Raw genomic sequence first — 69,457 nt, 5'->3', positions numbered from 1 at the left:
TATGTCTCGACTTAGGCACACTGCTGTTGACTGTGCGAGTTTCAGACTCTTCATGTGCATCACACTATTGTTGTGTCTGGCGGTGCCCTTCTGGCTGCTAATTGTGAGGCAAGGTTGGAGTCATGGGTGGTGGTGGTGGTAGCGGGGATCATGTAGCTTATGAGTGGATTGCCGAAGCAAATGATGTTGTGGACTGCTGGTTGCCCACATACTCGAGAATGTATGAAGAATAGCACGAAGCAGTATGCAGGACCTCCTTCGGCTGACTATGTCGTGCTTCGGCTTCAGCTATTTCTTTTTGTTTCTGGATCGTGACTTGACATGTCCTTGTTGTATGTCCCTTGTCTTCTCCACAGAATAAACAAAACAACCTTCTTGGTTGGGAGTTGAATCTTCCACCAAAGCTTCTTCCTCCTTTGCCTCTTGGAGTTGGTGGTCTAAAGGAGCTTTGTTGTGTCCCTGATGACTGGGAGCTTTGCTGATGGCCTTGAGTGTGATTTCCCCTATAGTCGCTTGAGTTGGGATTATGGATTGTCCTGACATGCCTAGGATGGAGTCTTCCTCCAAAGCTCCTGGTCATCTCGGAGTATCTATAGGCTTCTTCCCTTCTCTGTCGAAAGTCATTGTCGGCCCTGATATACTCGTCCATCTTCTGTAGAAGCTTCTCCAAAGTTTGTGGTGGCTCCCTAGCGAAATACTGCGATGTCAGTCCTGATCAGAGCCCTTTGATCATAGCCTCAATAACAATCTCAGTTGGCACCATTGGCGCCTAGGCCCTGAAATGCAAAAACCTTCGGACATACGCCTTTAGGTATTCCTCGTGGTCCTATGTGCATTGGAACAGAGTTTAAGCAGTCACCGGCTTTGTCTGGAAACCCTGAAAACTGGTTACCAACATATCCTTCAGCTTCTGCCATGACTTGATTGTTCTCGGTCGAAGGGAGGAATACTATGTTTGAGCCACGCTCCTGACTGCCATGATGAAGGACTTCGCCATGACGGCAATGTTGCCACCATATGATGATATGGTCGCCTCATAGCTCATAAGGAACTGCTTCGGATCGAAATGCCCATCATACATGGGAAGTTGTGGTGGTTTGTAGGTGGTGACCATGTAGTAGCCTACAACTCTACTGCTAAAGGAGAAGCATCGTCAAAAGCAAAGTTACCATGATGGAAATCATCATACCATTCATCATCATTGCTTGGACTTTCTTGACGAAGCTCTCTCTGTTGTGGCCTTCATCCTTGGTCGTCTTGCGTGATATGGCGCATTTCTTTGGCAACTTCATCAATCTTCTTCTGAAGTTCAGCTAGCCGAAGCATCTTCTCTCTCTTTCTCTACACTTGTTGGTGTATGGCCTCTAGGTCTCTGATCTCTTGGTCTAACTCCTCCACTTGTGGTGTTGGGCTGATGGCCTTCCTTTTTTGGTTTCGGGCTTCTCTCAGAGGGAGCCCTTCTTGGTTGATGTCCAGCGGTGCAAGGGCAGTCCCTGGCGCTGTTGCCTTCTTCGGCGGCATGACGAAGGTGGTTGCTCGAGCTGTCGTCGAAGGTGGTCGTTTGAGTTCACCGGAGGTGGGCGCCAATGTTGGCCACTTGTTCTCAAATGTTGTGAATCAAGAACAAGGCAACACAATTGTTAAGGATTAGGGACCTTCGTTCTATGAAGCATCATCTCCTTTCGGATATAATGATATTCAGACGAATGTTATGAAGGACACACCTTCATCATTCGTAAGAATAAAGATGATAAATATTATCCATTCATTGTCGATTTATATATTTATTTCATGATGAACATATGAATATCAATAATATTTCTATTACACTGATACCTTTGACTTGATCGAAGGTGTTGACACGAGAGCAATTACAGTCCAGCGTGGTACTGTTCACCTATTTATAGGCACGGGACGCAGCCCAGGTAAAAATACATTTGTGACCTTAACATTAGTTCATAACTGTAGCCTAAACCATTAGGGACTAGCTAGTCTTTTCATTTTCGGCTCAACATCATGCTTGATCTTCGACACCACTTTAAGCCGAAGTTGTTACTCTTTGATTATAACTTCGGCGCTCATTGTTGTTATTTTCGGGCTATATCTTCGTCTTGAAGACCTTCGACGGAGGAGAAAACTCCCATCTTAAACCTTTGTTTGTGATGAAGCCCCTGTAATAATCAACATTATGCTAGATGCAAATGGTTAGTCGTGTTTTTGAGGACCTTCGGAAAAGGAAGGCCCCAAACAGCTAGATTGATTAGCATTCTAACATGCAAATTTGGAAGATACCAGACTAAATTTAAAAATAGTTCCTAGAGATAAAAATTGTTACAATCATCCATGTTTACAATTGCAAAAAAACATTTGAATTGATCCATTAATAAGGATGCATTTAGAAGCTATTATGTGGTCACTCAAGGTGTCGTCTAGACAGATGAGTCGCCAAACAAGTTCTTGTATATATTTGTTTCCTTAATTTCTAAGAAAGCAAAAAGATTATGTCCTGTGATTATAATTTCATTGGCAGTGCAACCTTTACATGTTGGCCATCTCGCATTCTCTAATTACCATAAAGAATTGTTGTTTTAAGATATGTTGATCTCTCACCAGTAACACTTGGTTGAGTAGGGAAATGATGCTGACCATTTTTGTATAAAAACAATAAATGAACAACTACAACTTGAACTTATTACTGAAATAGCTAATGAAACAAGCCATGATGTAAGAAATCCATGGCAATGAGAAATTTCTGATACTGTAACTAGAAAATTGAAATGCATTTCAAAGGAAGATCAAACTGAGAAAAAAATTAAAATGCACTTCAAAATTGAAATGCACTTCAAACATCTAATTTCGATTGCGCCATTGGTGTGGTTGCGTCTGGTGCCGTCCGGCGAATTGTTCGTGGAGTTGGGGTGCAATGCTTTTTCTCTTCATCCTCACGATGGCACATTGGAACCGGTCAAGGGACATTAATGGACACATTCACCATGATCGCTCCAGCGGCAACTGGCGGCCTCCTCTGCCTCAGCCTGATAACGGTATGAACGAGCTCCCCTCTTCGATTGTGGTGGTATCAATCCGTGGTATCTTTGTTGCGATTGAATTTGAACTTACTCCATGTCTAGATCTAGTCCTTGTTCTTTGTTATTAGATGATTTGGATACCGATTCAATCAAGCTTAGGATTAGAGTTGAAATTGCCCGGTTGTTGTCGGCTTCCTCATGTATGAATTGTTCTTTCCACTATGCCATTAGATGCCAGAGATTCTATCTTTGCACGATTATCACATCTACTGGGTATAGCCATTTCTTTTTGGGGGAGTAGTAATTGGGAGGGCACTCCAATTGCGAGATAGCAGTGTTGTTCCTGTAGAGGTAGGGATTCAAAACATCTATTCAGCCATAGGCTAGTTTGCAACTCTACACAGTACATAGTATTTTAAAGATGCATCATGGGTTTGAAGTAGCCTCTCTGCATTTTGTGTGGGGAGACTTGCTTCCCTTCTCCATGCACCACTCATGTGGGAGCCTTCAGCACCCATGGAAGTGCTAGTATCTCTGTTTGATCTTCCTTTGAAGTGCATTTCAATTTTCTAGTTTAAGTGTGGAAACTTCTCATTGCCATGGATTTCTTACATCATGGCTGGGTTTCATTAGCTATTTCAGTAATAGGTACAAGTTGTAGTTGTTTATTTATTTTTTTAACAAAAATGTCAACATCATTTCCCTACTTAAACAAGTGTTACTGGTGAGAGGTCAACATATCTTGAAACAACAATTCCTTCTTGAAACAACACAGTTCGAACCAGTTCGGCTCGGCTCAAAGTGGCTCACGAGCCGAGCCGAGCCAACCTTTTGGGCTTGTTGTTGTAGCGAGCCAAGCTGGCTCGTTTTGACTCACGAGTTGTGCCAAATTACTTAATATGTAGAATAATGATGAATATTGAATAATTTTATAGATAGTCAATTTATTCCATAGTGTTTTATCATAGATATATGACAATTTATAATTTAGATTATTCATAATTATGAATGAGATCTATTTATTTCATATTTATATATTAATAATTCACTATATAATGCAATTATATATATCAGGGTGTGGCTCGCGAGCCACCTTCGAGCTGAGCCTATCTCTCCAGCTCATGAAATGGACGAGCCGAGCCGAGCTCGGTCAGCCACCAAGCTGTACCGAGTCAAGGTCAGCTCGTTTCCGCCCTAGTGGCACGGATGAATGTCGGATGAAAATGATAAATTTTGTGGTTAAGGAGAAGGTTGTGGTCTATTTTAGTTAAGTTTTGTAAACTATATTTATGATACAATATAAATATTAATTATTGATGACAATATAATATAGGTGTGATTGAGGGCCGACAGGGGCTGCAATCCGGACAGCCTCTCCTAGATCCGCCTATGCTAGTATTGAGTATTTCTCTGTATTCAAAACAGTTTTATAAATCCTTCCCAAATTTTTACAGACAACACTTTGCACACGTGAACAAATTCATTCGATCAAACCGAGCCCATTGCCCTTGCCCCCCAGCCGCGCAAACGTGAGCGCGACTTGGCAGGCGTGCTCGTCCGGTCTTCGTCCTGGTTCCCTGTGCCCCCACTGTTCCAGCATCAGATATTCAGATCAGATCGATCAGACCAGAAAGTTTGCGCTCGTCTGCTTGGTAAAGGAAAGGAGAAGTTTCCGAAATAGGGGCGGCGCGCCGGGCGCATTTTGGTTGCTGGATTGGAACCGAGCGAACGCGCCGGAGTCCGGATGGGCTCCTCGTCCGCTCCGGCGGCCGCGGCCGCGGCCGCGCCGAGCCGGCGCAAGGTGGCGCTCTACCTGGCCCTCCTCACCCTGCAGTACGGCGCCCAGCCCCTCATCTCCAAGCGCTTTGTCCGGTAAACCCATCTCGCACGCGCCGGCCAGGGTGCCTTCCCTAGTTGTTTTTGTAACAGTAGATGCCTTTTCTACCCTAGAATGCTCGTGATCGATTTTTTTCCAGACCATTACTTTTTCTTCCAGTTAAGGCTAAGGCATGTACAATTTTGAAGTCGCGCAACGAGCGAATTCTACTTGCTCCCTCGGTACGGTAGACATCCACATTGTGGAGTCATGGGAGCCTATGCAGTAGCATTTCACCTATTCACGGGAAATTGGGATACATTGATCTGAGTATCTGACACAGAAGCTTTTGGCTGCCTCCATAATCTGAGACCTGGGAGCTTCAGGATGGTTAATACAGCACACATCATTTTCTTTCCGAAAAAATGACGACCTACATGTGGGAGATTACTGCCCATAGCCTTATGCACAGCATTGCAAAAATCTTCCCCAAACTTCTTGCAAACAGATTGGCACTACACCTCCGTGGCATCGTGTCAACTATCAAACTGCCAAAGTGCCTTCATGAAAAAGCATTGTATCCAAGACAATTTCTATTTGTCTAGAACACAATTTGTTGCCTATACACACGTAAAACATTCCCTCTGTTCCTAAAGCTAGACATTGCTAAGGTCTTCGACTCAGTTATCTGGGGTTATCTCCTTGAACTTTTCCAAAGGTTTGGTTTGGCCTATAATGGTGGCACTGGATCTCTATCTCTCTCGGAATAGCAACCTCAGGGGATCTCTTCAACGAGATCCCCAGCGAATGCTTACACATGGGCACATAGCAAGGGAATTTGACAAGGTAGCCCCTTCTCATCAATGCTCTTTATCCTAGCGATTGACCGCATGATTGAGCTAGCTTCAGAACAAGTTATGCCTGCTCTCATTGGCTCACAAGAGCCCAATCTTCACATTTCCTTATACCCAGATGATGCAGCTATTTTCATCATCACAGCTTGCCAGAATTGGACACCATTTGCCACATCCTCGACACTTTTGGACAGGCTTCTGGGCTGGTCATGGTCCTACAAAAATGCTCCATCCTGCCAATTAGTTGTGAGGGAGTCAACATCGACCAAATCATTTTATGCTTACCACTTTACCGGGGCAGTTCTTGTCTCTCTTGCCAATATCTCGGCCTAAGAAAACTCACCAAAGCACATATTCAGCCTATCATTGATAAAACCGGGACAATACTACCTAGCTGGAAAGGCCGGCTGACTTGTTCAACTCGGTTCCCTCATCAGTTCCAAGATACACGTTCATTGATTTTATCTTCTCCAAATGGGCCAAAAAGCAGTTTGGTAGGATATGCGGTTCCTTCCTTTGGATGGGGCGTGACAATGCGAGCGGTGGCCAATGTCTTGTAGCTTGGAAACACTTCATGCACCCCTCAATTTGGCATCTTGGACCTTGGAAAATTCAGCCGCGGGGGCCGCACACTTCGCCTACAGTGGCTTTGGTTAGACTGGACTGAAAAGTCCAAACCATGGGCAGGCGCTGAACTTCCAAGCCTTCTTGAAACCTGCCTTCATTTCAACTGGAGATGACAACAAGGCCTATTTTGGCAAGACAAGTGGCTCAACCAAAGTACGCCCAAATACATAGCACCATTCCCTTGTTCAAGCTGATTAGGTGCAAGAACGACTCTGTCGCCATTGGACTCTCAGGTGGGAGGTGGATTTGCATTCTGGCTCACAATATTGCTACAGTGGTCCATGTCACCTAATTTGTTGATCTTTGGTCACAAGTTCAGCAGGTCGAGCTCCTGGCAAACAACCTTAACACCATCGGCTGGAGATGGACAAAAGATAGCTTCTACACCTCAAAATCAGCCTACCTTTCACAATTCAAGGGTTCCTTCTTGCTGTTTGACCCCAACCTTGTGTAGTTGTGTGGAAGACCAAAACCAAAAATAAACACACATTCTTTGCTTGTTACGCTAGTCCAAAACAAAATTTTCATAGCAGACAACCTTGCAAGGGGTTGGCCACACCGGTCCAGAAAAGGCAATGCACCTTTGCCTTAACTGCCTCTTCTCAAACTTTGTTTGGGTGTGAGTACTCTCTATTCTTACATGGACCTCCCACAGAACGTCACGGCAGACGACTTCGCAAACTGTAGTGTCAGATGGTTGGTGGCATCAAACCTCCAAAGCCACGCCAAAACCTTCATGTCATGAGCTCAATGGGGGTGGGGGTGGGGAGGGGGTTTCATAATATACATCATGTGGAATATTTGGAAAGAGAGAAACAGAGGCATCTTTGAACATTCATCGCTCAATGCATATGAAATGACATTCCGCACCGTGGAGGACATTAACCAACGTAGAAACGCCCCTTTATAGCACCTTAAGAATCCCTATGTACTTTTCCGTTTTTCTTCTCTTTCTCAACATCAGGTCCTGGATGTTTATCCACACCTCTCGCCTGAATGTTTATCAGGTTTGCATCTTTGCTCCCTTTTAACTGATTAGGCAGAGCTAAGGGTGGTAATGGGTTCTAAATTTTACACTATAAAATTTAAGGATTGGATCAGAATCGGATTAGGACCGGTCTCTATTTCTATTCATTTTTGAACTAAAATTAATTAACGGCTCAAATGAATTGTGAAGAAATATCTGGATCGTGATCCATTACCACCCCTAGGCAAAGCTCCTGCCTCGTTACGCAAAAAAAGACAAAAAAATGATCGATTCTTATTCTAGTTAGGTACTGTTATAGTCAGTTGAGACTTGGTATTTGCTTGATAAATTGGATAGGGTAATAAATTTTCTTGTTCAAGATCAAGCAGATAGGTTCATCTATGTGACAATGGTATAGATGAACTGGATGAACATGTGGTATAGATGAATCAGATGGACATAGCTCCCTTTCTTTGGTAATATCTTAACCAACCCATGGAAAGTGCATAAGTTTATACCAAAATTTTCAGCAATGCACATTCATGGCTGTCTTTGAGAAGAAGAGACCAAGTGTCCAAGGCATCACTGTGTCTATTAATTTGGAGGGAGGGCTTTGATGCTCAGCAGGGGCTTCCAAACTCCAGGAGTTGGTGTCCAGGTCGATGCCCCTCATGACTTAAAAGCTAGGGACCGTATGGTCGTTTTAATTATCCTTTCAGTGATGTAAATGTAAGATAGCGTGAGTAGTGCCTTTTATGGTACCTGTGGTGGTCTTCTTAGACCTATGTACTCTTTTCTACCTTATTCAAATGACGTGCAGTTCTCCTGCGCTATTCGAGAGAAAAAAGATGTAAGGTGTCTTTTTTAAAAAAAAATGCATTCTTTGCACAGCTATTTGTTATGAAAGGGAATCAAGTACCATTTTGAATGTACTGAACCCTCTCTCGTTTCTACCACTGCAGCGAAGATACTATAGTGACCTCACTAGTTCTTGCAACGGAAGCAGCAAAGGTCTGGTAGCAGTTTTTATTGTGATCAATATGGCATTATTTTCACCTGGGTGCTTCTGATTTCCTTTTCATCTGTATAGGTTATTTGCGCAATCATTTTATTGATTGCAGAGGGTAGTCTGAAAAAACAGTTCAGTAACTGGACTCTCACTGGATCACTGACTGCGTCTGGACTGCCTGCTGCCATTTATGCCCTCCAGAATAGTCTGCTGCAAGTATCATACAAGCATCTGGATTCCTTGACCTTTTCAATCCTTAACCAGACTAAGCTTTTGTGGACAGCATTTTTCACATTTCTTATTTTGGGGTATGTCTCTATTTGCATTTCAATTTCTTAAAAATACTCAGGTTGAAGATCATCTGAAGAAATAACTACCAAAACGTGTGTGCGTGCGTGCGCGCGTGGGGGGGGGGGTGCGTGCGTGTGTGTGTTGTTGGGGGGGAGACCTTAAGGATTTTGCAGAACTAGTAGTGGTTAATCGTGTTATGAAAAAAACAGAATCCCAGCATGGAGTTTCATCCTCAAGCCTGGATGATATAGAATTAGCTTATTAGGGGCGTAGTCAATTTTGTGTCTATATAGTCTGTTTTCAAATGTTTTTGGTTTGGAGCCAATTCTTGGTAGATCATGTTAGTAATCAGAGCTAGGTTTATAGTCTACTACATATCACTTACTACATGAAAATTGGGGCTCTTTTATCTTCATTTAAAACTTCTCCATCCACCATATCACATCATTAACTCTGTGATTAAACAACTACCAGCTCTCAGTAGTTTGATTTCCTTTTGCAACATCACATGCAAAGGTCTGTTAATAGTAAGGGCTGTTTGGATCCCATGTGCTAAACTTTAGCATGGTGCTAAACAGCTAAAGTTTAGTCCTCTCAAATGGAAAGCTAAAGTATAGCATATGGGTATTATTTGGATGCAAGTGCTAAAGCTTAGCACATGGATATAGAAAGACATCCATACCCCTAATTAATGTGGGGTGGGGAGAGAGAGAGTGGATGAGAGGGTAGGAGATGTCCTTTTCTCACCCTGTAACACTTTAACCTCACTTTAGCATACCTTGGAGGAGCTAAATTGTTAATGCGTGCTAAAGTTTAGCACTCTGTTGTGAACCCGGCTGCGATGCGCAGGGCGGGGAGGAGTGCACCACGAAGGGTGGGATATCAAGGTGGATTGAGTAGAAGAACGCAGGGAATAGGGTACTCTGTGTGGCGGCTAGGAGCTGAGATCACCAGATGGCGTAGGGCTTGCCAGGGTGATCAAGCAGCCGCACCCATAGGTACAACTTCTTTGATGGTCTCATAGTACAATCTAAGGCCACCTTTATAGCTTAGGTGCCTAACCATATTACAGATTTTCTAGAGGATAAGATAACTCTCCCGGGAGGATAAGCCTCCTTAATTATTGCCTAACTTTTAGCACTTCTTAACAAACTAAATCTGGCGCCTAGCATAATACCGGCCCACAAAAGAATCTACAACACTTCCCACCTCCCCAACAAACAGCTCGTCCGCGAGCGCCACATGTGGATATTGGCGTTTAAATGCCTCAACTTCTTCCCATGACGTATCTGCTTCTGAGCGCCCTACCCATTTTACCAGCAGCTCCCAGACTCCTCTATTCAGCCTTGCTCGGAGGACCTTCTCAGGAGATGGAATAACCTGCCCATGTAACAAGGGTGGTAAGGGGACCAGCTGTGTTGGCACGGTGCCTTCGAACTTCTTCAAGAGAGCAACATGGAAAATGTCATGAATGCGTGCATTTGGTGGTAGTTGCAGCTTGTAAGACACCTCCCCTATCTTTTGTGTGATCTGATATGGTCATATGGACCATAAAATTTTGGTCCCAACTTGGAGGGAGAAGTTGTAGTGACCCCTACAGCCGTTCGCTGTTGTAGTCGTAGCCAGACCCAATCTCCCACACTGAATTCCACTTCTCTGTGACGCTGATCCTGGTAACTTTTCATAGTGACTTGAGCTTGCACTAGACGTGCTTTGATTTCCTCAAGAAATGCATCTCTGTCCTGCAGCTGGACATCAATGGCTGCTACCTTGGAGTTCCCTGGCTGGTAGGAAACCATAGGAGGGGGGTCCCTGCCATACACTACTTTGAATGGCGAGCACTTTAGAGCAGACTGATATGATGAATTATAGCAATATTCAGCCCATGGGAGCCACTTCAACCACGATTTAGGTCGATCCCTAGCGAGACAACAGAGGTACATAGTTATAATCCGGTTCACCACTTCTGATTGACCATCTAATTGTGGGTGGAAGGCTGAGCTCATCTGTAACTTAACCTCGGCCATGTGAAACAGTTCAGTCCAAAACTGGCTAGTGAAAACAGTGTCACGATCACTTACAATGGAACATGGTAGACCATGGAGTTTGACAATATCATCGAAGAAAGCCTTCGCCACTGAGACTGCCATGTAGGGGTGGCCCACGATAATGAAATGGCCATACTTCGAGAATCGGTCTACAACCGTAAGCACTATTGACTTGCCACCCACCTTTGGAAAGCCCTCAATGAAGTCCATTGATATGTCAGCCCAAACCATAGAAGGAATGGGCAAGGGTTGTGGCAAACCAGCTAGATGAAGGTGCTGAGTCTTGTTGCGTTGGCAAACTGCGCACAGACTCACGTACTCGGTGGAGTGCTTTTGGACTGTGAAAAGATGTTCTCCACCTGTGAACTGTCTTTTGCACGCCTTCATGGCCAGATTCATGAGCTTGGGCAAGAAGTACAGACCATAATGACGATGCCTCTGGAATGAATACTTTGCCCTTGAATCGTAGTAGACCATCCGTTGTAGTCCAGCCCGGACTAGCAGTGCCGTCAGCCAATTGCTTGCAGATTGCAGCCACCTATGGATCAGATTCAACTTCTGCCTTTAAAGTAGCAAATAAATAAGGAAGGAGAGGAGATGCTGTACATAGTTACCATATCCTCATCCCGACGGGATAGCGCATCCGCTGCGCCATTGAGTTTGCATGGACGGTATTCCACCGTGATGTCATATCCAAAAAGCTTGCTGACCCACGTGTGTTGAGGAATCGTTGACAATCGTTGATTGAGCAAGAACTTCAAGCTATAATGGTCAGTCCGGACTGTGAATGGTCGACCCCATACATATGGTCTCCAATGCCGAACTGCTTTGACCAATCCAATCAATTCCCTCTCATAGGCTGGCAGTTTCTGATGACGGCGAGACACAGGCCTGCTGAAAAATGTTATGGCTCCATCCCTTTGGTGTAGAACTGCCCCAAATCCTAAGCCTGACGCATCATAGTCAATGAAGAATCTTTTGGTGAAATCGGGTAACTGAAGAAGTGGTGCTATTAACAGTGATTGTTTCAGCTGGCAAAAGCCTCTGCTGCCTCATCTGTCCACTGGAAGGCATCCCTTTTTAGAAGATCAGTGAGAGGGCTTGCAACGGACCCGTAACCAGCTATGAACTTGCGGTAATATCCTGTAAGACCAAGAAAACCGCAGAGAGCTCTGAGGGTACGCGGTATTGGCCACGACTCCACTGCATCCACTTTAGATGGATCCATGGCGACCCCCTGTGCTGATACAATATGTCCAAGATACGACACTGCTGGTTCACCGAAGGAGCATTTGGAACGCTTGAGAACCAACTTGTTGTCATTCAGCAGCTGGAACACCTGCTTTACATGCCTCAGGTGGTCTGTCCAGGACGAACTATATATCAAGATGTCGTCGAAGAAAACCAGTGTGAACTTCCGGATGAAGGGCTTCAAGACGTCATTCATGAGAGCCTAGAAAGTGGATGGTGCATTGGTAAGGCCGAATGGTATTACAAGAAACTCGAAATGACCACAATGTGTCCGGAAAGCTGTCTTGTGGATGTCGCTGGGATGCATTCGGACTTGATGATATCCACTCCGAAGATCAAGCTTGGTGAAGAAGCATGAACCTCGTAGCTCATCTAGAAGTTCATCAACCACCGGGATAGGAAACTTGTCTTTTACTGTTTTTGCATTCAACTCACGATAGTCGATACAAAACCGCCATGTATTGTCTGCCTTCTTCACCAACAAGACGGGCGATGAAAATGCTGATGTGCACTCACGAATGATCCCTTGCTGCAACATTTGGTCACACTGCCTCTCGATTTCATCCTTCAGAAGTTGGGGGTATCTGTCGCACTGCCACCGGTTCTGTTCCAGACAGTAACCGAATATGATGATCATGGCAACGTGAAGGCGGCAGACCGTGTGGTTCTTCAAACAAAGCAGTAAAGGATTGTAGAAGTTCCTCCATGCATTCTCGGCTTTTGTCAACGGCTGTTCTGCAGAGAATCGGGTCCCCCATGCCTGTCAAGCGGATCAGCCGTCCTTGGCGCCATAATGCCATAGTGTAGTTGTCAAAATTACATATGACGGGTCCTAAAGACCGCAACCACTCAACCCCCAGAACTAGATCGAAGTCGTCCAATGGTAAGGAGTAGCATGTTGTGGGGAAATCCTCAGTATCGATGGTGAGTGTGGTAGTGACCCTGCTCCTGCTGGATATGCACTCGCCATTGGCCACTTTTACTGAGAGACCGGGTTGAGGAACCACTTGTAAGCCCAGGCGCGACACTGCAGCGTCACAAAAAAAGTGTGGGTAGAACCTGAATCAACCAATGCAGTGAGTGTGATGCCATTGATGCTGACCGAAAGTCTGAGGGTGTCAACGACTCCTATTCCGGTCATAGCCTGCAGCGAAATACCCAAGTCTTCTGGTGAACCAGTTTCTGTGGTGGTGTCATCTTCCTCCAGTTCTAGCAGGAACACGCCGCGACCAGTACACTTGTGACCAGGAGAATATTTCTCTTTGCAATGGTAACATTCGCCATTGGCTCGCTTAGCAGCGATCTCCTCAGGAGATAGACGCCGGAAGCGAGGCCTGCTGGAGGCCGATGACGTCGGTCGTGCTGCTGCAGTTGTTGAGGATTTGGATGGCGCTGCTGGTGCCTTGATATGAGGTGGTGTTGGAGCTGGCAGATAGCAGCAGACGCCTCTCATACACTTGGGCCAAATGCATTGCCCGTTGAAGTGTCTCTGGCATCTCCATCTCCACATCAGTGCGTAGGGGCTCCCCCAATCCTGCTGTGTACATGTTGATCTGTTGCCGATGAGTCATGTCATCACAGCGGCACAGGATTGTTAAAAACTGCCAAGTGTAGTCTTCGATGGTGCTGGTGCGCTGCAATGCTTTCAAGTCAGCCATGCCATTGAAACGGAGTGGTGGCCCAAAACGCATCTGGAGGAATTCTATAAACCTTGACCAAGTGAGTACGCCACCAATGTCACGCTCCATGGCATAAAACCACTCCGCTGCGACGCCTTCCAAATGCAAGGATGCCTGCCAAACCCGCTCATCTTGATGAACACCCATGCCGCAAAAATATGTATCGCATTTGTTGTTCCAAGGTAAGGGGTTAGCTTCACCGTCAAAGTGGGGAAAGGTAAAATTTGGTCGCCGTGGTCCGCCGTCTTCGTAGCGGTCATGGTGGCTGTTGTGCAGTGGAGCTCGGCGACCACCGCTGAATCCGCCATTGTAAGCGCCAGAACTGGGGAGCTCTGCACCTGCGTGACTCTCCAGGGCAGGACCCGTGGACAGGGTAGTCGCGGCCAGAGGCGGCGCTAGCCGCGATCCTGTCGGCTGAACAGGTTCCTGTTCCAGGAGAGCGAGCCGTTGAGCGTGGGCGTCCAGGCGGTTGTTCATTGTGGCCAACTGTCCCAGAATACGGTCCAGCTTCTCGGAGTCAGTCATCTTCCCAGGATCTTCGTTGCTGCCAGACATGGATGTAGCTGCAGCTTTGGAATCTGATACCAAATTGTTGTGAACCCGGCTGCGATGCGCAGGGCGGGGAGGAGTGCACCACGAAGGGTGGGATATCAAGGTGGATTGAGTAGAAGAACGCAGGGAATAGGGTACTCTGTGTGGCGGCTGGGAGCTGAGATCACCAGATGGTGTAGGGCTTGCCAGGGTGATCAAGCAGCCGCACCCACAGGTACAACTTCTTTGATGGTCTCCTAGTACAATCTAAGTCCACCTTTATAGCTTAGGTGCCTAACCATATTACAGATTTTCTAGGGGATAAGATAACTCTCCCGGGAGGATAAGCCTCCTTAATTATTGCCTAACTTTTAGCACTTCTTAACAAACTAAATCTGGCGCCTAGCATAATGCCGGCCCACAAAAGAATCTACAACACACTCCTGTTTGGATCTCCAAGTACTAAAGTTTAGCTAAAAGTGTAGTGCTAAACTTTATCACCATGGATCCAAACATGCCCTAAGTCCAGCACTCATTAGTTTGACCACCTTTCGCAACATTGTGCAGGCAAAAGCAATCTTCCAGGCAAGTTCTAGCATTGGCCCTCTTAATTGGTGCTGCCGTTCTTTTAAGTGTTGGGGAGAGCAGTAGCAAAGGTTCCAAGGGTGGTGGCTCTGACTATATCTTGCTATATGGGATCATTCCAGTTACAGTCGCTTCTGTGCTGTCTGGGCTGGCCTCTTCATTGTGTCAGTGGGCATCTCAGGTTGGACTTCCAAACCTTGTTACTTTCCAGAACGCAGTTTATGGTCAATGCTAACATATTCACTATACTTAAGGTTAAAAAACATACCTCTTATATGATGACCATAGAGATGTCATTTATTGGAAGTATGTGCTTGTTAGCAAGTACCTATCGCTCACCAGATGGAGAGGCCATCAGGAAATATGGATTTTTCCATGAATGGACTTTCTGGACTGTGGTGAGTACTCTTTGTTATTCCATTACGTTTTTTTGCCCCTCTCACTGATGGGTAAACTCTGGACATGTCCCAAGCTGTCTGTTATGTGCATTAAAAACCATAAAGATTGGTGCTTATTTGTAGTTGTATAAATTTAGTTTCAGAAAATAAACAAACTTGGATAGCTAAAATGTACACATTGGATGTTGTTATGTGATTTAACAGTTAAATCATTTGGATTCTGCACAGCCTTAGCATGCATCCGGTATATCATGCCTCAATGATGAGCATGGTCAGGATCTTTCTTCTTAATTCTTGCTTACTTTACATTGATACATCTCCTCTCTTTATATAGAGAGGCTTACTTGACCTCTAAGAACATATTCTAACCAAATCAATCTATCTCAATTCTTTCCTTATCTTATCCTAACTAACCAAATATTTTCTTATCCTAATGGCTCCACTTGCCATACCAGGTATATATAGATACTAGGTGTGATCCCGTGCGTTGCCACGAAAGTTAAAAATTAGTATAGAACATAGATACAGAATGATAAACATCACTATGATATGCAAAATCCGTGTGGCAAAATATCACCGTAACATTAATATTATATTGATGATATAAATATGTAATATTATTATAAATACGTTAACTCAAATAGAATGAACTGATGTCAAACAAACATTATAAGAAGTCAAACAGCCATGTCAAAACATTTATTCATGAGTACCACCAAGGCACCAAGTACAATTCAAGAAACGGATAGCAATCCCTTCTCATGAAATGAAATAAAAAAGGGGTAACACATACAAACACTTGACTGGACTTCAGAAGCTGGCTCCAGCCTAAACCAGCAATGGAACTCCCCACCTCTCATCATGCTGATCATCAGCAACTGTCCTTTCAACACACGTCTTTGAACCCTGTTGCTACGACCTTGCAAACTGAACCTGTACACTATTAGCCAATTGCCTCTACCTACACTCTTCATATAGATAGCTCCATTCCTGGAGTATGGTCGTGTTGCAACAGTCATTTGTGGTCACAGGCGCTGCAGCAGCATAAAAGGTCTCATTCAGAATTACACAAAGTAATGAACTTGATAGGATCTATCTATGTAGGAAGAGCTGTGCATATTACATTACAACAATGAACCATCATGTCCAGACCTCCATCCATCAAGGCTACCTAGAATTGCTTGGCTGCTGTACCCCCCCCCCCCCCCCACACACACACACCTCTTTCGATTTCAACTGTCTGACGTGGTACCATTGCACAACAAAATGTATTTGCCATGAATTTTAACCAAGTATAGCACAAGCAGCATTTAGCAAATCAAATGGATGAAGAAACAAACATCCTAAGCTGCACAGAGTACATATTATGGTATAAATGTTTATCTTTGGATTTTTTTGGGATGCTTTTTGATGGATGGTATGCCATCCTCAACGGCTGGAACCGTCTTTTGGCAATCAGTTAAAAGACTGGGGCTATCACCCTAAAACTCTAAAAAACATTATGGTATAAACAAATTCTGCGATGCTAAATATCAGATATGTGAAGTTCTGTGGAAGAACAAGAAATAATATACCATGTCAGCAGGCTTATTAGGGGTGTGTTTGGTTTGAGGTCAAAGTAGGATGAGTTGGGGGCGCCACCGTCCCCTCGATTTTTTGGGATCACGCCGCCCCTAAAAATCACTCCGGTGTTCACCTCGCCCCTGCTTGACTCTCAACCAAACACTATAGAAAACGTGGCCGCCTCATTCCATCCATCTTTGTACATTCAACCAAACACACCCTAGGTTTCTCCCAATTGAGGTTCCTCTTCTAATTGGTTTTCTTCTCTTGTGGAAGGATCCATGTAGGGAATCCACCATCGAACCTTCAGGCCACTTGCCACTTCTATCTGTTGGATCCAAGTTGCTTGGACCCCATGTGTACATGGCAAACTTCCGAACCTGTTACAGTGAAATCAGTATAGCTTATTGATCAAGGAGACATATGGACGAATATGGTACTCGTCTTTGGATCAAGATGTGCTTTACCTTGTTCCAGTTTCTTTGAGCACACTGTTTGCTTAGAATTTTGAGCATTCTGGTATCCTCGTCGTGGAGCTTCTTTATCCTGCCTTCACACTGAAAAGTAAACTTGTTAATTACACAAGCATTCATATTGAATCGGTGTACATGCTAATGAATAGATTACATGGAAATTCTTTAGTTTCAGTGTCATAAAGGGCCAGAAGTTTCACAAAGTGACTGTGAATGATAATATCAAATAGTTGTATTGATGGATCTGAAGTGGACTGGTAAATGGTAAAAATGGGATCTAAAGCGATCAGATATTGAAGTTTTAGGCTTTCATTCACAGAAAAAAATTGAAGTATTAGTCTAAGATGTAACACGGCTATAGAAAGAGTTTCACACATGAAAACCATAGAAACGTATTGATATAACTTAACCACAAATACAGGTAAGATGACCTACTTGAGCCATGAGGCAGAGAAAAATTGCTACACCGAAGGCATATAGGCCACCAATACTCCCAAGTATACTCTGACTGCAGATAAAAACTACCATTTGATGTGAGAAATGTAAAGTTACACAGATCATTAGCTCAAGTTCAATTTCATAACTTGTATGACTTGTACTTGTAGTGAATTCTATTGGGCACTTGAGACAACATTATCAGGTTCAAGATTGAGTTAATCTCAGAAAGCTATGCATTATTGCTCAACTAAGTGAGAACCAAAACAAATCAGAAAGCTAGCCTATCTTCTCAATCACCTCAAACCGAGCCATTCCACCATCCACAAGAAGCTCATCACCAACTCTCACATCTGTGTAGGATTTAGATGCAGTGTTACGCTAAAGAACAGTAACTACAAACACAGTTCTTCAGGCGTCGACTAGGCGTCCGGGCGGTGGTCTAACGCCTAGGCGCCATGCTCGCCTACCTCGCCTAGGCGTCCAGGCGGTGGTCCAACGCCTTGGACCGCCTTACCGCTTTAAAAACCATGACTACAACCAATATCAACAAATAGGCTAGCTTAAATACCTTCAGCAAATCCATCGTAGTTCACATTAATAGTTTGTTCTGGGAGAGGCAATTCAAATGGTCTAACACTAAATGTCCATACTTCTCCATAAGAACGGATCTATAGTTTTTACAGAGAATTAGCTTTTGATACAACAATTTCCTTACAAAATTCGATATTCTACAGAAGAGTTTTGGATTTTTTTACCTGAGAATTCAGATCACCACAGTCGGTAACCTGTCATTTAGCCAAAACAAATAGGTAGTAGCAGAGTTTGGAAAACAGATAGATAGATTTTGGGTTTGAAAAAATGCACAGATGAATCTCAAATGCAGAAAACTATTATATGTAGTATGTACATAGTTGTAAGCTATAAGATCGGAGGAGCTTATAGTTGAATGATGCAGCAAACAAATGATCCATATAATTGAAGACCATGAAAATTCAGGTCCAGGATGGATCCATCAGTTTTATCTGAGTTTATTCTAATCAAAGCATGTATGTACTTGAGCACGAAAAAGTTGGTACAGGAAAAACTGGTGATGTTCAGGGCTGAGGTTATCATTCGCCCTGATCACTTGATGGAGATCCTACTCCATGAGCTCAAAAACAACATAGATGTCTCCGAGGAGGGAGCATGATGTGCTTAATCTCAACTATGCCGACACCTCCCTTCCACTCTTAATAGTAGTAGGGATTACATGATTTGGGGGTCAAGCAAGTCCACGGGATAGTAATTCCTACTAACTCTATTCTAGTCGTGATATACTTTAATCTAGGCATTTCAATTTTTTGATGGATGGTTCATGGTTAAGACAGGAGAATGTCCTGGCATTGCACCCCTGTCATTTTAGACTTGATAATTAGGAACACAAGGTGCTTTTCCATCTTGTGTTTGCATCTGTTGCTTGATCTGTCTAAAATAGCCTAGTAGGTAATTCTGATCTTCCAGGATCTAGCTAGGGTATTGCTTCCCTGTTTTAAATGAAATTTAACTTTTTTTTCAAGGACCAAATTATTGAAATAGGTATTGCCTTCTTTGTGGTTCAATTTTTAGTGCCAAAATTTTCAAGTCACTGCTATGTCCTGCATTGACTCAATTGTTTATCTGTAATATATCCCCCACACACACGGAAGCAAAAGCTGCAATGGATCTTCATTGATGTGTGGGATCCTAATCACCATTCTTTACCTCAGATACCGGTATTAATGAATGCCGTGGGTGGAATTCTTGTTGGTCTTGTCACAACTTACGCAGGTGGCGTTAGAAAGGCAAGTGCCTAAACTGTTATTAAATGCAAAACAGACGTGGCTTTCATTGACCTCTAGGAACTGGACTTTCTTTTTCAGGGTTTTGTTATAGTTTCAGCTCTCCTTGTAACTGCACTGCTACAATTTATATTTGATGGGAAGCCACCGTCACTCTACTGCCTGATAGCATTACCACTTGTCGCGTCAAGCATATTCATCTACCAAAAACATCCATATGTTGATAGGAAGAAGAAAGACTGATCCACATAATTGTCAGAGACGGGAATTATCAACAGGATGTGATCCTAACCTCATTTTCTCCACAAGGCTGGAATTTGCACCGTCAAGGGGACCAAATTTGACTCTTGAAGAGTTGCTGTTCGTCAAGCTATGTTTCAATTATCTACTGATCTATATATATAGAATTAATTAGTAGGACACTAGCCTGGAATCAGTTTCAGCAGGCAGTTGACAAGCTTGCATATAACTTCTCGAAGGAGGCTTCGTATCAATGATGATGATGAAGTGTTTCCATGTGCAGCTATCTATACTTGTACGGTTGCTGAATCTATTGTATTTTTTATGGATTTCTATTTAGATTCCGACTTTCGAATATATATTTCTATGATGGCAGCAAATTAAAAACCAATTATTGTGTGCCGGATCCTTCTCGTTGAGAATCTGCACTATGTTAGTTGTTAACTTTATCCTGCAAGACTCTAGTTCCGATGGTTTTGCTTGGCGATTGGTGATGCCCATGCTACGTCTCCCACTCAGCCTGGACAAAGCAACATGTGCGTGATGTGCTCGTCCCAGCTTATGGTAGAGGGGTTGCCATGTGATTGCTTAATTATCTGTTGTCTCCGTTTTTTGCTTCTAGTAAATCTCATTGTTTATCATCCTAAACTTTCACTTCTATGTCTTTCAGATCACCTGATTAATCCGCCATTGTGCATTGAGAAGTTTCATGCGGCAACTTCTTTACTTCGGCAAAACTAGCAGCAGGTAAGAGTGGCACCCAATCTCACTGCCAAGATGTTCCCTTTTGAGTCCTCACCGATAGCAGGTATGTTCTGTCTACCAAACTGAGAACACACCTCTGTCATCACCAAAGACTATAATAAGACAGTAACCAGATACAAAATGAACCTGATGCTAGAAAACTCTTCTGACGAATAATACATATATCTTGTGGACACCTAGCAACCTATACCACAAGGTTCTGTACAACTAGCTTCACATAACCATTATTGCATCCAGGAAGCTGCATGATTGATGACTTGCATGCACACCAAGGCTATATAGACGAACAAAATCTGATAATTTACATATGTATAATTCTCTCTGCCGAAATCCTAAGCAATTAAATCCGGACACACAGCGCTAATTATCCACTTCCCACCCTGTTGTCCTGCAAAGAGATTCATTCATTAAAAAAACATCATTAGTAGGCATTTGGAATGTTCTACTCAGCTACTACACATCATCAAATTCAAGTTGTCAGTTCATTTTAACTACCACACTAACAATGGCTTAACACGACTACTCTGTTGCGACACACTGCGAATTTCCAATTTATGACAATGCATTTCTCTGTGAAAAAAACAAGTTACCGTGCAACTGAACTCACAATGACTGAGAGAGCTGGCTCCAGTTCATCATCGTATGTGACTGTGGATGCCTGTCCAGATAACCCCTACTGGAAATGTCAGCCTCATCGGCAGCATAAGAATCAGAGTGTCCCGAAGCTGCCGGAGGCGACCAGACTGGTACCACTCCACCATCCCTGCCCGTCCAACTGCTTGATGCCTCTGAAATCGATGGAGCGATACCTAGCACGCGGTGCATGTTGTTCTGAAGGTTCTGCTGGTGATGGTTGCCATGCACCCTGACAGCATTGCCAGTGCCACCGTCAACTGTCTCTTCCCTCTCCGGGCGAGCCTGCAAATGGTGGATGTTTGATGGCACTTCTGGCCTACTGTCCTCACTGGTGTGGCCAAAATCTGCAGTGAGTTCGGTCTCAGCTCTAATGAACGAGGAAGTCATGCTGGGCACCATCTGATCCTCTCGTCTCCGACCAGTCACTCCCGGTGCGTGGATAGCAGGTTGAACCGGCTGTCGGTCCACTTCCATCCGTAGTTCTTGAGGGAAGTCGATCGGCGGCTCATCCGTGGAATCGCCGAGGCCTTCTTCCATTCCGTTCTCCATGGCAGCACGAGAGGCTGCCTCAAGCTCCCACATCTCTGACAGGGCATCCTGCAACCTGGAATTGGCTGCATCTAACTCGACAATGGGGCGTGGGTAGTTAGATCCTAGCTCAACCCCTGCAGCCTGAAGCACAGACTCAGGTGCATCCCAGGGATGGTGTATCCATTCCGTTGGCAGCCTTGCCAGCTCCGGTAGCCATCGCCGGACGTACTCCCCGTGCGGATCAAACTTGTACCCTTCAAACTGCAAAAGTTCAGTTCATACAATTCATCAAGGTGCTGCCTTTGTTACCCGTGAAAAGATTGAACAGAGGAAAGGCCTAGAAAGTACCTGAGGGTTGTCGATGCGGTCAAGCTCACGGCCATCAGGGAGAGACCCAGAAATGTACTGCCAGCCTAGCGCGTCGCTCTCAAGGTCAGCATCCAGCAAGGTGTCCCAGAAGTACTTCATCCCCCAGCGCCATGGCAGCTGGAGCACCTTGACGAAGAAGCTCGAGACAACGACGCGTATGCGGTCATGGACCCAGCCGGTGGCCCAGAGCTCCCTCATGCCGGCGTCGACGAGAGGGTAGCCGGTCCTCCCTTGCCTCCAGACCTTGAAGTACACCTCATTGACGACCCAGGGGAAGAACCTGAGGTGCGACAGGAGGGGCTTCTCGTGGCTGCAGGGGTGGTTGAAGGTGAGGTACCTCGAGTACTCCCGCAGGCCGATGGAGCGGAGGAACAGGGTGCAGCTCTCCTCGCCGGCGTGGTTGCCGTCATTGCTCCACATGAGCTGCTTCATCCGGACCTGGTGGAAGACCTTCCGGACGCTGAGCTCGCCGAAGTGCAGGTACGGGGACAGCAGCGACGTGCTGGCGCTGTCGGCCTTCTTGCGGTTCACGGAGTAGTCCATCAGCGGGCCGTTGAGGAAGGCCGTCAGCGCCTTGTCAGCATTCTGCCACCCTGGTGACCACGCCCGCGCGAGCAGCGCGTTGCTGCCCCTCTCGGACTCGTCCTCAAAGACCAGCTCGTCCCACGGGCACCTGGACAGGTCACCTGTGAAGCGATCGAAGCATTTTCCATGTCAGTGACTGGATCCGATCTGCACGGACCGGATCCCCGCCTACAGTATGACGGTTAGAGCTCTGTCGGTTGTGCATTTGGATACCTGAATTGATCCTCTTGGGCGGCAGCAGCGGTGCGGCGGGGTCCGGCATGCACAGGCACCTGTTCCAGAATGGCGCGAACATGGTGAAGGGGCGGCGGTCTTCGTCGAGGACCTCCCACGGCTCGTACAGCAGATCGGCATTGAAGGACTGCACGTCGATGCCCTCGGCCGCCAGCTGCTCCTTGACGCGGTAGTCCCGGACCAGCGACAGCGGGTCTGCACGGCGAGAATGGGACAGGGATTGGTGAGTACCGGAAGACCGTTCGTTCATATCAGCCGGCCCAGATGGTAAGGTGCTAAAAGTTTTTTTTTTCTTTAATGATGGTTCTTGGGAGAAAAGGAAACTCCGGAGAAGAAAGATGCAGGTTGTTTGGTGAGTGCCAGTGGCTGGGTGCAAGGACTTTTTGGAATTAATAGAGAGGGCGACGGCGACCAAAGTCAGTAAGGCAGGATGCTAATTGCTAAACTTGGTGTTGGTTTACGTGTGCAGTAAGGGTATTATTATAGGGTAGTATATGGAAGATCCATTAATGGCAGATGTGTACAGGCAAAAACTGTTCATGAAAAGATCCTCTTCTCTTCTCTCATCTCATAAATAAATAAATAATTGCTATTTGGATCGTGAAGGACGGGATCCCGTTCAACCAAACCAGACAGAGCAAGGCTAGAACACCAGGATTTTGAGCTGACGATTTGCATGTACTCTGTGGCACCAAGAAGCCAAGAACAGCTGCAACATGGCACATCCAGAGCGAGAGGGATCGAATCGAATCGAACCGTAGAGGTGGTTGAAGAAGAGGTGCGTGGCGCCGGTGCAGCGGACGAGGTCGAGCAGCGCGGCGACGGCGTCGTTGGAGCGGCGGGTGACGAGGCGGGCGGCGCCGAGCCGGCGGAGCGAGGCGTCCAGGTGCTTGAGGCTCTGGCTGAGCCACCACCGAGACACCCTGCCGGGGTAGTAGGCCCCGTCCTCCTCGGGCGCCCACACGTACGCCGGCACGACCTCCCCGGCCGCCCGAGCGGCCGCCGCCAGCGCCGGGTTGTCCTCCACGCGCAGGTCCCGCCTGAACCAGACCACCGCCCGCGCCCCCGGCTCCCCGGCGCCGCTCATCGAGGACTGTGACGCTGACATGGCACACCCTCAACCCTATCCGGGACGGCTGGCCGAGAATTCTCCGGTGCAAGAACACAGGCTCTTGGCCCTCCGGCAAGATCAGCGGCGGCTGCTCAAGGATCGGTCCAGCAGCCAAGAACAAGCTCCTGGCTCTCTTCCGATGAGCTGCGCAGGCGAATCAAGCTGCTTCGCGCACCCGAGTGAGGATTTTCTCCAGGAACTGTGGAAAGGCTGGGCTGGGCTTGATTGGATTAGCCTCTTCTCTTCAGAGAGACTGCAGTGGAGGAGAGAGAGTAATCTGACCAATCCAATCTACTCTTCTCCTCCTTGATGACGATGATGATTGGAACAAAAAAAAACAGAGAGAGCCCAGACAGCGTCAATGACTCTGCAGAGAATTGGCAGAGGGGCTTTGCGAGGCTGGGCTGCGGGAGAGGCGAGGTGTGTGGTCCAGCGCAGAGGGAGGTCTGCGGATATTGGGATTGGTTGGTTTGGATTTGCTCTCGCCTTTTCGTCTGGGCCATTTATCTCCTCGTGCTCTCGCCTGCCCTTAGCCTCCCCCATAATATTCCATCTCCATTTTTGTTTTGCCCATTTTGCGTGAGAAAAAAGAACTCGAGTGACTAGATTCCCGTGGAACTCGTGCTTAGCCACTGTCAGGTGGGTCCTGCAACTGCAATAGCGCCCCGTCCCCGTGAGTGTGACCGTGAGCATCCCTGCTAATGCTAGTACTAGCTGCAGGGAACGAGGTCGGTCGGGGGCTCGGGCGTGTGGTACGCTGCTGTGCCACTGGAGTACTCATCACCTCACTGGCTCACTCCAAGCAGCTAGCTGGTGGGTACGATTCGGGAGTTCAACAAGTTTGCTTTTTACCGACAAGTTGGTCAGGTTAATTGGAATCGTATATATCTTTGGCCTTTGGTGATCCCATCGTCCAGGGGAGGCGGGCAGATAAATGGATAAAGATCTACGTGTCAAAGTCCGATGGATCAGCTCACTGCTTCCATCGGTCTAATATATGCCGTGCCTCGTGGAAAAGCAGTAAAGCACCACAGCAAACCATAGAGGGAGTATGGATTAATGGTAGAGATGCTAATAAGATCTAAATTTCACAATGCATCGAATCGGATTAGGCGTCAGCCTCAATTTCTATTCATTTTTTTCTTGTAATGTGTATATCGTATATTTTTAAGGTATATATCCATTTACAATGGGAAAATAATCGTCTGAATTTCTAATTTTTTTTTTTTGCTCCGTCGCTGATGCGAGCAAGCAATTTTTTTTTATAAAAGCAACGAGAGTTCCCCATCTCGTTCGCTAGCAGTACTAGGAAAAGTTTACCACATGTTCCTGGGCGTTCGACGCGCAGCTGTCCGCCTGTCGTTGGGGAAAGGGAGAAGCTAGAGAAATTATTGGCCCCGCCCGCTATCTCTTTCGCTCCGTCGCCGTCGGGACGGCCGGTTACTGGTTAATTTATCTGTTACGGAACAAGAACAAGACGATTCCAGCTCTCCGCGACTGATCCGTCCAGGTCGATCGAGAGAGAGCCGCAGCTGCTGCTCCGGGATACTGTAGTCTGTAGCTGCCTGTGGACGTTTTAGAACGTTGCAACAAAAATGGTAGGTTACGTGTCTTTACTACATGCATTTTCGATGGTTGTCTCAAATAGCTAGCTAATATAGATCCGAAAGAAGAATAAAAATAGTAATTTATCTCACTACTAGTATTTGGTCCCACATGTAATACATCTAGTTTCTTGTAATATATAAAATCTTCTATCTATTTGTCCATTACTAACTATTCTCGTTTTCTCCATATTTTCTATTCACGCAGAAAAGGGAGTGAATCTAGCTGGTAAAATAGCTAGCCATTGGAGACGCCCTATGATTTGTACATGTCGTGTCCGCAATCTTGCTACTACTGATTGGAGACACTTTTTGAAGCCTATGCCTCCGTGTTAGGGATGTTTTTTTTCACTAGCCATGTGATATTAATCCCTAGAAATTCTCGTGAAAAAGGTAGCATTAGCCATCACTTAGGTATATACTAATTATCATTGAAAACAACATATTATCGGATGATTTTTGTTTTTTTTAAAGAAGTATCCACCTTTTCTAGGATTAAAATAATTCACCCAGATGTCTCATTTGACGCAGCTTTATTACAACTAATTTTATGAGCTGTTTGAAGCTGTTTTTTTGTGTGTGCGTGCGCCAGAGGTATTTCAAAATAGTTTTGCCCATGAGGCTCAGTGAATGGTGCTCTCATGTGGAAATAGAGTAAGATTTTACTAACGGGCGTTTGGATCCTTCATTTTAGAGGAATTGGAATTCACTCAAAAAAGTAACTTATTTAGTTTGGAATTTGACATTCCACCACTTTCTAAAGTTCAGATATAAGCCTATCTCAAATTCATGGGGTGGAGGGTGGGAAATGATTTTATGCATTACTAGAATTGGTTTCTAATCTATAACTTACATGACATTCTTCGTCTCACTCCCCTATAGTAAAAATGTAGCACATAAATATCTCCGACATCTTGCTAATAATAGTATACAAATATATTTTGCATAAAACCGAATTAGCTTAATTAATATATGCCTAAATTACTATTATTAGAATGGAATTCAATTCCAATGATCCAAACGGGGCGTAAGAGTATATTTGTTTCAACTTATAGATTATATAAAACTTATAGATTATATAATCTAGATTATAATCTATATTATATAATCTAGATTATAATCTGTTGGGATTATATTATGTATGTAGTTGTTTTGATGACCAAGTTATATAAATGAAGATTATTAATATTTGAGACACAAAGGCAAAGGCAACAATATCTTACATGCTTTGTATGGTGTTTTTCAAGGTTTTCACTTTTTTTCCTTTTTTAATATAATGATATGCAGGTCTTCTGCGTATTCGAGAAAAAAAATATTTCCAACATTCTACTTCCTTTGTCACTTTCTCCTTCACCTATCTTCAAACCCTTGGAGGTAGGGAAAGAAGGGTTCATCTTTTTTATTGTGTTGCTCTATTATGATTCTTTAGGGCTTCTTTAGGGCTAGTTTGAAAGTCCAAAACTCGAAGGAAATTGGAGGGGCTAAAATTCCCTCCGCTCCAACCCCTCCGGTTTTGAGGCTTCCAAACTAGCCCTTACGGTGACTTTAACAGGTAATCAACTTGCTCCTTTCGAATCCAGATTTCACTCCAATGAATCAATGATGATGCAGGGCCCCACTAGAGGTATGCTTCACACTATATACCTGCAGTCCTGCACACAAGCTAGCACAACCCAGCTAGAACGAGGCAAACACAAATATCAAATAAAATGCAACTAAGACCCAATAAGTTTTACCAAAGTTTGAACTCCCTTGAATGGTGACTAAAGTTTATCACATATGGGTATAGACTATAGAATATCTGTACGAGGATTGCGTTGGAACATACAGAATAAAGAGGAAACATAAACAACCTATATTTATTATAGGTCCTGATTCGATTTATGCTCAAACTTTGGATGCTTATGTCATCTAAAACGCTTGTCTACATATAAAACAATTTTGGATGTGTAATATCTGCGCAGCTATGCCATTAAGAAAAATGAAACCACGGTACTTAGTGATTGATTACCTATTTAAGAAGGAAAAAAATATTTATGGTCCATTTGATTTGATCTCTATCCAGTCTAATCCGTGAACTACTCTCGTTCGTCTATGTCAAATGTAGCTTTTGTGTCTCAGAAAAGTGACGTGTCAATTGTGGACTTGTGGAGAGAAATTACTAGAGGAAAAAAAGTTACGTGTGGGACACCATAACTACAGCCTTCATTTGTCCACATCTTGACCAACACAAAACTAAAAGAAATAGAGGGAGCATTAGGACATGTACAGTACAACGCGAGTTAGGAACCATTCCCGTGATCGTGATGTTACTTTTGCAAAAAAAAAGCTCTGCCTAGCAGTCGATGAAAGGAGAGGATGAGATCGACGACGTACGTCCACACGCTAGGCGTCCAGCAGCTAATATATATCATCTCCTATCTTATTTTATATCTTAAACTTCACCACGTAAACAGTATAATCTAAGGTACAAATAACCTTAATGATCCATCTATAGTTACTTAATTGCACGGGCTGCCGTCTCTATGCGTGGGAGGGGAAAACATTTGTGGCATGAGCGGAGAGCTAAGAAGTGCGCCATTCATTCATTTTTCATCATCCTTACCGGTTACCAAACACACCACTATAACGATTTAAAAATCGATTATAGTACCAAATTTTCAATCAATACTATACAATGAAATTTAAATGTCTTATTTTTTATACAAAAAGATCCATCAGTATCGGACATAGTTTCTGTTGTCGGAGAGAAAACTCTAGCCGGGTGGCGGAATGTACCCACTTACTCCTGTGAACTAGGAGGGGGCTGAGGGATTTGCCTGACTAGATGGAAGAATACGAGAACACAAAAGTTAGAGTGGTTCAGGCCGCCGAAGCGTAATAACCTACATCCATTGTGAGTTGTATTGCCTAGGAGTCTCAGTCCGTCTGCGGGTCTCTGAGGGAGCATGTCCTTGTAACGTTACGTGTCCTTTCTGATAGTCGCCTAGAGGGGGGTGAATAGGGCGAAACTGAAGTTTACAAATAAAAACACAACTACAAGCCGGGTTAGCGTTAGAAATATAAACGAGTCCGCGAGAGAGGGCGCAAAACAAATCACAAGCAAATGAAGAGTGTGACACGCGGATTTGTTTTACCGAGGTTCGATTCTCGCAAACCTACTCCCCGTTGAGGAGGCCACAAAGGTCGGGTCTCTTTCAACCCTTCACTCTCTCAAACGGTCCCACGGACCGAGTGAGCTTCTCTTCTCAAATCAAAACCGGGAACAAAAACTTCCCCGCAAGGGCCACCACACAATTGGTGCCTCTTGCCTTGATTACAATGGAGTTTTGATCACAAGAACAAGTGAGAAAGAAAAGAAGCAATCCAAGCGCAAGAGCTCAAAAGAACACGGCAAATCTCTCTCGCTAATCACTAAAGCCTTGTGTGGAATTGGAGAGGATTTGATCTCTTTGGTGTGTCTAGAATTGAATGCCTAGCTCTTGTAAGTGGTTGAGAAGTGGAAAACTTGGATGCAATGAATGGTGGGGTGGTTGGGGTATTTATAGCCCCAACCACCAAACTTGACCGTTGGTGGAGCTGTCTGTTCGATGGCGCACCGGACAGTCCGGTGTACACCGGACATGTCCGGTGCCCCAGCCACGTCACCAGTTTCGTTGGATTCTGACCGTTGAAGCTTCTGACTTGTGGGCCCGCCTGGATGTCCGGTGCACACCGGACAGGTACTGTTTACTGTCCGGTGTGCCAGTATGGGCACGCCTGACTTCTGCGCGCGCTGCACGCACATTTAATGCGCCGCAGGTAGCCGTTGGCGCGGAGATAGTCGTTGCACCGGAGTTGCACCGGACAGTCCGGTGCACACCGGACATGTCCGATGAATTATAACGGACGAGCCGTTGGAGTTTCCCGAAGCTGGCGAGTTCCTGAGGCCGCTCCTCCTTGGCGCACCGGACACTGTCCGGTGTACACCGGACAGTCCGGTGAATTATAGCGCGAGTGCCTCTGGAAAATCCCGAAGGTGGCGAGTTCGAGTTGGAGTCCTCTGGTGCACCGGACATAGTCCGGTGGTGCACCGGACAGTGTCCGGTGGCACACCGGACAGTCCGGTGCGCCAGACCAGAGGTGCCTTCGGATGACCCTTTGCTCTTTTGTTGAACCCAACTTGTGGTCTTTTTATTGGCTAAGTGTGAACCTGTTACACCTGTATAACTTATACGCTGGAGCAAACTAGTTAGTCCAATTATTTGTGTTGGGCAATTCAACCACCAAAATTATTTAGGAACTAGGTGTAAGCCTAATTCCCTTTCAATCTCCCCCTTTTTGGTGAATTATGCCAACACAAACCAAAGCAAGTATAGAGATGCATAATTGAACTAGTTTGCATAATGTAAGTGCAAAGGTTGCTTGGAATTGAGCCAATATAAATACTTTACAAGATATGCATGGATTGTTTCTTTCTTAAATAACATTTTGGACCACGCTTGCACCACATGTTTTGTTTTTGCAAACTCTTTTGTAAATCCTTTTCAAAGTTCTTTTGCAAATAGTCAAAGGTAAATGAATAAGATTTTGCAAAGCACTTTCAAGATTTGAAATTTTCTCCCCCTGTTTCAAATGCTTCTCCTTTGACTAAACAAAACTCCCCCTAAATGAGATCCTCCTCTTAGTGTTCAAGAGGGTTTTGATATATCATTTTTGAAATACTACTTTCTCCCCCTTTTGAACACAATAGGATACCAATTGATAAAATTCTTTGAAAACATGAAGTTTTTGAAATTGGTGGTGGTGCGGTCCTTTTGCTTTGGGCTCTTACTTTCTCCCCCTTTTTGGCATGAATCGCCAAAAACGGAATCATTAGAGCCCTCGAAGTAATTTCTTCCCCTTTGGTCATAAACAAATGAGTTAGAATTATACCAAAGACGAAGTCCTTTTTCTCTCTCCCCCAAAGATGGAGAGTGGCTTGGAGCGACGGCGAAGCATGAGTTACGGAGTGGAAGCCTTTGTCTTTGCCGAAGACTCCAATTTCCCTTTCAATATACCTATGACTTGGTTTGAGATAGACTTGAAAATACATTAGTCATAGCGCATGAAAGAGACATGATCAAAGGTATATAAATGAGCTATGTGTGCAATCTAGCAAAAGAAATTGCGTGAATCAAGAATATTGAGCTCATGCCTAAGTTTGGTAAAAGTTTGTTCATCAAGAGGCTTGGTAAAGATATCGGCTAATTGATCTTTAGTGTTAATGTAAGAAATCTCGATATCTCCCTTTTGTTGGTGATCCCTAAGAAAATGATACCGGATGGCTATGTGCTTAGTGCGGCTATGCTCGACGGGATTGTCGGCCATTTTGATTGCACTCTCATTATCACATAGCAAAGGGACTTTGGTTAATTTGTAACCGTAGTCCCGCAGGGTTTGCCTCATCCAAAGCAATTGCGCGCAACAATGGCCTGCGGCAATGTACTCGGCTTCGGCGGTGGAAAGAGCGACCGAATTTTGCTTCTTTGAAGCCCAAGACACCAAGGATCTTCCCAAGAACTGGCAAGTCCCCGATGTGCTCTTCCTATTGATTTTACACCCCGCCCAATCGACATCCGAATAACCAATCAAATCAAATGTGGATCCCCGAGGGTACCAAAGCCCAAACTTAGGAGTATAAGCCAAATATCTCAAGATTCGTTTTACGGCCGTAAGGTGGGATTCCTTAGGGTCGGATTGGAATCTTGCACACATGCAAACGGAAAGCATAATGTCCGGTCGAGATGCACATAAATAGAGTAAGGAACCTATCATCGACCGGTATACCTTTTGATCCACGGACTTACCTCCCGTGTCGAGGTCGAGATGCCCATTAGTTCCCATGGGTGTCTTGATGGGTTTGGCATCCTTCATCCCAAACTTGTTTAGAATATCTTGAGTGTACTTTGTTTGGCTTAGGAAGGTGCCCTCTTGGAGTTGCTTGACTTGGAATCCTAGAAAATACTTCAACTCCCCCATCATAGACATCTCGAACTTTTGTGTCATGATCCTACTAAATTCTTCACATGTAGACTCGTTAGTAGACCCAAATATGATATCATCAACATAAATTTGGCATACAAACATGTCATTTTCAAGAGTTTTAGTGAATAGAGTAGGATCGGCCTTTCCGACTTTGAAGCCATTAGCAATAAGGAAATCCCTAAGGCATTCATACCATGCTCTTGGGGCTTGCTTGAGCCCATAAAGCGCCTTAGAGAGCTTATAGACATGGTCAGGGTACTCACAGTTTTCAAAGCCGGGAGGTTGCTCAACATAGACCTCTTCCTTGATCGGTCCATTGAGGAAGGCACTTTTCACGTCCATTTGATAAAGCTTAAAGCCATGGTAAGTAGCATAGGCCAATAATATGCGAATTGACTCAAGCCTAGCTACGGGTGCATAGGTTTCACCGAAATCCAAACCTTTGACTTGGGAGTATCCCTTGGCCACAAGTCGAGCTTTGTTCCTTGTCACCACACCATGCTCATCTTGCTTGTTGCGGAAGACCCATTTGGTTCCTACAACATTTTGATTAGGATGTGGAACTAAATGCCATACCTCATTCCTAGTGAAGTTGTTGAGCTCCTCTTGCATCGCCACCACCCAATCCGAATCTTGAAGTGCTTCCTCTACCTTGTGTGGCTCAATAGAGGAAACAAACGAGTAATGCTCACAAAAATGTGCAACACGAGATCTAGTAGTTACCCCCTTATGAATGTCACCGAGGATGGTGTCGATGGGGTGATCTCGTTGGATTGCTTGGTGGACTCTTGGGTGTGGCGGCCTTGGTTCTTCATCCTCCTTGTCTTGATCATTTGCATCTCCCCCTTGAACTATGCCGTCATCTTGAGGTGGCTCATTTGATTGATCTTCTTCTTCATCAACTTGAGCTTCATCCTCATTTTGAGTTGGTGGAGATGCTTGCGTGGAGGAGGATGGTTGATCTTGTGCATTTGGAGGCTCTTCGGATTCCTTAGGACACACATCCCCAATGGACATGTTCCTTAGCGCGATGCACGGAGCCTCTTCAATACCTATCTCATCAAGATCAACTTGCTCTACTTGAGAGCCGTTAGTCTCGTCAAACACAACGTCACATGAGACTTCAACTAGTCCAGTGGACTTGTTAAAGACCCTATATGCCCTTGTGTTTGAGTCATAACCAAGTAAAAAGCCTTCTACAGTTTTAGGAGCAAATTTAGATTTTCTGCCTCTTTTAACAAGAATAAAGCATTTGCTACCAAAAACTCTAAAATATGAAATGTTGGGCTTTTTACCGGTTAGGAGTTCATATGATGTCTTCTTGAGGATTCGGTGAAGATATAACCGGTTGATGGCGTAGCAAGCGGTGTTGACCGCTTCGGCCCAAAACCGATCCGAAGTCTTGTACTCATCAAGCATGGTTCTTGCCATGTCCAATAGAGTTCGATTCTTCCTCTCCACTACACCATTTTGTTGTGGCGTGTAGGGAGAAGATAACTCATGCTTGATGCCCTCCTCCTCAAGGAAGCTTTCAATTTGAGAGTTCTTGAACTCCGTCCCATTATCGCTTCTTATTTTCTTGATCCTTAAGGCGAACTCATTTTGAGCCCGTCTCAAGAATCCCTTTAAGGTCTCTTGGGTTTGAGATTTTTCCTGCAAAAAGAATACCCAAGTGAAGCGAGAATAATCATCCACAACAACTAGACAGTACTTACTCCCGCCGATGCTTATGTAAGCAATCGGGCCGAATAGATCCATGTGTAGGACCTCCAGTGGCCTGTCGGTCGTCATTATGTTCTTATGCGGATGATGGGCACCAACTTGCTTTCCTGCTTGGCATGCGCTACAGATCCTGTCTTTCTCAAAATGAACATTGGTTAGTCCTAAAATGTGCTCTCCCTTTAGAAGCTTGTGAAGATTCTTCATCCCAACATGGGCTAGTCGGCGGTGCCAGAGCCAACCCATGTTAGTCTTAGCAATTAAGCAAGTGTCGAGTTCAGCTCTATCAAAATCTACCAAGTATAGCTGACCCTCTAACACTCCCTTAAATGCTATTGAATCATCACTTCTTCTAAAGACAGTGACACCTATATCAGTGAATAGACAGTTGTAGCCCATTTGACACAATTGAGATACGGAAAGCAAATTGTAATCTAATGAATCAACAAGAAAAACATTTGAAATGGAATGGTCAGGTGAAATAGCAATTTTACCCAAACCTTTGACCAAACCTTGATTTCCATCCCCGAATGTGATCGCTCTTTGGGGATCTTGGTTTTTCTCATATGAGGAGAACATCCGGATTTGTTAGTCAAAACATAAGATGCATCAAAAGTTTTAAATGAAATGCTATGTTCATTTGATGCATTAGGAGTTCTCTTATTAGGCAACTTAGCACGGGTTGGTTGCCTAGAGCTAGATGTCTCACCCTTATACATAAAAGCGTGATTAGGGCCAGAGTGAGACTTCCTAGAATGAATTCTCCTAATTTTGCTCTCAGGATAACCGGCAGGGTATAAAATGTAACCCTCGTTATCCTGAGGCATGGGAGCCTTGCCCTTAACAAAATTTGACAATCTTTTAGGAGGGGCACTAAGTTTGACATTGTCTCCCCTTTGGAAGCCAATGCCATCCTTGATGCCAGGGCGTCTCCCACTATAGAGCATACTTCTAGCAAATTTAAATTTTTCATTTTCTAAGTTATGCTCGGCAATTTTTGCATCTAGTTTTGCTATATGATCATTTTGTTGTTTAATTAAAGTCATGTGATCATGTATAGCATCAATGTTAACATCTCTACATCTAGTACAAATGGAAACATGCTCAATGGTAGATGTAGAGGGTTTGCAAGATTTTAATTCTACAACCTTAGCATGCAAGATATCATTCTTAGTTCTAAGGTCGGAAATGGTAGCATTGCAAACATCAAAATCTTTAGCCTTAGCAAGCAATTTTTCATTCTCAATTCTAAGGTTAGCAAGAGAAATGTTCAATTCTTCAATCCTAGCAAGCAAATCATCATTATTATCTTTAGGATTGGAAATCGAAACATTACAAATATGTGAATCAACCTTAGCATTTAAACTAGCATTTTCATGTCTAAGGTTGTCAATCATCTCATGGCAAGTGCTTAGCTCACTAGATAATTTTTGACATTTTTCTACTTCTAGAGCGTAAGCATTTTTAACCTTAACATGTTTCTTGTTTTCTTTAATAAGGAAGTCCTCTTGAGAATCTAAAAGGGCATCCTTTTCATGAATGGCACTAATTAATTCATTTAATTTTTCCTTTTGTTCCATGTTAAGATTGGCAAAAAGAGTACGCAAGTTATCTTCCTCATCACTAGCATTATCATCACTAGAGGATTCATATTTAGTGGAGGATTTAATTTTAACCTTCTTTTTGCCGTCCTTTGCCATGAGGCACTTGTGGCCGACGTTGGGGAAGAGGAGTCCCTTGGTGACGGCGATGTTGGCGGCGTCCTCGTCAGAGGAGGAATCGCTTGAGCTTTCGTCGGAGTCCCACTCCCGACAAACATGAGCATCGCCGCCCTTCTTCTTGTAGTACCTCTTCTTCTCCTTTCTTCTCCCCTTCTTGTCGTCGCCTCGGTCACTTTCACTAGATATAGGACATTTAGCAATAAAATGACCGGGCTTACCACATTTGTAGCAAACCTTCTTGGAACGGGACTTGTAATCCTTCCCCTTCCGTTGCCTGAGGATTTGACGGAAGCTCTTGATGACGAACGTCATTTCCTCATTGTCGAGCTTGGAGGCGTCTATTGGTTGTCGACTTGGTGTAGACTCCTCCTTCTTTTCCTCCGTCGCCTTGAATGCGACGGGTTGAGCTTCGGATGTGGAGGGATCATCAAGCTCGTTGATCTTCCTCGAGCCTTCGATCATGCACTCAAAACTTACAAAATTCCTGATAACTTCCTCGGGGTCATTTTAGTATATCTAGGATTACCACGAATTAATTGAACTTGAGTGGGGTTAAGGAAAATGAGAGATCTTAGAATAACCTTAACCACTTCGTGGTCGTCCCACTTCTTGCTCCCGAGGTTGCGCACTTGGTTCACCAAGGTCTTGAGCCGGTTGTACATGTTTTGTGGCTCCTCCCCTTTGCGAAGCCGGAATCGACCGAGCTCCCCCTCGATCGTTTCCCGCTTGGTGATCTTTGTGAGCTCATCTCCTTCGTGCGCGGTTTTGAGCACATCCCAGACCTCCTTGGCGCTCTTCAACCCTTGAACTTTGTTATACTCCTCTCTACTTAAAGAGGCGAGGAGTATTGTTGTCGCTTGAGTGTTGAAGTGCTCGATTTGGGCCACCTCATCCTCATCATAGTCTTTATCCCCTACGGATGGTACCTGTGCACCAAACTCAACAACATCCCATATACTTTTGTGGAGAGAGATTAGATGAAATCGCATTAAATCACTCCACCCAGCATAATCTTCACCATCAAAAGTTGGTGGTTTGCCTAATGGGACGGAAAGTAGAGGTGCATGTTTAGAAATGCGAGGATAGTGTAGGGGGATTTTACTAAACTTCTTACGCTCTTGGCGTTTAGAAGTTACGGAGGGCGCATCGGAGCCGGAGGTCGATGTTGATGAAGTGTCGGTCTCGTATTAGACCACTTTCCTCATCCTCTTTGGCTTGTCCTCACTCCGATGCGGCTTGTGGGAAGAAGATTTTTCCTTCTTCTCTTTGTGGTGAGAAGAAGATTTCTTCTCCTTCCCTTTGTTGGAGGAGCTCTTCTTCTTCTCCCTCCTCTTGGTGCGGGACTCTTCCGATGAAGTGCTCCCGTGGCTTGTAGTGGGCTTTTCGCCGGTCTCCATCTCCTTCTTGGCGTGATCTCCCGACATCACTTCGAGCGGTTAGGCTCTAATGAAGCACCGGGCTCTGATACCAATTGATAGTCGCCTAGAGGGGGGGTGAATAGGGCAAAACTGAAGTTTACAAATAAAAACACAACTACAAGCCGGGTTAGCGTTAGAAATATAAACGAGTCCGCGAGAAAGGGCGCAAAACAAATCACAAGCAAATGAAGAGTGTGACACGCGGATTTGTTTTACCGAGGTTCGGTTCTCGCAAACCTACTCCCCGTTGAGGAGGCCACAAAGGCCGGGTCTCTTTCAACCCTTCCCTCTCTCAAACGGTCCCACGGACCGAGTGAGCTTCTCTTCTCAAATCAAAACCGGGAACAAAAACTTCCCCGCAAGGGCCACCACACAATTGGTGCCTCTTGCCTTGATTACAATGGAGTTTTGATCACAAGAACAAGTGAGAAAGAAAAGAAGCAATCCAAGCGCAAGAGCTCAAAAGAACACGACAAATCTCTCTCGCTAATCACTAAAGCCTTGTGTGGAATTGGAGAGGATTTGATCTCTTTGGTGTGTCTAGAATTGAATGCCTAGCTCTTGTAAGTGGTTGAGAAGTGGAAAACTTGGATGCAATGAATGGTGGGGTGGTTGGGGTATTTATAGCCCCAACCACCAAACTTGACCGTTGGTGGAGCTGTCTGTTCGATGGCGCACCGGACAGTCCGGTGTACACCGGACTTGTCCGGTGCCCCAGCCACGTCACCAGTTTCGTTGGATTCTGACCGTTGAAGCTTCTGACTTGTGGGCCCGCCTGGATGTCCGGTGCACACCGGACAGGTACTGTTTACTGTCCGGTGTGCCAGTATGGGCACGCCTGACTTCTGCGCGCGCTGCACGCGCATTTAATGCGCCGCAGGTAGTCGTTGGCGCGGAGATAGCCGTTGCACCGGAGTTGCACCGGACAGTCCGGTGCACACCGGACATGTCCGATGAATTATAACGGACGAGCCGTTGGAGTTTCCCGAAGCTGGCGAGTTCCTGAGGCCGCTCCTCCTTGGCGCACCGGACACTGTCCGGTGTACACCGGACAGTCCGGTGAATTATAGCGCGAGTGCCTCTGGAAAATCCCGAAGGTGGCGAGTTCGAGTTGGAGTCCTCTGGTGCACCGGACATGTCCGGTGGTGCACCGGACACTGTCCGGTGGTGCACCGGACACTGTCCGGTGGCACACCGGACAGTCCGGTGCGCCAGACCAGAGGTGCCTTCGGATGACCCTTTGCTCTTTTGTTGAACCCAACTTGTGGTCTTTTTATTGGCTAAGTGTGAACCTGTTACACCTGTATAACTTATACACTGGAGCAAACTAGTTAGTCCAATTATTTGTGTTGGACAATTCAACCACCAAAATTATTTAAGAACTAGGTGTAAGCCTAATTCCCTTTCACTTTCTTTTATAGTCCAAGAGGGGCACATACAAGGAAGTTGATCCCCTACAGGTGGACCCAGGAATATAGTAATAAAACATACTACATGGAACAATTAATAATGTTGATGGACAGAGATTTTCTCTTGGTCGTCGTGCGGATTTTAGCATCTCCTTTACATATCTTCTCTTGGTCGTCGTGCGGATTTCCCGACCAGACTCTCATTGACCCTTTCTTTTGAACGTATGGACGAAGACTCTGGTATGGGTTGCAGCGTAGACTGGCACGTTGACGTGCGTAGGTGCATATGTTGTCACGTTCGGTCGGTCACTGTAGCGGACTCATTAGCCAACCGAACGACGCTTCCTGATGGTGTCTTCCACGACCTCTGTAACACACGGAGCTCTGAGTGGGCATTTAATGTGCATGGTGTTGTCATGCTACATTGCGCCTCAGTATCATGCAGGGAGGTCACATAGGCCTGTCACAAGCCTGCCAATGCCTTATGGTTGGTCAGAGCACGCCATGTCTGCCTTGCATTTAATACGGACTAGCTAAGGCCTTGTTTCCATGCGAAGGTTTGCACCATGTGTCCAACGTCCACTTGGCGTCACCGTCACCGGACCCCTGCCTGGGTTCGGAGTAGAGCCTAGGGGCATGTTCTGCTCTGGAGCACCAGGAGCCCTTGTTGGCGACCCGAACCCCATACGGGAGGGGGTGGGGGGGTTCGGATCCCTACTCGGGAATCCGATTTGTATATGTGGAGGTCCTGCACCTACCAGGGGTTCAGGTTGCGTACATGGGATTCGGGTCATATCTTTTGCTGGCTTTTGGGATAAGGCATGAAATGATTATTCTAGCAAACAATAAGCTTAGTTATGAAAATTTTGTCTAAAGATGATAAAGTCTGGATTTTATATGTGCGCACGGGTACGTACGTAGATCATCTGGTGCTTCATGCATCCATGCGAATCAACGAAGAAGATGCACTGCGGCCTTCATTTGTTCACTCTCACTGACCATGGAAACAGATAATTAAGAAAAGGCACGAGAAGACGAGAGGATGGGTCCAAGAAGTGGCATGTGGGTTTGCCGCGGCCTTCACTACTCCACTCCAGCGTCTCCATCAGCTTCTCCGTTCCGTCCCCCATCAGCTGTGCCTGTGCGTAGCGTGTGGCGAGAATCGCGCACATTATTAGGACCACAGGGCAGCTAGCGTTGATGAAGCTCGACCACTCGTTTCGTGGCACCGTGTACCGTGATGCACACGCACGTCCATTCTTCTCATGGTTTGTTACCTGTTTCCTCTAATCATCTTCCCCGGCCCCATGACTTTCTGTCCGTTCTGTCCGTTGCAGCGAAATAGCTTTGGCTTTGCTTTTGCACAGCTGCCTGGCGGCTCAGGGACGAAGCCAGGTTTTTATTTTATTTTTTTTTAAAAAAAAGAGGATGAACTAAACCAATACAGTATATAAGATCCTTGTACATTATATTATGTAAATTTTCAAATTTTAGAGAAGGTTTAAGTAAGATTCTATGGGCTTCGAAGCAATATTAGGCTGGTGGCAGTGCGGGCGGCAGCGCGGGCGAGAAGAGGCCGCTGCCGCGGGCGAGAGGCGGGCGAGAGGCCGGCGCCGGGCGATGGCGCTCGCGCCCGGCAAGAGCGGGCGGTATCGCCTCGTTCTCGCCCACGCTGGAGCGCCCGCCCGGGCGAGAGGCGGGCGAGAGGGAGGCGAGGCACTGGCGGGGCGAGAGCAACGTGGCGCGATCTGATTGGTCCACGTGTCGCGATCTGATTGGTCCACGTGTGCTAGCCGTTGCAACTAGCCGTTTTTTGACCGTTTGGAGTCCAAAAAATTCGAAAAAAATTGCAAAAAATCACAAATTTCATCCCCAATCCCTCTATATATACCCCTACCCGGGTGGAGCTCATTCCACACACCATTCCATCTCATTTTTCTCTTCTAAACTCCCCTTTCTTCACACAATGTCGGGTTGGTCCCCAGATTTGAACACCTTCACGGATCTCTTGCAGTCCGATGGGTCACCTACAACCCTTCCGTTAGATGCGTCGCTCCGATGTTTCAGCCTCACTCCCCCGTGCACTATTTCCGGTTGCGCGTCCACCACCATACCCTTATCCCTATCATTTGTATCAATATCCACCGTCTTCATATGGTCAACCTCCAACTTCCCAAGCCGGAATTCAAGCCTCATTCCCGGTACGTTCGTATGCCCCTCCCCCACCTGCTGCGGACGGAAGTCAAGCTTCTTTCCAGATACCTTCATACGCCCCTCCTCCATATGCTCCACCTCCGTATGGAGTACCTCCTTATGCTCCATATGCTCCACCTCCGTATGGAGCACCTCATTCATATGCTCCACCTACGTATGGAGCACCTCCTCCAGTTGCACCTTTATCTGTTGGATCTGAAAACCAAGCTGAGGAAAATCCTGTGCCGAAGGAAAAGCGTCCAAAGAGGCTAGAGTGGACGAAGGAAGACGAGGAAAAGCTGGTGAGTGAATCGTTTCTCATTTATTTAATCTTGATTTTTTTAGTTTACTTATATTATAGGTTTTATTGTAGGTTAATGCTTGGTTTATGCATTCTAATGATCCCATCTCCGGCAACAATAAGAGCGGATCAAGTTTCTGGGGCCAAATAGCGGCAACATATAACTCCACCTCCGACCCTATCCGTCATCGAACCGCCAAGCAACTTAAAGATCATTGGGTCACCTACAACCGGGAGGTGACCAAGTTCAATGGATTCTACCTCCAAGAAGAAAGGTTGCGTCAGAGCGGAGCTGACGATGCAATGGTCATGGATGCAACAATGGCGAGGTTCGAGGGTAAAATAGGGCATCCATTTAAGCGCCATCATTGGTGGCAAGTTGTTCGCCACGAGCCCAAGTGGTCAGCAAAGCATGATCTTGGTAGTGGATCTGATTCGACTGCGAATAAGAGAACCCGACTCGGAGTCTCTGGTGAATATAGTTCTGGAGGCACTGAAGACACCGAGGAGGAAGTGCCCCGACCAGTGGGGCATGATAGGGCAAAGGCGGCTGCGGGAAAGACAAAGACGAAGGGGAAAGGGAAGGAAGCCACGAGCAGCGAATCAACAAGTGAAGCATTCAAAATGAAGAACTTGTGGGGTGGATTAGTGAAGGCCAAGCTTTTGAAGCAATGAAACATTCTAAAGGGCCGATCAACCAGAGATATGGACCCGGCTGAAAGACGTATCCATGGCAGAGCCGTAAAGATGGTCGAAAAAGAACTTGGTCTGCTAGATGACGAAGAAGAGGAACCGGAAGCGGAACGTGAAGAGGAGGAAGATGAGGATGAGATCGAGGAGTCCGATTAGAGTTATGTAATTTTATTTTAATTATCATGTCATTTTATTTTAATTATTATGTACTTTGTAATTTTTAATTCAATAAAAAATATTATGTTGTGTGTTTTTTTAGCGTTGAAATAAATCCGCGTGAATTACTTAATTCTGAAACAGAAAAGCTGACGTGGCTATCGTCTGAGGCGGTAGCCTGCTGCAGCCTGTGCACTAAAGCAGCAGGGGCGAGAGCTGACGTGGCAGGGGCGAGAGGGAGGCTGTGCACTGGACTCGGCCTTAGGGAGGCTCGAACCCTGCCTGCACCATCGCTACCTCCGTCCCTTGCCGGCGGCTAGATTCAGATAATGACGAACCTACGATCATGTCACGAGAGCGTGCGTACCTAGGTCCGCAATTAATTTATCATGTAAAATGAATGTCGAATAAGTATCATTATTTTCAAGAAATATATTTTCTAATGCACTTATCTAAAGTCATACATGTCGGTACTATTTTTAATAGATTTAGTCAGGTTTAGAATTGTTTAGTTTTAAACTGGCATATAATATTTTTTCAGACAGAGGTAGCCGCTTGTAAAATAACTCTGTGCTTTTTAAGTATGAAATGCTACATGCATGTAGATTTTGAATTCTTATGGGGTGTTGTGGCTAAGCTAAGGACCTAGCTAGCCAAGGACTACTACTCTCAGATGTGCATGCATGTGGCAGGTTGATCCGTCTATTGCTGACATCTATATAGTGATCACCGTTCCTTTTGTGGGTTCAGGCTTGTGCTCGATCTCATGCATGGCGCCTCACCTCTTAACAAGATCTAGTAGTGTCATATTTTGTTTGACTGTCGCCATGGGAAGAGCCTCCCACCTGATCGAATGGTAGGAAATCTTGGAAACGCATAGGAATCGACTCAAGACCGACTAGCTCGCAACCGTCGAGCATACCACTGAGCTACTGCTAAGTTCCTAGTGTTATATTTTTTTTGCTGGCTTTTGTGGGATGACGCTAGTTCTCTCATGGTGTGTCTCCTACTACTGGCAAGCTCTAGTAGTGTCATATCATTTGCTAGCTTTTGTGGGATGAGAGGCTTGTGCTATCGTGACGCATCCCGGCCGAGTTGGCAAGCTCTGCTCTAGTAGTGTCATATCTTTTGCTGGCTTTTGGGATAAGGCCACACAGCTCCTGATATATATGGTGCCTCCTCTATCCGGTGACATGCTTCATTGGTGCCGTCTCTCTGCTCTACTTGTATTATCCTGTTGGACTGATTTCATTTGTGCTATGTAACTATCAGAAACTAACGCATATGGCTCCTGTGATGAAACTCATGGATCAGCCTTGATGGTTGTTGTGGTGTTAACTTGATGGTTCTGACTGTGAACCTATTGATTTGATTTAGTTCTGAATCGTTGCCCTTATGCCAGTGGTGTGGTGTGAACTTCAACTGATTTTTATTTAATTTAATTCTTACTCTTATGAAAATAAATAAATTTATACTCTGTTCCTGTTAATTCTGAGCGGTTGCCAGCAACAACGCCGCCATCTCTGTATTAAGAACAAACTGAGCTTATGCTCTTATGCTAATGATGATTATTCTTACCGTAACTACTTACAATAGCCGGTGCTTATATATTAGTATTGTTGCCAAGCGTTTACCTTGAGTTGTCATGACCAGATACGTGGTTCATCAATTTTCTCCACCTTGGGCAGAGCGTGTGTGCGCAGGTGAATGGCTTAAGGGAGCATGCTACGTACAAGGGATATAGGTCAAAGGAAGAAGCCTATGAAGCATCATACGGTACCCTGGCAAAAGAAGAAGAAGATGGAGATTAGAGTACCTGATACTCACGGACATGTGTCGGTGAAAGACCTATTATTAATCATAGTTGAAACTGTAACCATTTGTATTTTACTTGATTATGTTTTCCTTACTTAACTGTAGTCACTTGCTATGGGACGGGGAGTGCAGTGTGCAAACAGCAGCAGCAATGGCTCCAGCAGCGTGCAAACAAAAAGGAGCGGACATGTACAAGCCCCGGGGCATGACCCGTAGACCGGCCTGCAAACAGCAGCAGGGTTCTTCGTTGCTCTTTGGACGGCTGGCGGTGCCCGGGTGGGTCGGTGGGTCATCAGCCGGTCAGGTTAGCCCGATCCAGATTAGACAGCTTAACCAACGTTTCCACAGTCGGATGGTTCAGGCGCATCTGACTCACTCCAAACAGAGGCCGCCAGAGATGATTAGAGACAGGCCAATTGCTCCACCTCTAGCAGCGAGATGATTAGTACTCTACTAGTACTAAAATAATAGCAGCGTTAGTACCAGTAAGTCTGGCTGCAGCGGTGACCGCTGGCCCTCCCGGGCCCTTGCATGGCGCCTGTATGGGGGGCGTCCCACGCCTGCAGCGATGCCCAGCCCCGGTCCTATGATTTTGAGGGCCCCCGTGCGAACTGATCGTGGTGGGCCCTCTAGACTTTAAAAATATTCTATATTATACAGTGGAGCATATTAATACTTCGTAAATAAATGGTGATGTGTATTGACATTAGTTTTTTTAAATCTAAGAAGCTAGATAATATACATCGGTACAAATTAGCACTTCGCATGTTGAAAAATAAGAACGACGATCGCCGAATAACTTAAATTCTGATTGCTCGACCATGCGTGTCTGGAATCCTGGAGGGTTGGATCGGCGAGATGGCGAACAACGATCACATGGAGGGTGTGGTCTCATAGACGCTCTTGGACGTGAGCGTGACGACTAGGCAGTGGGCAACGCGTGCCACGTTGTCTGTGTGCATCGTGCATCCGTGTGCCCTGCCCTCCCGCCCTGTTGGCTACCTATACTATTTTACTACTAGCATATAACCCGTGCTAACGCTACATTCCTGTGAAGAGGAGGAGAGGGGTGGACGATGACGGTGGTGGCGCGAGGGGAGGGATTGATGGCGGTGGGAACGCGAGGAGGGGAGGGCTAAAGGATGATCAAATAATATTGTTCGTTAGATTTGAGTGAGCAAAATAGATGATGTTATTCAATGATATGAACCGTTAATTTTGATGTTATGTTAAATATGAGTGCAATTTGTTTGATGGATTTCGTAAATATTATAGGTGTGTGGGTTATTTGGTTGAATAGGTTTTGTAAAGTGTAAACTTGTGTGTTATATAGTGTTATAGATACTAAATATTGGGCCCCTAATAATTTTGGGCCCCCGGCCGTCGCCTCCCTCGCATAGGCTCAGGGCCGGCCCTGGCGATGCCCCCCTTGCCCTCCTCTCCCTCTTAGGTAGTGTTTGGTTGAGGAGCCAAGTAGAACGGAGCCGTTCCATTCCTGATTCTAGGAACGGAGCCGCTCTGTTCTGTGTTTGATAATCTGGAACGGAGCGGCTCTGTTTTTTGTTTGGTTGCAGAGTGAACGGAACGGAGCGTGACTGTGAGAGCGGGATGGGAACAGAGCGGCTCCGTTCGGTTGATTTTTTGGAGCGGAATGGTTCCAGATCTGAGGAGAATATTCCCTAATTGGAGTCATTCCGTTTTAGTTACTTTGTAACCAAACAACAATAAAACTGGGACGGAATGACTCCGTTCTACTTGGCTTTTCAACCAAACACTACCTTATATAGCGTGTCACTGTTCACTCCTTTTAATAGTTCATTTATATGACAATGGGTGTATGAGTAATTGTTAGTATATAAAAAATTGTTAGTAAATAAAAAGTACGTATAGGAAATGATATTTTATGGTTGTAATGAGGTATATAGAGAAAATATAGGGAAAACTCATCGAGAAATGAAAAAAATAGGGATAAAATGTTGATGATATGACTAAAAAAGTGATATGAGAAAAAAAATAGAGGATAAGCTAAAGTAGCCCAGCGCCATGTGAAAAAAAAGAGCCCTGCTCTAGTGACGATGGCGCTGAGACATCTTGTGGGGGTGGGGAGGTGCTGACAAACACCAGCCCACGTGACGATGGCGCTGAGACTGATGGCGAAGTAGGACGCTGTACTGCAGCACTCCACACCAGCCCACTTGCCCGCCCGGCGCCCGCTGTTGACATGACCCTAACTAAGAAGAAGTTTAACTAGTTCGTCTTATTTAAAAAAAATTATAATTTTTATTTATTTTCATTTTGATTTAGTTTATCATATAATTTACTTTAACTATCAACCTATTTTTTCTATATTTTCACAAATATTTTGAATAAAGTAAGCCAATTAAACTTGGCGTAAAAAAATCGAACGACTTCCATCCTAGAACATACGGATTACTAGGATTGTACGTACGAGCAACACAGTACAGTACATTGCGGCGCGCGTGACTCAGTTCCAAATGCCATGCCGAGACTGCATTGCACGGCGTGGCACCAAACATTGCCAGTTTTTTTTTTTAAATCCTGATCTAGATGGGTGGTGATATCATGTCCAAGACTTAATAAAATTAATAGAGTACTCATAAAAATAAGGTGTATCTTCGTTTCAGAATCCTATCTAAAAAACATCCAGGTTAAATGTGCTTGACTTAGAGCAATTTAGGATATGTGACCAATCGGGAAGTTTTCTCATGTGTGCATGAGTGAGGACAAAGTGCGCAAAAAAAAACTCGTGTTGGTATGTGTGTACAATATATGACCATAGAGAGATGATAGAAGTAAGTATCGACGGTCCGATAGTGGACGGGGTGTTACAAGTAGTATCAGAACCGGTCATCATGGTTTCGCGGGCGTGTGTGGACTAGGAGGTTCGGGTATATGACGCATGGCATATGTGCACACACGATACATATGACATGCCATATGATGGCATGCATTAGACACACAGACATGACCAAGAGGAGATGTTCCTGGCTTAGGGTTGACTAATATGAACGTCGATCTTCTGATTGGAGTGGATTGTGATATACTGATCCTAGTGAATAGTAATATCTGGCATAAGGTTTAATAGAATTAATGAACGATGGTATAGACTGGGCTCCCATTTTTGGACTGGCCTTATGAAAGTAAGAGACATGTTTCTAGAAAGGGGAGTTTTCTCGGTTAATAATGGTCGTGATATACGTTTTTGGGAAGATAGGTGATTAGGTAATTGTACCTTACAACAAAGATTCCCGAGCTTGTATAACCTAGTCCATAGAAAGAATGATATAGTGGCTAATGTCTGTACTACGAGTCCTTTGAATGTTTCCTTTCGAAGAGGACTTGTGGGAGTCAATCTCCAAAATTGGTATAATTTGGTAAGTTTGGTTGTTAATGTATCCTTAAACAATTCAAGGGACAAGTTCCAGTGGGGCCTCCACCAGAACGGTCAGTATTCTGTCAAGTCCTTTTATGATTTCATAATCGGTAATGGACGGATTAGGCATGACCAAACGGTGTGGAAGCTCAAAATTCCGCTTAAAATCAAGATTTTTTCTTGGTATTTAAGAAGGGGGGTTATACTAACTAAGGATAATTTGGCAAAAAGAAATTGGAACGGCAACAGAAAGTGTGTGTTTTGTTCAGACGACAAGTCGATCCAACATCTTTTCTTTGATTGCCATTATGCCAAGCTTATTTGGCGGGTTGTTAGCTTTACTTTTGGCCTAAAAGAACCGACTAACACCGAGGACATTTACAATAGTTGGCTTATAAATGTAAATGTTAGGTGGAGGTCGTTGATTTTGGTTGGTGCTACTGCCATTTGCTGGGCATTATGGTTGTGTAGAAATGATGTTGTTTTTGATAAAAGCCCTATACAAACTTATATCCAGGTACTCTTCAGAGGAATTTATTGGTGTCATTCTTAGACGCTACTCCAAAAGCATGAAGACGATGCCAAAATTATGAAGGATGCCTGCAGGAGGTTATAAGTGTCGGTGATGCAAATCTTCGCTCATCAGGGGTGGCAATTTGGTAATAGGATTACTATCTAAGTTGTAGCCTTTATGTTTTGCTCTCCCAACTGCGCTTGGGTTTGTGCCGCCTGTGGCAATGGATTTATTTGTTTTGTGGATTTGTGTGACCGTCATCCGTTTCGGATGTAGGTCGGGACATCTTTTCCCATTATCTAAAAAAAATGAACGATGGTATGTATCCTTCTCGAATGGGATGGCTGTGGTATCGGCCGAAGCGAACCATATCGCATGTCGGGTGCGCCGCTCCCACGCCCGCCCCCACCCTGGGCCACACATGACACCAGTTGCCCCCGCCGGGACCTAGAGAGAGATGGTGGCCGGCTGGATGGCGTGGGTGGGCGCCGCCACCCACGTCTTTTTCCGCACCCTCACCTGTTGCTGCTGTACGGTTACTGCTTTACTACCAGGTGCAGAGCTCCGTACTGTTGCTTCTCGTTAGCGCTAGCTCATGCTGGTCGTCCACTCAAATAATGCCGTGCACCTGGTAGCCAATTCGTACTTGTTGCTTTTTTTTTTTGGCTAGCACTAGCATTAGCTCTTTGTCATGGACCCTCCACTCCAAACCTAAGAGTTTCCAAATCATATTCCCAGTCTCTTCTTTTCTTGTGAACTAACTCTATATATCTCTAGACGATATCACGAGCGCATTCCAACTACTACGTTAACAAACACCGTACGTCTACAGCTTCACTCAAATCACACAAAAAAAAAATCTAACAGACTACCATAACTGCAGTGCAAGCGAAACCTCCCCGGGCGGCAGAACGGCGCACGAACTAGATGTTCGCTGGGGGCAAGACCTGGGATTTATGGGCCGTCCAGAACTTTAGGGCTACGGCCCGCATATACATGTCATGGCCCGTTTAGGTGCGTTTGGAGAGGAACGTGCGCAGAACGGAGGCCCAAATTAGCTCGTGCCTTTTCTGTTTCCAATCTTCCCATCTCCGAGATCAACGTTTCTTTCAGTTTTGGTAGCATATAACCTGCGTTAATGCTATAAGAGCAACTCCAAGAGATTAGCTAAAAAGACTAGACAAATTTACTGATTTAGCTACTATCTAAAATAGGTTTTACATAAAAAGTGTAGGCTAATCCAATAGACTCGGTAAACCTACAAACTGAATAGAAAGTGAAGCAGACTGTCTAAAAACAGAGAGCGAAAGTGGATGGATAGAGAGCCATGAAGAGTCGTTTACAGAGCCTACTGAATACACTTTTCTACTAATATTAGCTAAATTTACATTTACAAAACCATATACCTAACCTCTTGGAGTTGCTCTAAGTGTACATTCGGACCATACGACCTGGCTCAGTCCAAGCCCGACAAAGCTCGGTTTATTTGAATTTTGGCCCGGCCTGGCCTGTATTTTTTGGGGTCGTGTCGGGTTGATCCACTGGCATATTTTGAGAAAAAACAGATGAACAATTTTTGTTTTGCATGGAGTGACCATGGTGGGTACTCTTTTTCGAAGTTAATATGGGGTAGTGGGTCTTTTTACCAAATAAACTGAAATAAGCATGTGACGAGGAGCTTATGAGATTATGTTAATGTGACAACCAGATTATGTAATTTGGTCTAATAATCTGTATTTTGTTTCCCTTCTAGATTATTTAAGATGCATTATATAACTTTGGATTCTTCTGGCTAAGATAAATAACCTTGTATTATATAACCTTCAGTCATGGCACACTGGCTCATTTATCAGCCCTCCACCATACTATCGTAGAGACAAGTATGATATGTCGCATTCACGGGCGTCGAAGCCCATATTGCTCAGTGATAATAGCTGGTGTAGTCTTTTACACTTGATAATACTTTGTGGTACACTTCACATGAACACATGGTTATAGGATCGATGCATATACCACATAGTGGTCTCGAGTACCCCTATTGTTAAGTCGTGGCAACAACATACCTGTGAGGCTTGTAATGTCACATTATCTTACACATTTAATGTATTACTAGGTGTATGCCCGTGCGTTGCTACGGAGTCAATATGTAATGGTAAAATAGATTGAGATGCAAAGTACTATGATAAAATGCATTGATATGCAAAAAATTAATTGTTATTCTATACTTTTGTTAGCAGTACTAAAAGTGGATGTTTGCATACCTAAAAATAATATAAGATTGGACATGTGCTTTGTCATTGACATCTCAAATAAAATACATTGATTCCATAGAAGGATGGTGTAAATTAATAACAAAATCCAAAAATTCTCCATCATAGATCAACAGAGTTTAGATATTCAGATGAATAAGTATAAAATAAACTTTTGATAGATTCTAGTGTTTTTTGCAATTTCAGTATGCGAGATAAGAGATATACACCAGGTCACGAGATATATTGCTCTAGAAATTTGAAATTACAAAGAGCATGCACGTACATGCATGCTTCTAAAATTATATTTTGCATGAAAACAAAGAATAACAATAATCCATGACGAGAAGATAACTTTTGAAATCTGTTTTACTGGATACGCAATACTCTGACTTATAAGGAAAATGTTAAGCATACAAAGTTCTATCATCAAAATGTGACTTCTGAGGGAGACCAAGGAAGGGGAATTACTTGTGTTAATCGTCAAAATGTGATTTCTTCTTCCCTTTGGCCACACACAGAGAACAACCTGCGTGAGAAGAGCAGCCACACCCAAAATAAGGCAAGATCTAAACAAATAGAAAAGTCAGGCATAATGAGGAAATCAAAGAAGGGTGCATCCCTTCCTTACTGCGGGATATGGTGAGCCAGACGGGAGCTACGTTGGCGATGAGGATGGGAGGCACGACGCTGCGTGAGGGAGAGCCATGCCTCTACCATCCACCACAGAGACTGAAGAGGCCAGTAGATAGAAGAACAAAGTGCATAAAGGTTCAGGTGTAATTTATTGAATTGCCTTGATCGAAAAGAGTAAATAGAGAGAGGAAAATTGAATTGAGTCAAAAGAGATAGTAAGGAGAAGAGACAGCAGCAGATCCGCAGATGTAGTTCCACGTATATTTGCTCACCGTTCACCTTGCCTCGTATGTTGTTCTCATCCGTACAGAAAACAAAGTGTGAAGCTTGAATGGTGCCCTCGCCGAGGCAGCCCCATTCACGGTTCTAGTTCCTCTTGCAACCCAAATAAAAGTAAACGTAGCTTTGTGCCTAAAAGAACAAAAGGTCTTGAGAAATAAATCAAAGCAGCAAACCTTGAAAGCAGGTTCATCCCAACAAGGGAAAGCAACGTCTTGCATCATCTGGTTCAAACTGTGTTACAACCATGTTTTTCTTTTCTCCATTAAGCTCATACACACTATAAATAGAGGGTTATGTTATGAACATGTTGTAAGAGTGCACAGAATGAGTTGTGTTTTTTCATTTTTAATTTTGGGTAGGAATAGCATAAGCAACAACAGAACTGTATTAGCATAAGCAACAACAGAACTGTATTAGCAAAAGCAGTGATGTGGGTGCAACGTTTAAAATGTGAAGTGACAAAATTTCGTCCTTTCATATGTAGAACAAGAGTAAAGCATTGCGTAAAAGCTGCAAACAATAGGTAACTGATATACAAACAAGGCAAGATACCCCAACATATGCACCATAAACAAATGCTGAAAATGTGTGCACTGGAAATTAGAAAGTTCGTAGTTTCAGGTTCAAGACAATTTCAAGTTTAGCCTGAAGTAGCAGGTTGAAGACAGTTTCAAGTTCAGTTGTAGGACACTGCAATGTCTCAAGTAGGCTATGAAAACTGCAACCTGAAACTGTAAAAATGAAGAAAGAGGAGATGCAAATTGAACTGCAACCTTTGAGGGCATCAGGTAAAGCGTTGTGCTTTACATATTAGTGGGCTAAAAAATATACAACTCTGCAACAGAAAAGATGGTGGCACCAAGTAAAGCGTTGTGCTTTTCTACCCAATAATTACATATGTGTTCAATACATGTTATAGAATGATACATCTGATGCCCTTCCTGTTATGACAGTAATATGACATAATGCCAATATATACTTTTTGTGTGAACTGTAGCATGAATGCTTGACCCATTTATATATAACAAGAACAATATTGTGAACATACATGATCAATATTGCGCACATCAGCAAGATAACAATCATGTGTCATATCAGCTTGCAAGTAAAAGCACGGGACACATGTTGCTAAGGCAAGATAACAAATAAGTATCATCAGTACCTCACCTTGCAGGCTTGCACCCACCGAGCTTGGATGAACTCCTTGAGCGAGGAGACTATTGAGTGAGATGAAATCCGTCACCTGGAAGCTCCAAACTCTAGAACTCAAAACGTCAAAGAAATCTTCAGGGCTCAAAATAGGACAAGAAATTACCAGGTTACTAATTTTTGAACCCGAAACAAGAAATGCAACTTCAGAACATGTGGTGCCTAAAGATATAATGTTGTTGACCATGTGGGAGATATTACCAGAGCATTCATTGCATCATTCAATGCCTCATGTGGCATATGCCATTCATCAAATATGACAGGCAACGTCGAGCATAAGTGGTTGGGGAAACCATTGTACCAACTTCGATAAACCGCATGATAAAGAACAATTAGAAAAGACCAAGACAACAACAGCCTTCAGGCAGTTTCGATTTGTTTTAAATAGGATAAAAAGCTAGGAAACAAATATTATGGAAAAAATAAATCGTTTTTAGACAATGGAAAACATTCTTGCCTTAAATAGCATACAACCAATTCTATGTTTTTTAGAGAAGAGGGAAAAAATAAACCTGTCACAACTTTAGCCTTTCTATCCTCACCAGCAAGCTTTCCCATAGTGTATGAGAATCAGCACACAGAACTCCAACCTGCCTCATTCCACCACCTAGGGTCTTTCGAAGATTTTTGGCCTCTAGGTATTGTTCATATTTCTGTTATAATATACAGTTCTTTTCATTTTGCAATAATACAACACTACAGTTTAGACTTAGAAACACACATGAACAGACCTTGTCAACAAAGGCCATTGAATCCAACAGGGGCGCCTAAACCTTTAGATAGGCACACCTGAAATTTCAGTTTCAAAGAGAAATAGAAGCATCACCATACATGTGCCTGTATTCCATTCATATGTAAGTACTAAGTAGTGTAGCTAAGCATAGTGCTCTGAAAAATGTAACATACCGAAACTGAATCTGCGGCTTTCACAAGTCTGTCCATAGGAACACCAAGTGCATGGCACAATGAACATAATAGATTAAGAGGCTAGGACGAACACAAAGATGTCTAAAATTTCTAAGTGAAGAGCCGAATTAGATACACATATGATCCATGCAAAGAAGAGATTTTTGCAAAGAATACCATGCTGCATCAGGAAGATATCAATGACTCACTTATCCCTCATAGTAGCAGCCATGTCTCTGATTTGCATTTTTCAGATTTAAATTCAGGCACGTTAGAAATACTAAAACTGCTCGGCAAGTTTTTTTTTGCCGATTCTTCAGAACACCAAATGTTATGGCATCACACTTCTATGCTACCTCATCACTGGAATTCTCAAGCCAATCTAGTATAGGCTTACTGTAATCAGTGGCAGAACAATGTCTTGTATCACTGTAAAGTGGATATTTAAAAATTATCCACAATTTTTCACAAACAAATATCCATAAACATATTCAAATATCAAAAAAAGGAAAAGCATACCTCGATAAGAAAATACCCATAATCGTGTTGTCCAGCCACCTTCATCACCTTATCAGGCAAACAAAAATGTTGTCCCTCAGATCAGTAAGGAATTGGCTTCCCAGCAAAAAAGATCCTGACACTGCAAGCCATGGTAGCGACCATAAAATTAAGACCATCACATTAACAATAAGTATTTGTAACTGAAGAATAAGGTTTACCTTAACAGAGGCATATGTCTTCTCATAAATTTCAACACAAGTAATTGCTTATGGATGAGTGATACAGTTGAACTGTGATGGTAGGAACTTGTGTAAATGGGTGATACAGTTAAACTCTGATGGTTCAGACCTTCCAAGGTGCAACAATTAGATTAAGAGATCTTGCCATTTCAATTTTCTCATGGTGACTTGGAACCTTTGGGCTTCACAGAATTGCCACTGAAACAAACAATTATATTCATTTAAATTTGTGACAAGAAAGAGATGAACTAAAATAGACTAATTCATGTTGTGAATAAAAGAAATTCATAAGAACAGGTTGCTGGAAATGTTCCTGAGACTGGAAGCCATGGTAGCTAACAATACTCCAATGTCGTAAGGCTTTTGTTCTCTTACCCGTGTGTGATGTGTTCCAATGTGGTGCGATGTGCCGAGTTCAGCTCCCCATGCCGTCAATTAGCGCGCCACAGGATAGGATCTTCTGGAGATGCTGGTGAACGCCAGCGCTGAGCAGCAGAAAGCAGAGGCTGTGCCGGCACCAAAATGGCATCTGCGCGCGGTGCGTGTACAGCAGCGAGCGCCGCGCGGGCAATGCAGTTCGCTCGACGGAACCGACGACCTCGCCGCGCTCGCCGGCGCTGGCGGCTCTGGGAGCTGACGGGCGGGAGGCGTCTCTGGGAGCTGACGCCGCCTGCATTGTGGGACGCCGTCGAACGATGTAGAGTGCTAGGTGAACTTGAGATCTGGTGTCCCGCTATGAGTTGGGCGACCGCTGCACGCACGGACACAGTAGCTGTCGGGCGAGGAGAGGGATGGAAAGGAGCGAGAGACGGAGCGCAGTGGCGAGGAAACCGCGGTCGAGGATGGAAATGAGCGCCATAGAAGGAAGCTGCGACTGCTCGAGCATGGAAAGGAGCGTCGCGGGCGGGCGGGATGCGAGGAAACCGCGGCGGCGGTGGGGAGGAGGGTGGCAGAACCGTGCACCACCGGTTGTGGATGTCTACACTACATACTTATGTAGTAGTAGAGATACCAAGACTTATTTAATAAGCTAACACTATAGACCTCTCAGTAACCCTTCGATGTGGGGTCCTGGCCTCGGGGTTGTATTGCCCTTGGTAGGACTAGGCGCATCCTTTTGTCTCGGAACAAGATTAGACTTAAGGCCTATTTAGTCTGTGGCTAATTACGTCACGCTTTGTCTAAGGTTAGTCGTACGAATTAAAAAACTAAAATTAGACAGATAAAGTTAGGTAAAGTGTGAGAAGAGAAGCGAGTTGTAAACTTACATGCTTCGACACAAGAACCAAGAAACTTTATGAGAGGGACAAGTGGAGCCCTGCATTAATATTGAAGAGCTAACTACTATATGGATGGACTATAAGAATTCTTACAACCAGATGTTAGCTTTATTATTAAACTTGCTCTTAGTCCAAGGCTGAATCTCTAATAATAATTGGCGACGTATAAAACTGTTGCAGGGTGCAGAATAAAAGTTCCACATTTTAAAAAAACAGCATGTACGAAACCTTGAATTTTGTAGATTATTTGAAATTGTTGAAATGTTGGGGTACGAGGTGTGGCCCAATTCCAAACCAACCAAACCTTTTCTTCCTTCTCGGCTTCGAGTGCTCCACTCCGCCTAAGGGCCTGTTTGTTTACCCCCATGGATTATATAATCTGGATTATTTTTGGAGGATTATATAATCTGGATTATATAATCTGAGTAGTCCTGTTTGTTTACCCAAATTATTTGAGTTGTTAATAGGATTTTTTTGTATGAGGAAGACAAGAATGCTCTCTATATTTGTACTAGGTTGAAACTCATATATGAAAAAAAATAATTCAATTGACATCGGCAAATATTGCATTAGCAATATTATCACGGAAGACATTCATGTCATCTTCTTCATCCCAAATTGATTAGTACTAGGCGCAAAAACGATTAGGTGGATTATAATGGCAATGGTGGGTAATTTCTAGAAAACTTGAAAGGGTAGTAGGGAAGTGGGGAAAAAATAATCTGAAATAAACACCTCCTCACTTGCTTATGGATTATCATAATCCAAGGGGTTAGATTATATAATCTGGACAAATAAGCTGGACTATTTGTTTGACTCTTAGGATTATTTAATCCAGATTATATAATCTGTGGGTAAACAAACAAGCCCTAACTTGACCGCCCACGACACGCCGCCCAGCATGGAAACGTTCCTAGAGAAGCGTCGCTGCCGACATGCAAAAACTCTTCCACTGAGATGCGGGCCTAAACGTTTGTTGGCTAAGTGTGTCAGTGATCGGTAATGGGTTGCTCTAAAATCCAGGATTGGATAGAATTGAAAGTTTCAATTCCTGAACAAGTTAGAATTTTTCATAATTTTTTTCTAATCCCATTTAATCCATGTGAGATAAAAATAACATAAAGTCCTATTTGGTTATTTTAATTCTATTTAGATTGGAGTGAGTTAAGTGGTATTAAGATATATTTCGATTTGTTATAAATTTAAAACGACTTAATCCGACCCAATCGCATAAAACGGAACAAGGGGATGTCGGCCGTGTGGAGTAGAGAGTGCGGCAAATTGACTTTGATTACGACTGCCTCGCTTCCGCAATCCGCACTCCCCAGTCCTCACGCCACGGACGCACCAACTGCTAACTGGTAGTAAGTGGTAACTGCTATCCCATCGGTCTGCCATTTTCTCGCCCAGCTCTTGGAGCCCAGTTTCACAGGGAAGCAGGTATGTAAAAAAACAAAAATACAATATTTTTATGAGGATTTAACTTGGTTTTCTGAGTTGAAGACGCACATTCAATTGTATTACTCACATAAATGAATCATGATGTATATGCTCTTATCTCTTCATGTTTTCGAACAAGCTCAAAAAATTAGATTAAATGAAAAACTCCATTAGTGCCAAACTGGGCCAAAACGCGATGGTATAGAATGAGGCCATTTTTAGCGGGTGTTTCGTGAGAGTTTTATTATCATTAAACTAGGTGAGTGCCCGTGCGTTGCAACGGAACCGTATAATAACATGATAACTTATGTATATATTGTTATAGGTATGTGCCCGTGCGTTGCGACAGAAATAAAAAAATTGTATGAAACATTGATACGGAACGACAAACATCACTATAATATGCAAAATCCATAATAATCATGAGAGAGGTCGAACATTAACAATGTTATGAATTTGTCTTGTTGAGCATTTCCCCTAAGGAGAAAACACCCTCCAAAAATTAGAGTATGCTGCTTATTGTGCATGCACACGATATTCTTTAGTAAAAGGCGAAAGAATAGTTCGCTTTGTGCTCACCACGCAGCTGCTTGGGTTCATCAGCTTCAGCTGCCGCTGTATAAGACGTGTGCTTGTTGGTTAATCCCCTCTAGGCTAAGCGGTGTGGGACTAAACACCATCACCAGGTTTGCTCGTGCTTGCTTCAGTGTACTCAGTCTGAACACCTTCCCGCGTGGCCCGCAGGACAGAGCACTATGACGGCGTTGATGGACCCGGCCTTTCTTTGCAGCCCAATAGCTCAGATCATGTGAAGTCGACGCCATTTTTTTGAGCAGTAAGTCAACGCCATCTTTGAAGCTCACACGTTCTACCATCCAGTACAATGTACAAACAATATTGTCAAGATACAGCTACCATCCATTTTCATGTTCTTTCTTACCAGAATAATCATCAGGCCTGACTAAAGGGATAGTCAAAGAACATGTGTTGCTGCTGACTTTCTTCCATCTCCTCAACACATGGCACACAACAGTAACACTCCAAGAACATGTTTTTCCTTCTTGATAGATTCCTTGTGTTTAATCTGTCACGTAGCAGCAACCAAAAGAAAAATCTGTGTTTGTTTTGCACATTAATTTGACTTCCACATCCACTTGAAAATTGGAGAGGTTGGGTAGCACACCATGAGATGAGTGTATGCCTTTTTTAAAGAGAAAATTGCAGATCCCCAAATATAAGTCCACTGATCATTCATTTTGTGCATTGAGATCCAAGTGATTAAGTTCCTACTACAGTTGTAAGAGTTGTTCAGCTGCAGTCACTGAAAGAGGAAAAATGAATTTCCTATTTTGTGTATTTGCCAGGAAAGCCTTGACTGGCAGGGTTTGGTTTCTTGCAAAGGAGAAAAGCGAGGATGAGTCCATGCACTGCAGAACACCCAAGTTCATAAGTCTTGCCAGAAAAGAACTGCAGTGCCCCCCTTATGAACATTACATGTTGCAAGCGCATGAAGTATTTCTCAGAGAGATTCATGATATCTCTCTCCACCAGAAGGATCCCACTTGACTCCTAGCATTAGCATGAGGAGGCTTGCTAGTCTTGTAAAGACATTTCTAGGTTAAATGAACCCAAGGTAGGTCAGCCTTGTTGTAAAACTTGTCAAGGAACTTCAGTAGGCCAGTGTTTCGAGAGAAAATTACAAACATCTTTTTCACGTGGGAGAAAAAAAATACGGGCATGCCAGTGTACTAAGTACACAAAATAAATAGAGGAACAAGTATTCCATTAAACTTTACATAAAATAAATACAAGTCCCTCGGATGCGCTTCATAAATTGCTGGCAGCAATATTAACTTGGACGATATGGTCTTCTGGTTCCCGTGGCCTCAGAAAGCTCCTGGTTAATTAATTACGTTGTAATACACCTTCGATTAAGCTGTTGTCATGAGCGGACCCAAGAATAGCAAAGCGGGTCATCGTCTTCCTCAATTTAGAGAACCAATTATATCTAATATATAACTAAGTATGTGTCCGTGTGTTGCTACGAGAGTTAAAAAAATAGATACGGAATAAGAAACATCACTATGATATGCAAATTAGTATAAAAATAGATATGGAATAAGAAAAATCACTATGATATGCAAAGAGTATAATACTAATCGTACGATGATGTTGTCAGCTAAAAAACATAGAAGCTAGTTTCATCGGTGTCAATTGCATAGACATTCTTCAGGCCACCCGTCACCTAAGTATTTTAACGTAAGCAAATCCAATTTGAAGCTAAGTAGAATCAACTATTAACTGCACCTGAAATGCAAGGTCAAGTATTGCTGCTTGGCTGTATGAGAACTTGAGCCAAGGAGACCCATTGTTTGACTGCATATAATACAATTAAATAAACTTTAGTTATAAAAGAGAGGTGAACGATTAGAGCTGAGCTTAAATTCTCCTCAGATGCAGTACCTTATCTTTCCGAGCATCTGTCTGAATCTGGGACCCAACAATAAAACTCCAGCTGGGAAACTTTCAAGCTTATTCTTTAGACCATGGTAGGTGTAATTATTTCCACATATTTTCTCAACATCCTTCACAAACAGGATTACAGGCACCTGTTGACTTTCTTCAGAGGCAAACTATGAAGAGAACCCAATTAGTAAATTATATAAAGAAAATAAGATATCGATACAACCAAGTGCAGACTACAACCAAGCTAATCAAGAGAAGGATGTTTGGGGGCTAGCAGGGGCTAAGGAGCTCTCCCTTCTTACTGCCCCTACTGCAAGTCTTTAGTTGAGTTTAGATGGTTGGTCTGTTTTTCTTCTAGATTAATGGATCCTTTTGTGCATTGGTGTTTGTGGCCACCTGAAGGTAGCTTCGTCAGTTTGTAATGTTTGTTTTGGTCCAGCTTGGACTCTATTTTTCCTCTAAATATAATGATGTGTAGTTCTCCTGCGTGTTCGAGAAAAAAAAGAAATTCCATCACCTCAAACACAACATCAAATGAATGTTTGGCTCTATCTTCCCATCCTGGACCATCGAGGCATAGAGAATCAACTGCAGATAATCCGAAGTGAGCCACAAATTTACAAAATGACATCATGCAGCATAAATGTCTGATCTAGTCATAAAGGTTTAAAGATATAGAAATTCAACATAATGAGAAACATACCTGAACATAATAGGCCATGATCAAGCTCACAACTGCCTCCAAGATCAATGGCCCCAGGGATCTGTTTATCAAATCTGACTCCAACTTTTGAGGATCCATTTTCCGCAAAAGTAAGCATCACTTCACCTTGTGAACCATAATCAGGAGCTCTGCGGATTGAAAAATGAATAATAAGCCTAGACATAAGTAATTTATTTACACAAGTAACTGAGTGATGCTCAGTCATAAGTTGCCATTTGACAGAATAACAAGCATGAACTCAACATAGACGAGCACATGGTCTTTGTTCAATCAGGAAAACTATAAAACCACAGAAGAAGTACACAACTCAAGTGCCAAATATCAATTCAGCATTAAACCAGACATATCATTTGCACAAAATAGAGTTGAAGATGGTTATAGTGAATATAAATTATCCTGCCGATACCCACATGACCTTGAATGATACTATCTACTAATCCCCTAGAGCTACAAATGACTGATGTTTTAGATCAAACTCATGAAACTTTGACCATCACTAAGTTTTCTAAATATTTAGTTTGGAAATGTGGCGCCTTAAAATATACTTTCATAATCTAACGAAGCAAGAGGGTATATATAAATAAACCAAGGCATGGCAAGGAACTCCCCAGAGCGAAGCTCACCTGCAGCAAGTATTTGCCAGCCAAAGACCAAAGTTAGCTGTCACCATGGCTTCCCATGAGCTACGGGCAGTAGCTTTGCATCTGCTCCTACAAACCCACCTCACACTACTCACAGCAGCAGTTGTGTGCTCCATTTTCCCCTTGTCAGCTGGTGCTTTCACCAGCAACCACACTGCTACCAGGCGTCGGTGCTGCTTCAGTTGAAACGGTAGGAGATTCGGCGTGGGGAGGAGGTGTGCGGTTTTGCCGCGTGCGCCATCAATGGCGTGGGGAGGATGGCTTTGATGGCGGCCTCGACAACCTTCCATGACGGCGTTGCTGGTATCGCGTACAGGTCCGATGGCGGGCGTTGATGGCACGGATCCTCGGCCACCTTCCACTATTGGAGACGGGCGTTGATGGCGGAGCAGATGAGGGCGTTGATGGCGGAGCAGATGAGAGCGGTGGGGAGGAGGGTGGGGCGGATCGGTGTGGGGATCCTCGGCAGGCAGAACCGTGCACCAACTCGATTTGTGGACGCCTACACTAATAACTTAAGGAGTAGTAGAGATTGCAGAGTCCAAGTCATATCTAGAGGCCTCAAGAGCTCTTTCAAGTAATTGAAATAATTTTGAAAATGAGAATCATACCAATGAAAATCAAGAACATCAAGCTAAGATAGATATATCCAGCTCTATTCGCTACCAAGGTAAGTTAAATATGCAACATGAATTTATGGTTAGCAGCAAGATGGAGGGGGATACAAGGTTATTAGACAAATATATAGGGGAGAACACTTACAAAAAATTATAGCATTATCTTCCATCAATGCTAACACAAGGTTTAGCAATCTGGATTATAATTTCTCACTGTTTTAAGATTGAAAAAAGCAAAACTATAGTCCTCTAGTGCGAGAATGATCATTACCAGGCACTTGCTGAGCTGTTAGTCATTATTTTGGATCCGGATTGAGCATTCATCTTACAAGGTCTTTGACATTATCAGACACCTTTGGCCATGGGTCTCTTTTGTAATCAATGATAGATCGAATAATTGCCTAGCAACACCTTGTTCGATTTCTGCATTGCAACATTGAAACACAAAAAATGTCAAAAACATTTAACAAGACAAAATTAAAGTGCATTTTTACCTTCTATAGACCCATCTAATCACCACATCCAAATTTAATGTCAAGAACAAAAAGAGTCAGGCCACAATATGCCATATTGAGTGTTTGAATTTACAAGAGATTAGAACGTATTCCTTTATGTAATTCTAAACATTCTAAAATGTTATTCTATACAGATGTATCATAGTTGTCCATCATTCTAGATACAAAACTAACCTGTCCAAAATGGATCTATGTTCAATAACTTAATGGAATAACTATTCTACAATGCTGAAACACATTAACTATTGTCAGGTTTAAAGTCGCTATCACACTTAGGAACATGTGTAACATGGTATAATAATTTGGCCTCTTGTCAGGTCCAAAGTCAGTAGCAATCTCATACATATTAACCGCCGTTTCAGTTTTCAGAACACGTGTAGCTCATTTTGGCCAAGAACATGTGTACCGCTGTTTTGGTTTTCAAAACAGTTTGAGCACAACATTTTGGTCAAAGTACAACAGCTGGCATGCCTCAGGTCATGGGACATACCCAAAGAATTCAGAAACCCCCCCAATAGTAGCAAGCTTGAAAGGCTGGATGCCTTCCCTATCAAATTCCTGAAAAGAAAAGGAAAGCAGATCTAGTGCTCAGAAACAAACAAAGAAGCATATGACGAAATCAAAAGGCGATTTCTTTTTGTAAGCTACGACCTCCTCTTTGGCGAACTGTATCGTTGGGCGCTGGGTTGACGAAGCACGTGCGGTGAGTACGACAGGCTGACAGAGTGAGCCATAGGGCGCGGTGCTCGCGGTGGGCGGGCGGGCGGTTGGGGGTGCACGATGCCTGCGACAGTGGTCGCGCTTGTCGTCCTCTCCCGCTCGATCGTCGTCGCCGACCGGATCTGGTTACCGCCGCAAATGCATCCACACCGCACCCTGCGCTTGGGGAGGAGGGCGCGATGGGATCAGGAGAACTCGGCCACCTTCCATCGACGGCGTGGGGAGGCGGATCCCCTGCGCTTGGGGAGGAGGGCTCGGATGACGGGGACCGCGGAGCAGAGGTAACGGAGGGCGCGATGGGGGCATTGATGGCGGGTGCGGGGTCAACCGACGGTGGCGTCCCAAGCAACGATGGCCTCGAGGAGGGAGGTGAAGGGGTCACAAATGCGCGAGCCGAAGGATTCGAGCGTGCTAGGGAAGTGTGCGCGAGGGGAGGGGGAGATGGGCGGAGAGGGGGAGCTGCCGTCGCTCAAGGTGTGGTCGGAGGCTTTCGCTCGTCGTCGTCTCACGCACGAGGGGGGAGGAAGGTGCCGACGGTGTGGGGCTTGAGGTGGTCAAAGACGCGACGCCGTTTCCTGATGTCGCGGGCCACGAAGAAGGCGATGGCCGCGGCGATGAGGAGGAGCGTGGCGCCGGCGGCGAGGAGGCCCGTGCGGAGCGCATGCAAGATGCCTCGGAATAGCCTCCTTCTTGCGACCCCGGATCCAAGGATGGCGCGGAGACGACAGGCTCTTGCGCGGACCCCGGATCCAAGGATGGCGCCGCGAACCCCGGATCCAAGGATGGCGCGGAGACGATGGGAGCAGGGGAAGGGGCGCCGAGGACTTGCGCGTAGGAGGGCGAGGACTTGTGCGTAGGAGGGCAAGGATGGCGGGGGCGGGTGGGGGCGAGGATGCCGGAGAGCGGACGAGGGCGAGAATGGTGGGGTAATCCCTGGAATGGCGCCTTCCTTTGATGGAGAGCGGGGCGAGGGCGAGGGCGAGGATGGCGGCAGAGACGCGAACGTGGAGGAGGAGGCATGGCAGAACCTAACCTGTGCACGCCTACACTAACAACTTAAGAAGTAGTAGAGATTTTAATGATATGCTACATAGGAAAGCAGAATGACATGACATACAATTTAAGGATATGTACAACCAAGAGTCTTTTGCTCGGTATTCTATGTACAAGAGACACATAAGAAACTGTATCATATAATAGAGAGTTTTTAAAATCAGTCATATCATAAATAATATCAAGAGACATTATGTATGAAGAGTTATATAGAGACGGGTCATCTCTTGTATTTTTTTTACATTTAACTCTATAAAGACCTCGCAAGAGACCGGCTATTAAATGAGATTGTATAGGTCATAATGAAAAAAATGTATGCGAGAGTTTCATGGGCGAGATAAAACTCGATATACATTGTTTCCTAGATAATTGTTGAATGTTGATATGTCATTTCTAAAACGGCGCGATAAAACATTGATAACGCATTAAATAAAAAACAGACATACTCTCATCCAACCCAAAAAAGCGCTATCCATTCCTCCCATAAAATAAATAAATAAGTATAATCACTATAATAAAAAATAGTCTGGATGAGCTCCAAAGTCAAATTTGCCAAACCGAAGTGCATACTTTTTGTTCATATTTGTGACGCGACATCTTTAGAAAATGGGAGCTGAAAGTGTTCCGAGTGCCAACCGCAACCGTAAATTTCACAAGTGGAGAGGGCATGAGCGCAAAAGGCAACAATCTTAGCACAGCAGCACCAAAGCGCGTCGTGTCGTGCAAATCCAACTTTGATACCACTCGCTGCCTGGTTATGGACTCCACCAGGAGCAACCAGGTCGCCGGCAGATGCAACAGCACCATCGCGTCAAGGGCTGCCACGGTCCCGCCGTCGCTGACCATGCCGCGCGGCGAACTCGCTGACGCCATCGTGGGCGGAGGCGGAGGAGGAGGAGCGGACGGGGACCCCCGGGCCGCCCTCCTCCGTCTGTCTGCTCTCGGGGACCGCATGGCCGCCGTCCGGGGCCGTATCTGCGCCTCTATCTCGGGCGAAGCCCGGCCTCTCTCCTACGCCGACATCCAATCTGTCTCCTCCGAGATCTCCGCCGCTGCCCAGCTCGTCGTCCTCAACGCCGCCGAGCTCCTCGCTTCCTCCGTCCCCTTTCCCGCCCCACCTCCACCTCCTCCTTCCGCCGCTCCCTCTCCCGCTCCCGTCCGAGAGATCCCAGTTGTGGCCGCTTCCGCCCAAGAGCAACCCCTGGAGGCCGCCAAGGACGACGGTGGCTACGAGGTCGTGGAGCTCGACGCCGCCGAGCTGCTAGCGGAGCACGTCCACTTCTGCGAGATCTGCGGCAAGGGCTTCCGCCGCGACGCCAACCTCAGGATGCACATGCGCGCCCACGGCGACCGCTTCAAGACCCTAGACGCGCTCTCCCGCCCTGGTCACGGCCAGCCGAAGCCGCCCGTTGGCAGCAACGTGCGCTTCTCCTGCCCCTTTGCGGGCTGCAACAGGAACCGCACACACCGCCGCTTCCGGCCGCTCAAGTCGGCGGTGTGCGCGCGGAACCACTTCCGGCGCAGCCACTGCCCCAAGCTCTACGCCTGCGAGCGATGTGGCGGCAAGAAGCGCTTCGCTGTCCTGGCGGACCTCCGCAGCCACCTCCGCCACTGCGGCGAGGAGGCACAGTGGCGCTGCTCCTGCGGCACCACCTTCTCCCGCAAGGACAAGCTCTTCGGTCATCTAGCGCTCTTTGAAGGCCACACGCCAGCAGTTACTAAGCCAAACAAGGATGTGGTGACAGGGCCTACAGAGTCCACCATTGATGCTATGGAGGAAGGGGGATTTGAAGAAGGCATTCCTGACCGGGAGGAGGATGAAGAGGGCGGTTATGATCCAGAGTTCTTCAAGGAGTGGATGGATGAGCTCAGAGGTGGTGCTGGTGGCTCCAATTGGCCTGGACCAGCAGCAGATGGACATTAGCAATGTTGCGAGGGTTAATAGGGTAAGGCAGCCTTCCAACTTTTGCTGTTCCTTTGAATTTTGTATGTGAAATTTTGGTGCACTAAGCTTTGAAACGATGATAACATAGGATATTTGTGGCTACTCGCAATTGCAAACTGGAATATTTTGGGAATAGAATTCTTGCAAAAGTTAAAAATATAAAGGCATCCAGCTTTGAGCTTGATTGGTCCTGATAATGGTTAAATCATAGATCTTATCGAAATTCCTATCTATGTTGCATATAGATGTAATATGCTATGATCCTATGACCTAGCTTGCAACTGGGCCATGCAGAATTATTCGGCAAGCCAACCAACCTAGTTGTGATGTTATGAATATGTCAGCTTGATTGTCTAGCAAGTCATCCTCATACAAAAAGTGTAAGATTCAGGTAAGTTTGGGCATCTTACACTCTTCCGTGGAAATCCTTTTAAGTTAGTTTCTTAGTTAGGATGAATATGTGAGCCTTATATTTCACAAATCACAACATTAGGTAAGGAATCAAACTGGGCAATTGAACTACATGAGGGGAAATTACCTTTCTTTAGTCGGTGCACTTCTCTGGTTCCTTTTCACCTATTTTCTACTTCGGCCTTTATTGTGTGCCCTGATTCATAACTTTGTGGACATGATGCTTATGTGGGTAGCATTCCTGAAGAGGCTCTTGTGTTATGTTAGGCTAGGCAAGGCACCTTAACATGGTATTTTACAACTATAGATTTCTTTTTCACCGGTAATGGGCATCTTTTGTCACCTTAACATGGTTGTTTCAGCCCCTTCATCGTCTTATTTTGTAATTTGTACCACTTATGCTTTGTTGTTCAGGTGATAAATATTATAATTAGTCCTATTGTGGAAGAATGTAAACAACAAATGAGTCTATGACTATTATCAAGAGAGCAGAGCTAGTGCTAGAGGATCCCACATGAGTGGGGTTGAGAGGAGGGATAAACCAAGGCAAGCCTCCCCCCAATGTGGAGAGACTGCTTCGATCCCGCGACCTGGTAACTCAGTGAAGCAGCTCTCACCAGTCACCACTACATCAGGCCTGCTCCTCAAGAGATGAAACTTTTTTGTTAAACTTTTGCCAAGAACTCTGACTAGAATGAACAGCATGTAGCTTGAATTCAATGGTGGCTGCACTTATAAGTGAGTTTCATAAAGTAATATTTAGTAGGTTTTATCTTGAATCTTTCTGCTGACAACTGGAGTCCTGTGTGTTCTCGCGAACTGTGTGGATAGGGCTACAGGATGTTGCTCCTGGCCTTAATCACACCATTTTTGCTGATTGGTGGCTTCAGGCTATGCATCATATACCAAGGGTTTTTCGCAGAGGTTTTAACTCCTTAGTAATCTTGGTAGCTTGGTTTTTATGGAAGCTTAGAAATGGGTGTGTTTGAGGAAGCCTCAGTGCCTCACCTATCATTGGTAGTATCATGAGGACTGTAGCTGAGGTGGGTAAGCTTTGGTGCATGGCAGGAGCCAAAGGGCTCCGTAGGATATGGTCATAGGGCTTCCTCCTTGGCTTGTGGTCGTAGCTAGTCTGTGTGGCGAGTATTCTCGTGGTGTTTTGCCCCGCAAGGGGTTGTAAGAGACGTCTAGACTCCCTTTTCTTTCTTCTTAATATAATGATGTGCGGTTCTCCTGCGTGTTCGAGAAAAAACTGGAGATCCTTGGGTTGAGTTTGGTTGCTGTATAGTTTTTCCCTTTTTATTTGAAGGTGGGTTTTCTCGCCCAGCAATGCCAAGTTGAACATCTGTTGGCTCCTTTTTTACTTTTCCGCGATGTTACCACCAGGAGCATCTATGTACATTATGTTGATTTCTTCACAAGGAAGCTAGTTTTTTTGTCGTTACCATCTTTCTTCTTTTCCTCTATATGCGTTACCATCATAATCCTTGTTAGGTAACTTATTGTAGACCTTGCATTCTCAATGTGGCTCAATGATGCATTACGTGCTTACAGTTCTACTTTTAGCCAGATTTTTACTCTGGCCATTAATCCATTATTGAATGCGCAGATTCATACAATACCCGACTTTCTCATGTAGACAAAATCGTCATCTGTGTGGTGCTTCCAAAGAGGCTCACTTATTAGGTTATGCCAGTATTGTCTTTTATGATTATGGGACCCTTCTTATACCACAATGAATACTTTTTGCCCCTTTAATTGCAGTATGAGTTAGATCGTTGTTTTAGTACCTTAATCATCTTCCCCATTTTGGCAAGTCCTGGGATCACATTTTATCTGTTTATAGTTAGGTGATTGTTTCGTTATCCTTGATTCGATGTAATGTAAATGACTAATCAGTTCAGGGTGTTCATTTAGGATGAAACTTCATGTTGTTTAACTTTTTGCCAAGAACTCTGACTGATGTGAAACTGTGAATAGCATGTAGCTTGAGCTCAATGGGGTGCATTTATGAGTTTCATAAAGTCATTTTAATAGGTTTTATCGTGGAATCTTTCTGCTGACTTACTCAGGATATCCTTTCATTTAGTTTCAGTTGTCACTTAGTTTCCCCTTTTGGACAATGTAGTTTCTCACCTAGCAATGCTAAGTATTGAACATTTACTGGTTCGGTTTTCGTTCTCCCGCATTGGTGGAGATTTTTTTGAATTAACTTCAGTTTTCTTAGCGGTTTTCTGTATTTTGGACAAAGTTGGTTTTCTTGTTCAGCAATACCAAATATTGAACGTCTATTAGCTTGTTTTTGCTCTCCTGCAATGATTGTTACCTCCCAGTGCACCATGCTAGTATTTGGTCAGCTTCTCTCATGAGGAAGCTAGAGTTTTGTCATTATATAATTCGTTCCTTTCCTCTAGATGTGTTGTTTTCGTAATGCATGTCAATGTCAATGTTTTCACCCTGTATCCTCCATTGTGTCTCGACAATGGATTACATGCTTACAGTTTTACTCTCTTACAATGCACGCGAGAGTAATTCGCTTGCAAGGAAAGTTATTCATGTGAATCTTTGTTTTTTTCTCCTTTTTTTTTCAAAAATAGCTGGCAGGACTTCTGCCAGGCAAATATATTAATAGAGTAGAGAAAAGTGCCAAAGTACAAACGAAAAAAGACGTAACTACAACAAAGGCCAAAATGAGGACTGTTTTCCCCCATCGAAATGTAAATGATTCATGTATGTCTCTGGAGACTGTATGTTCGATTTGAAATGGATAAGAATATTGAGTTGAAATCCTTTGTGCTTGTTTAGCATATGAATGTGCTAAATTTATTTTGTGGATATTTTTTTTATAAAAAAAACACAATCACGTTTTACATATATTTCTGACTATGAAACCCATTGTCCTGTAGATGGTTTGACAAGGGACATCTGCTTACATCAAGTGACCAGGAGGATCAATAAAGACTGAATAAAGGTGATAGTAAAGAAAAGAGGTGCTTTGGGATAGTTTGTAGGATTTCTCTTTACCATTGTGTTTGTGCGTTCGTTCTAACCAGTAGCTTGTATGGTATGGTGCGTGTGTTGTTTAGTTGCTGTTCACTGGGCCTCTCCCTTGCCATTCTCGGTTGCTTTCATGTTATCCTGTGAATTTGTGATCTACCAGGTAATACAGTGGAGAACTGTGTCATGCTCTGTAAGCGTTCTCCTTGGCTGTGTGGGTCATGGAGTTGCCGATTACTGAGGAAGAAGGATAGCTTGCAGGAAAACGGTGGCACCAGTTCCCTGTGCGCTGCTGAGGATGCGAAGTATTCGGGGGAGTTTTAGAAAAATACTTTGGTTTTGTGAAACAATTTGATTTTAGAATGTATTGATGTGTTTGGACGCAACAAACTTTAGTATTTGTTAGAAAGTTAGGCATTTTTAGTTTTAATTTAATCCAGAAAAACAGTGCGATATATGTGATGACATGTATGTGCATGTGTGTATAACTACTCGCATAAGCAGTAAACAGCAATGAAACATGCACAAATACGAAGAACAGAGTGTACCCAGCGGAGGGACCGATGCTCAAGGCATCAGTGGCTCCATTCACACGAGACATCTCGTGTGTTTGTTCGATGTAGCCGTACGAAGTCGGTGCAGGAAGATGTACGCTGTGCAGTCCCTCGAACGGTCGCCGGGAAGAAGAACAGCAGCACGCGTCAACTCGGGAAGGCGACGAACTGAACAAACAGATCACGCGAGCAGTCGCGAAGACGCTCCCCAAAAATCTGATCGCCCGCACACCCGTGCAAGTGTATCTCTGCGGTCGGTGATTTCGGAGGCCTGCTCTCCCACTCTCTCTGTGCTCGCAGAAGATGGGACGGGAATGTGTTGTTTGCAATTTGCGTGAGATAATTCGCGTCACTGGAAGAGCCCTCCCTGGCTCCATTCACACGAGACATCTCGTGTGTTTGTTCGATGTAGCCGTACGAAGTCGGTGCAGGAAGATGTACGCTGTGCAGTCCCTCGAACGGTCGCCGGGAAGAAGAACAGCAGCACGCGTCAACTCGGGAAGGCGACGAACTGAACAAACAGATCACGCGAGCAGTCGCGAAGACGCTCCCCAAAAATCTGATCGCCCGCACACCCGTGCAAGTGTATCTCTGCGGTCGGTGATTTCGGAGGCCTGCTCTCCCACTCTCTCTGTGCTCGCAGAAGATGGGACGGGAATGTGTTGTTTGCAATTCGCGTGAGATAATTCGCGTCACTGGAAGAGCCCTCCCTCTCCATTCTTATAGGCGGTCAGAAGGAGGGAGAAGAACAACGGACAGAAACGGTCGCGCATTAGAACTGGAAACTGACGACAGTAACTGACGTCCGTTACTAGCCATAAGACAGGAAACGGACGGTTATCATGACGGTCATCGCTCCAGGCAAAATGAGCAACCGTTTGAAAGGAATATTCGGACCAAGGTCCGATCTACCACGAGCCACGAGCCACGAGCCACGAGCCACGAGCCACGGCCCGGCCCAGCCGGCGGCGGCGGCGGCGCGCGCGCGCGTGTGGCAGTCCTTCATCCTTTTCTCAACTTCTCAATAGATGCACCAATGGTCCACCTATTTAAGTTGATTGATTTGTCCTTTGAGCTTCCAATATGGTACTAAATAATTAGTACACCATAGCATTAAAGTGGGCCATTAGCATTGATTATTATTGAATATTAATTTGGGCCAAGCCCACATTAATCCAACAATCCCCACCAAATGCTAAGTCACACAAAAAAGCTCTCATCATCTCAAACGTTTGATATACTGGTGTTTCGATGGAGACTGTTAAGTTGAACATCCACCTAG

General features: G+C 44.6%; 5 protein-coding genes, 2 long non-coding RNA genes, 1 other non-coding gene and 1 pseudogene across 18 annotated transcripts; 4 read left to right on the top strand and 5 right to left on the bottom strand.

Annotated features, from left to right (window-relative positions):
- The first annotated feature begins 4,504 nt into the window (after positions 1–4,504).
- Positions 4,505–20,022, top strand: LOC100282085 (uncharacterized). Of its 2 annotated transcripts, none has more exons than XM_008645425.4 (7): positions 4,505–4,901; positions 8,256–8,304; positions 8,384–8,610; positions 14,670–14,868; positions 14,942–15,085; positions 19,245–19,379; positions 19,458–20,022. In XM_008645425.4, the coding sequence occupies exons 1-7, from the start codon at positions 4,774–4,776 to the stop codon at positions 19,617–19,619; spliced, it is 1,044 nt and encodes a 347-aa protein (XP_008643647.1). In that variant the 5' UTR covers positions 4,505–4,773; the 3' UTR covers positions 19,620–20,022. The 2 variants fall into 2 exon arrangements, with proteins under 2 accessions (XP_008643647.1, NP_001148470.2); NM_001154998.2 differs by having other exon boundaries at positions 4,628–4,901; positions 19,305–19,379; positions 19,458–20,005.
- LOC109939973 (uncharacterized) lies at positions 15,945–18,634 on the bottom strand. Its single transcript, XR_002262447.2, has 2 exons — positions 18,128–18,634; positions 15,945–17,909 (listed from the first exon to the last, which is right to left on the bottom strand). It is a non-coding gene; the product is annotated as an uncharacterized lncRNA (long non-coding RNA).
- A 136-nt stretch (positions 20,023–20,158) lies between the features above and the next one.
- LOC109939972 (uncharacterized) lies at positions 20,159–26,008 on the top strand. Its single transcript, XR_002262446.1, has 2 exons — positions 20,159–20,363; positions 25,660–26,008. It is a non-coding gene; the product is annotated as an uncharacterized lncRNA (long non-coding RNA).
- On the bottom strand, positions 20,437–24,373 carry LOC100384475 (uncharacterized). 3 transcript variants are annotated; one of them, NM_001177006.1, is given in 5 exon segments: positions 20,437–20,769; positions 20,985–21,809; positions 21,897–22,603; positions 22,716–22,931; positions 23,493–24,308. In NM_001177006.1, coding segments are annotated over 4 exon segments (2,100 nt in total). In that variant the 5' UTR covers positions 23,845–24,308; the 3' UTR covers positions 20,437–20,769.
- Positions 26,009–39,541: 13,533 nt separating the features above from the next.
- LOC103627325 (glutathione S-transferase T3) lies at positions 39,542–41,150 on the top strand. The gene is made up of 2 exons (XM_020537757.1): positions 39,542–40,219; positions 40,291–41,150. The coding sequence occupies exons 1-2, from the start codon at positions 39,770–39,772 to the stop codon at positions 40,891–40,893; spliced, it is 1,053 nt and encodes a 350-aa protein (XP_020393346.1). The 5' UTR covers positions 39,542–39,769; the 3' UTR covers positions 40,894–41,150.
- Positions 41,151–49,265: 8,115 nt separating this feature from the next.
- Positions 49,266–53,685, bottom strand: LOC100501497 (L-allo-threonine aldolase pseudogene; annotated as a pseudogene). Of its 2 annotated transcripts, none has more exons than NR_174985.1 (10): positions 53,188–53,685; positions 52,792–53,010; positions 52,592–52,712; positions 52,073–52,501; positions 51,898–51,955; positions 51,679–51,819; positions 51,125–51,216; positions 49,948–50,086; positions 49,671–49,771; positions 49,266–49,568 (listed from the first exon to the last, which is right to left on the bottom strand). The product of NR_174985.1 is annotated as an L-allo-threonine aldolase pseudogene, transcript variant 2 (transcript). The 2 variants fall into 2 exon arrangements; NR_159510.2 differs by having other exon boundaries at positions 51,125–51,819; positions 52,792–52,809; positions 52,922–53,010.
- A 2,317-nt stretch (positions 53,686–56,002) lies between these two features.
- Positions 56,003–56,120, bottom strand: LOC111589365 (U5 spliceosomal RNA). Its single transcript, XR_004849794.1, has one exon. It is a non-coding gene; the product is annotated as a U5 spliceosomal RNA (small nuclear RNA).
- Positions 56,121–56,722: 602 nt separating this feature from the next.
- Positions 56,723–59,872, bottom strand: LOC100272472 (uncharacterized). 2 transcript variants are annotated; one of them, XM_020553143.3, is made up of 6 exons: positions 59,346–59,872; positions 58,702–58,850; positions 58,516–58,586; positions 57,996–58,165; positions 57,840–57,908; positions 56,723–57,429 (listed from the first exon to the last, which is right to left on the bottom strand). In XM_020553143.3, exons 1-6 carry the CDS (start codon positions 59,651–59,653, stop codon positions 57,360–57,362), a joined length of 837 nt encoding a protein of 278 aa, XP_020408732.1. In that variant the 5' UTR covers positions 59,654–59,872; the 3' UTR covers positions 56,723–57,359. The 2 variants fall into 2 exon arrangements, with proteins under 2 accessions (XP_020408732.1, NP_001140416.1); NM_001146944.1 differs by having other exon boundaries at positions 57,157–57,468; positions 59,346–59,816.
- Positions 59,873–62,890: 3,018 nt separating this feature from the next.
- On the top strand, positions 62,891–68,151 carry LOC100274444 (uncharacterized). 5 transcript variants are annotated; one of them, XR_566541.3, is made up of 4 exons: positions 62,917–64,214; positions 64,508–64,604; positions 65,039–65,362; positions 67,531–68,086. XR_566541.3 is itself a non-coding variant. In XM_035967845.1 (2 exons), exon 1 carries the CDS (start codon positions 62,936–62,938, stop codon positions 64,190–64,192), a length of 1,257 nt encoding a protein of 418 aa, XP_035823738.1. In that variant the 5' UTR covers positions 62,891–62,935; the 3' UTR covers positions 64,193–64,214; positions 65,039–66,054. The 5 variants fall into 5 exon arrangements, 2 of the variants coding, with proteins under 2 accessions (XP_035823738.1, NP_001142275.2); XR_566540.3 differs by lacking the exon at positions 64,508–64,604 and having other exon boundaries at positions 62,891–64,214; XR_566542.3 differs by lacking the exon at positions 65,039–65,362.
- The last annotated feature ends 1,306 nt before the right edge of the window (positions 68,152–69,457 follow it).

Source organism: Zea mays, chromosome 5, assembly GCF_902167145.1.
Source record: "Zea mays cultivar B73 chromosome 5, Zm-B73-REFERENCE-NAM-5.0, whole genome shotgun sequence".
In the NCBI taxonomy this organism is placed as follows: Eukaryota; Viridiplantae; Streptophyta; class Magnoliopsida; order Poales; family Poaceae; genus Zea; species Zea mays.
The sequence above is the reverse complement of the archived record's forward strand: the minus strand, read 5'-3'. Positions and strand labels throughout refer to the sequence as shown.

Coding starts and splice junctions, on each gene's coding strand:
- LOC100282085 (XM_008645425.4), top strand. CDS start 4,774: ATGGGCTCCTCGTCCGCTCCGGCGGCCGCGGCCGCGGCCGCGCCGAGC. Junction 8,305..8,383: donor TTGCAACGGAAGCAGCAAAG/GTCTGGTAGCAG, acceptor TCATCTGTATAG/GTTATTTGCGCAATCATTTT. Junction 8,611..14,669: donor TTCACATTTCTTATTTTGGG/GTATGTCTCTAT, acceptor AACATTGTGCAG/GCAAAAGCAATCTTCCAGGC.
- LOC100384475 (XM_008645939.3), bottom strand. CDS start 23,844: ATGTCAGCGTCACAGTCCTCGATGAGCGGCGCCGGGGAGCCGGGGGCG. Junction 22,932..23,492: donor CTTCTTCAACCACCTCTACG/GTTCGATTCGAT, acceptor CTCGCCGTGCAG/ACCCGCTGTCGCTGGTCCGG. Junction 21,810..21,896: donor ACCGCATCGACAACCCTCAG/GTACTTTCTAGG, acceptor GAACTTTTGCAG/TTTGAAGGGTACAAGTTTGA.
- LOC100274444 (XM_035967845.1), top strand. CDS start 62,936: ATGAGCGCAAAAGGCAACAATCTTAGCACAGCAGCACCAAAGCGCGTC.
- LOC100272472 (XM_020553143.3), bottom strand. CDS start 59,653: ATGGAAGGTTGTCGAGGCCGCCATCAAAGCCATCCTCCCCACGCCATT. Junction 58,587..58,701: donor TCATGGCCTATTATGTTCAG/GTATGTTTCTCA, acceptor GATTATCTGCAG/TTGATTCTCTATGCCTCGAT. Junction 57,430..57,839: donor TACTTGACCTTGCATTTCAG/GTGCAGTTAATA, acceptor TTAATTAACCAG/GAGCTTTCTGAGGCCACGGG.
- LOC103627325 (XM_020537757.1), top strand. CDS start 39,770: ATGCGTCGCTCCGATGTTTCAGCCTCACTCCCCCGTGCACTATTTCCG. Junction 40,220..40,290: donor AGGAAGACGAGGAAAAGCTG/GTGAGTGAATCG, acceptor GTTTTATTGTAG/GTTAATGCTTGGTTTATGCA.